The sequence below is a fragment of the Oryx dammah genome, unplaced genomic scaffold (assembly GCF_014754425.2).
Source record: "Oryx dammah isolate SB20612 unplaced genomic scaffold, SCBI_Odam_1.1 HiC_scaffold_27, whole genome shotgun sequence".
Lineage (NCBI taxonomy): Eukaryota > Metazoa > Chordata > Mammalia > Artiodactyla > Bovidae > Oryx > Oryx dammah.
Window position 1 is genome coordinate 70,310,465 of NW_024070211.1, and position 72,089 is coordinate 70,382,553.

Genomic DNA, 72,089 nt, shown 5'->3' on the forward strand with positions numbered 1-72,089 from the left:
CATAAACTTCACTTTTATTTGTAGTCTAAAAATGCTTTCTCTGTTTTTAAAACCAGTTCAGGTACTAAATAAAAATACAGTTATGCCACTGACAAATTTAAATTTCTGTATTAGTGAGAGCTGAAATACGGTACATAAATTTAGCATTTTAGAGCTACATGGCCAAAATGTGTAAGAGCTCAAATATGCCATTTCACCTATGTTGGGACAGTTTAAAATTCCAAAGCTTGTTCTGAATATGAAGTGTCCTTTACTTTTTTTTTAAAGACCATTGCCTCTTAACATCTAATTCAGTCTCAAATAGACATCTTGAGTTTTAGGCTCTTAATATTCATTCAGCCCTTTGGCCTGGTAACTATGGGCATCATGCATGACTTGGTGGACAATAAGTCATTTAATACCTTCCTCTTGTAAACAGCATCTAGCACAAGAACGCTGGTAGGAGCTCTCCCAAGAGAATGAGTCCTCTGAGAGGCTAAGCAATGTTGCCAAATAAATTTTGGAAAAAAAAAACATATGCTTTTCAATATAAACAAATATCATTCCCAACAAGTCTTCTGCCACTACTAAAGTGGTCTCATACAGTCAATGCGTTTCCTCATCTATGAAGTGAGTTTAAGTAGACCAAACTTTGAAAATTCCCCAGTGATGCCAATGTCAATCTGGGTGTGATAGCAACCTTAAGTGCATCAACTTTTAAGTCAGTGTTTGAAGGAGACACCTTCTCATCTTATGCCCCACTCTTCAAACTTGTCTACAATCACATGCTCACTCTTTGCCCAACTACTAATCATTTCACAGGCTGTTTCTTCTATAACTAAAACATCTTCCCCATCTACTCTCCAACTACCAAAATCTTATTCTTCTTTCAGGATCTCAGGAAAGACCAGTAGTATTTCAATGCTAAGTGCCCTGTGAAGTACTTCCATCAACTCATGAATGTATGTGATATCTCAGCTAAGCATCATGGCACCAAAAACAAGTCTCAGATTTTTTTTACTGCCCAGCCTCTGAACAATGGATTATTAAGAATTTGTTTGGGAATGATACCATGTATGGCCAATAAGAGAAAGATTGTGTGGTTCTAATTCAGTATTAACTTTCTAATAAACCTCCAATAAACTAACAGCCTACCATACCACTGACTTATTAATTGAAAACGGAAGCAATTTTGAAGTCATCACCTCTAAATAAATTGGTTTAAAATGAAATTTGAACAAATCATAACTGATCAATAAAAACCAGAGCTAGAAATCAGTGGTTTTTTTACTGTTGATACTGACTGTTACAAAACATTTCAGGACATTTCAATTAGCCTTGTACAATGCGATGATTTTCAGAGACATTGTCATTTACATCAGAGATTTCAAAATGATCAAAGACCTAGTTAAGGAACTACTGAAGATCTACTTCAGAAAATTTGATCACTTAAATAATTCCCCACTGTTTTATGTAAAGTGTCACTGCTTTACTTTTAAGGCAAAAACTACTGGCATTAAAAAACATTAATAATTCAGTCTTAAGTTTTCTGATACAGATATTTTTTTATGAAAAAAGCTATATACTCAAATAACTCAAAGTTTTAATTTCAAAGTGAAAAATGGCTTTTATTCAGTCATCTATCAGACACTGCCTAACCACCACAATGTGCCAGGAAATACTGTAATGCCCTAGAAAGAGCATATGGATAAGACAAACCCTACTGTAAGATTTCACTTTTGTCAACTATTGTTGGGTAACATTTATCAGTATTTTAAGAATCTCAGGCACACAGAAAATACTAATTTTAAACCATAAAGTGTTGGAAGTGTCACTCAGTCGTGTCCTACTCTGTGACCCCATGGACTGTAGCCCACCAGGCTCCTCTGTCCATGAATTCTCCAGGTTAGGATATTGGAGTGGGTAGCCAGCCATTCCCTTCTCCAGGGGATCTTCCCACTCCAGGGATCAAATTTGGTCTCCTGCATTGAAGGCAGATTCTTTACCTTGTGAGTCATCAGGGAAGCTAATTTAAAACCATAGCCACACTTATATTGGGCTTCACAGGTGGGATTGTTGGTAAAGAACCTGCCTGCCAATGCAAGAGACTAAGAGACGGGTTTGATCCCTGGGTCAGGAAGATCCTCTGGAGAAGAAAAGGGCAACCCGCTCTAGTATTCTTGCCTGGAGAGTCCCACAGACAGAGAAGCCTGGTGGGTTACAATCCATAGTATCACAAAGAGTCAGACAGGACTGAAGTGACTTAGCACACTTACATTGTGTGTGTATTTTCCACTTCACCTGAGTTTTCTCCCTAAAATCCACTTTCTTTACCACCATCTTTACGAAAAGAAATTCTAAGTTAACATGACATTTCGCAAAACTCTGGGCAAAATATTCCTCACTCCTCTGAGAGCATCTTTACTAATACATTAGCCTCTGAGCTCAGGGCATATGTTCTATTCACCTTCATGCAGTGCCTGAATCACAGTATGTAGTCAAGAAATGCCTGTGAGATTAGAGGCCCCAGATTTGATGCACTATATAGAGTATAAATGAGTTGTAGTGTCTGAATAAAACTAAAACTATTTTGACTCAGCATCTTAGCTTTAAATGTAATATATAAAAATCACCAAAAGTGAAGAAACACTGGAAAACAGTACAAGAATAATAATTTGCAAAATCAAAACTAAGGAACAATACTTTTCTTCTTCCTAATTTTTCATTTCCTTATTTTCTTCTTTCAGGTTTTTTTCCAATTGCCACTTTTTCTAAATCATTCATTTCTATTTTTTTTTCTTTTTCTTTTTTTACTGTGCCTGTGACACTGGAACAATGTTAAAGTAATTCTAAATTCAAATAGGTGTTATTTCCTTTCAGCTCCAAGTTAAAAATGTATCAGTTAAACTGCATTATGGCATAGAGAATACCAAAGACAACCATAGATTTTAACTTGTTTTTGTCAAGGTTCTACCAAGACCAAGCAGGTTATAAAGAAAACTCTGGAATGCTGGGGGAAAATGTGGAAGAGAGATGAACATTTATATAATACTGAGGTGTTATTAACAATGAGTAGCAGAAATCCTTTTCCACTAACATCTAAAAACTTTTCATACTTACAAGCAGATCTAATTATTGTTGCTTAAGGTTAGCTTAGATGTGATATGGAACTAATTATAAAAATAAAGTCTTTATTTTCTGAATTTGCTGTGAAAGTTCCTTATAAACTCTCAATAACAACTCTGCCCCAGGCCACCTATCTAGACTAAGTGCTATTACACAGAAACATATTCTAAAACACAGGATTCCAATATGAACGAGAGAATGCTTCACTCCTAGAGTCGGCATATATTTTGGTTTGTATGTTAGCTAATATATTTAGTCCCCATTAACCGAAGCTGAGATTCTTGGTGCTAACAGTTAAAGAAGAGACTGCCAAGGGCTTTCCAAGGTACTCGAGCTTACTGATGATGAATTACAAAATATCAGGGAGTATGGGGTCACCAGAGTCAGGGATGGGATGGTAAGAAAATCAGAAATTCACTGGACTTCACTAGTGACAGAAAGTCCAGTATTTATAACAGCACTCTTTACAATGACACAAATAAGCTGTTACATTACAAATAATTTCCTCAACATTGTTACAAGTACTCTAGTACCACCTTTAGGGTTATCTGAAAGTTTTTATTCATATAGATATATTCTCTAGGACTTCTCTAGAAATTAAGTAAAGAATAGAGAACATAACAGCCTATTATCCACACAATTCATTTTATTTCTGAAGGTATTTCTAGAAACTGCAAGAACAATTTATTTCCATTTGTTAAAGTAGCTTTGAAAACAAACCAAAAAATGTATATTAAGGGACCTGAATAGATTAACTGCCTTATCTCTTACCAAAAAGGAAGATTGATCAGAACAGGATGATTACTTGCAATATACACCATTTAGAGATTTTAAGGGTAAGCTATACTTACCAAAGAGTAAACATCATGTTAGAGAGAGCCATCATCTATTTTATTTCTGTCCGTTAGTATTTCCAATTGATTAAAAGTCCTGCCTATCAAAAAAGAGACCTTTAAAAACATCTTTACTACCACAAACAGATTAATCAAAAAGACTAGGTTATAGTGTCACAACTCATAAAAACTGCATCGTTAATCCAGATAACACTGTGCTGTGCTATGCTTAGTCGCTCAGGTGTGTCCAACTCTTTGCAACCCCATGGACCATAGCCTGCCAGGTTCCTCTGTCCATGGGGATTCTCCAGGCAAGAATACTGGAGTGGGTTGTATGCCTTCTTCCAGGAGATCTTTCCAACCCAGGGATCGAACCCAGATCTCCCATATTGCAGGGGGATTCTTTACCATCTGAGCCACCAGAGAAGCCCAAGAATACTGGAGTGGGTAGCCTATCCCTTCTCCAGGGGATCTTCCTGACCCAGGAATCAAATCAGGGTCTCCGGCATTGTAGGCGATTCTTTACCAGCTGAGATACCAGGGAAGCTCCCAGGTAACACTACTATCTTATATATAAATTGAATTAAGGTCCAGCAAGTTCAAAACAATATGTCCATGATTATATAAATAGTTTTTTCATGTTTTAACAATAACAACAATAAAAGTTGAAGGAGTTGTATTATCAATCTGTAGAACTAGAATAAAAATTTCAACCATTGGCTTCGGGCTTCAGTCTGGTGTTTTTCCCATGTAACATGCTTATGCAGTTTATTTTATCGGTGTTACAGGTTTTAATCACCTTGGCCAACCTCTACAAATATACAACCAAGGGTGCAATAAATTAATGATATACAATGACAGGAGAGATGTAAAGGACGTAAGAGTACTGTTTCTATCATATTATACACCAGGAAACATACAGGAAAGGCTAGATTCTTGTTTCCCCAAGTAAGTTTAAGCTTAAAACAAAATTTCCGACCCTCAAGTTTATTTATTTACTATTCAATCATCTCAGATGGAAAAGACAGTTATGACAATACTAATAATAATACTGTTTTGGGCCAGGAGGATAAAATCTTTAATGCTTATTAATTTAGTTCTGTATCAAAAGATCTTTGAAAAAGCAAAGTGCAGAACAGTATATATAGTAAGCTCTTATTTCTGTAAAACAAGGGAACTATATTCATTCCTATATGCACAGAAAATTACAAGGACATAAAAGACATTCTAAGAGCGTAATGATGAGAAAAAATGAGACAGGCTAGGATAGGAAAGAAATCTTTCACTATGTACTCTTTGGTACTACTTGAACAGTTTTTTTTAACAATGTTCATGAAATATTTTTTCAAATAAAACAAGATCTTTGATCCTGACAGGATTACCACTTTACAACATACAGTATGTTCCTGACTGCCACACTCAAAGAATTAAGATTCACATAAATGATTAACATAATTTTAAACATCCATATTCACTCTAAATAAAAACTAAAGTTTACTCCTCAAATCTACATTAAAGATAAAACCACTTTAATTGTTCTTTAATTTTTGGACAGAAGTATATATTAATAATCCTGTGTGTTATTTTCATGGATAATGAAGTTCAAGTGTTCACTGGTATTGCTGTTTAAGTTCTAAAAGCCTATAAAACATCTCTCATTTTAGTCTTCTATAAATAACTGGCAAAATTTCAAGTTCACAAGAAACTTTCTACCATATATATAGAGAGATTTCAATGAATTCTACTATTTCAACAGAAATAAAAAGCATATAAATACATAAACACAAAGTAGAATGACACTGCTTCTAAAAAAAAAAAAACATTAGAAAAGGTAATTCAGTTTTAATTTATTTTCATCACTTGTTCTTCATGATCCAGATATTTTAAAATGTAATGAAAATTAACTTTCCATATGTCAGGGACTGGCACTAAAAAAATTTTTGGACTGCAAATGAATTATACAAATGAAAGTATCAAATGGAGATCCAGTTATCAAAATGAAAGCACTCAACATATTAAAAGTTCACAATTATTTGTTTAGAGCACATAAAAAAGTCAGCTCACTAACCAACTGCTGAGATTTTAAAGAACTATTGCAGAGGTTTGAAGAAAATAGATTTATTAGTTAACTTATAAAGATTAAAGAGCTTGAAACAAGTATTAAAAAGAAATTTGTGCCTTTATTAGAATGGTGTTAGGCTTTAAATATACCAATTTGGGTAATCAAATTATTCATTTTTTAATAAGAAATGACACTACAGAACTGCAATACTGGTCCAACAGTCTTGTCTTTACTTTTCCTTTAAAGCGAGAAAACAGAATGCGATTAATCAGAAAGCACTAGCAGGCATCAGTTAATCCAAGACACTAGCTTCTTAGTTCCAAAAGCACTTGCAAAGAAAACCATTGGGGGGCACAGGAGGGTGGAAGCACTTCATAATAACTGGAATCCCATGAGTGTGTGTGTACGCCAAGTCTCACAGGCTATTTTTTTTATTTATCCTTTACTTGGTCACTTTTTTTTTTACCCTCAAATACTAGTTTTTCTTTGACTTTTTTTCCTCAAAGTATAAAAAGTATGAAATATAAACAAGCTCTTGCATTGCACACACTTCAAAGTGTACAATTCAAGCATTATAGAGCTATCTACATACTGATAAATCCCATCAAATCTTGGATAATTCAATAATATACAAAATACCAGGGCACAGAAAGAACTAAAACCCACTTCTTTTTGATACACGTAAGATTCAAATATTCAATCTAAAGAAAAACACTTAATCATTTTGGCTCTCCTCTACATTCGCATGTTGATATACTTATTAAAATATTCCTGTATAATTAATGTTTGGTCTTATTATTTCAAGTCAGGTTTAAAACCAGCCATCCAGACAAAACAGGTAATCAGAAAGACTATTTCTTCCCCACCTCCCTAACCCCAATAACTATGAAGCCAATTTTACGACATGACTCCAAACACTGGATTGTGACGACAAATGCTAGGTCCAATTTCTTCATAATCCTTTTTGGTGTGGCATACTTGGTAGAACTCAGGCTGAAAATAAAAACAGATTTTTGGAAAGGTCAAAAATGTAACACTTTTCGACATGCTTTAAGATAAATATGTTAAATCTAAAACGTTTATCAGTCCATTCATGGTAGCTGAACAAAGCTTTGAAATTCTAGCAACTGTGACTCAAAATCAGCTACAAGTCTATAACCAAAACTGAAAATGAGCATTTGACAAAAGTCTCTCCAATCCCCCTCCTCAACATCTGTTTCTCCTGAAATTTTTCAATTTTGAAAAAACTGAATGGAATGGAAGGTTGCATCTCAAATGCCCAACCATTCTGTTGTGGCTTTCCCACACTGTACACTGAATCAAGAAAAGCAGCAGCATTCATATAAGTTACAGATGATATATTCCAGGTCATGCTCCAAAAACTTCTAGATGAACTTGCTTTCCTCACTGAAGGTCTGGTATAGACAGACTGTTCCACAGTCTATCACCTCATTTCTTCAAGGGGAAAGTTACACACTCAACTAGGTGACAGAGACAGCACAAATGAAGACAATTCAAATTAAGGAAGAAAATAACTTTTAACTCTTACTTTTAAATGCTTTTACTGAAATCCAAGGTTGTATAGTTTTTAATAATTCAAATAAAGTTCTTACATTTTATTTTATACTGTGTACTACAGGATAAAGCTAAAAAAGTGAAGTCGCTCAGTCGTGTACAACTCTTTGCGACATCATAGACTGTAGCCCACCAGGCTTCTCAGTCCATGGATCTTCCAGGCAAGAATACTGGAGAGGGTTGCCATTTCCTTCTCCACGTACTACAGGATAGAACACCACTATTTACTAGGCGAAGGATGTTAACATTTAAAGTATCTTTTAAAGGGACTTTAAGATGTTTTGGTTTGGGAGAGGTAACTTATTAATTCCCTTTACTCAGTTTAGAACATCATACTTCTTATGTGGTAACTCTTAATATTTTAAAATATTTGTACAGAAAAAACAATGACCTTCTGATACCTGTATTACTACAGACTTAAGCCTGTGTTCTGCAACAAAAGAAGCTACCACAATGAGAAATCTGTGCACTGCAATGAAGAACAGCCCCCAGTTGCTAAAACTAGAAAAAGCCCATGTGCAGCAATGAAGATTCAGCACAGCCAAAAAAACTACATTAAATAAATTTTAAAAAGAAGTGCTCACTCAAAAAATGTCTAGCAAGAACAACAACAACAACAAAAAAAAAACCCCAAAAAACCAGGAAGTCCAAATGAATTCCACTTTTCAAAAATGCTATATTTATGTGTGTCCAATTTTAAAACTTTCCTGTACAACATTACATAAAAACTTAAGAAATTTCTCTTGTTGCTCTAAATTGTTTAAGTTGATAAATTATTTTATCTTTAAAACAAAAAAGTCAAATTTTAAAGTAAGCTTCATCTCACTTACTGTGGAAGCCAGCATAGATCCTCCAAACCAAACTGCATATCGTTGCATGTGATGTGTAATGACTTGTACATCAATAGGTTTTGGCTATAAAAGATATAGTAAAATCAGTTCAATGGTAAACTCATATAACAATTCCTGTATTATTTAACCTTAGTTGTACATACTCAAAAATAAACAAACAAAAAAAGATGTGGAGGTGGGGGTGTACATAGGGCAAAACAATGTAACAGAAACAAAATTAAGCTAATTTTATTATTTTTTAAAAAAAATATAACCACAGTAAAGGGAAAAGAACTAATCCAGGTAACACATGAACACAGTATTAGGACTACGCCCTCAGGGTTAAGCTAAAAACTAAGCAAACACTGAACTCTCATTAGTCAGTCTATTTCTCACAGTGGCATGGATCAATAATTCTGAAACTACTATGTATGTATTCCAGGACTGAACAAACAACAAACATAAGGCTGGTTTCTTACCATCAGAGAAGAGCATTACAAATATGGGAAGGTATATAAGGCCAGAATGAACCTTACAGTACTCTGGAACTTCTATTATCAGTATGAATCTGTAGTTTTTAGGTTATACAGAGAACTAGATTTATATGCATACACACACACACACACACACACACACACACACCATCTGACTGCCACACACACACACACACAGACACACACAGACACACATACAGACACAGAAACACACACACACACCCCCACACACACACCTGACTGCCAACAAGGCCTAGATGCACTGACCCCTCAGTAACAACTGAATATATATCTAGTGTCCAAATCTTGGTTTCTTTTAACTGAAGTAGTTGGTTTACAATATTGTGTTAGTTTTTGGGTGTACAGCAAAGTAATTCATATCTGTATAGATATATACATAGATTTCAGATTATTTTCCATTAGAGGTTACTATAAGATACTGAATATAGTTCCCTGTGCTACACAGTAAAATCCTTGTTACCTGTCTATTTTATGTGTAAGACAAGAAAAGCATTCTCCACTAAAAGGAACAAGGGTGCCTTGAAATAAAATGGCTGATTTCAAGACTGGAGAAGAGAAAGTACAAGATGAACTTCCAATATCTTGCTATTTCAGAAAGTTAGGATGTACCTGCAGAATACTGGGGCCACAACAAACGGAATAAAAGCCACCTCTGAAGGATTCTTACTAGTCAAATATGATAAAGTTTGAGCATCAAACTTAATAATAGTACTAATGATATGTTATATCATAATATTAATGATAGTACCTAGAGAACAACCAAGAAATCAGGAATTCAGGGATATTAATGAATGAATAAGGGGGAAAAACATACTCTTTCTTACAGTAAAATGAGACTATGAAACAAAGAAGAAATAATGGAATTTGCAAAATACCATTTGGCAACTACCACAGCAATAACAAAATATGATGCTATAAGCAGTGGCTGAGACTTTGATGAAAAACAAGACAGTTACACATAATCTGAAAGTATCATCCTATAAGATTCTTATTAAATATAAAGGAAAAAACAATAACTTTATAATAGACACCTGACACACTTAACCAGGTGATCAAAGTTAACATATAAAACAAATCATGCATCTGGCAATACAATGCAGTAAAAAGAATACAACATCCACTTCTGTACTATTACTGCAAAAAATGCATTATCTAAACCTAATCATAAGAAAATATCAGACAAACCCAAACTGAGAAACAGCTGGCAAAATAAATTTCCTGTAGTCTTCAAAAATATTGAAGTTTAAAAGACAAAAAAAAAAAAAAAGAGTACTTTTTCCAGATAAGAGGGAAATGAAACCAAATTCAAACATATGATCTTGGACTGAACCCTAGACTAGGAAAAAAAAAATATATATATATATATATATATATATATATATATTGGTTTTGACAATTGTAATGGCCTATTTTTAGGAAATATACACTAACATTTAGGGGTAACAGGCTATATTTGCAACTCACTCGCAAAGAGTTCAGGAAGATACATGTCTATTTGTATACATGCATATACTATAAAAATAGAAAAATAAAGCAAATACGTTAAAATTTGGAAATCTAGGAGAAGAATATATAACAATTCCACTAGAATTTGCCAACAGTTTCACAGTATGAAATTATTTTGGTATAAAAAATTTTTTTAAATTTATGTATCACAAAAAGATACGGCTTTTTGTTACTAAATAAACGCTATTTGACTGTCATTTAAAATTGGATTGACAGAAAAAAAAGCAAGATTTAAATACTGATATATAAAGATGTTATAAAGATCCATAAAAATAACTACTGAGTAAAATAAAAGAGAAGGAGGTGGAGTACTCCAGTATGTATGAGTTTTCCTATATTATTAGATATGTTAGCATAGTACTGACATCACTGAGAGAAAAAAAAAATCAGTTATTTAGAAATGTGTAAGAAGCATAAAAATATTTAAATATTTTTATTTAGCTGCAATGAGCCATGACAAACTAAACCACCACTTTTTACTGTACTCCAAGGAATAGTTGAGCTATTTCAAATCCTGAAAGATGATGCTGTGAAAGTGCCACACTCAAGGTCAGCAAATTTGGAAAACTCAGCAGTGGCCACAGGACTGGAAAAAGTCAGTTTTCATTCCAATCCCAAAGAAAGGCAATGCCAAAGGATGCTCAAACTACCACACAATTATACTCATCTCACACGCTAGTCGGAGAAGGTAATGGCACGCCACTCCAGTACTCTTGTGTGGAAAATCCCATGGACGGAGGAGCCTGAGCCTGGTGGGCTACAGTCCATGGGGGTCACGAAGAGTCGGACACGACTGAGCAACTTCACTTTCACTTTTCACTTTCATGCACTGGAGAAGGAAACGGCAACCCACTCCAGTGTTCTTGCCTGGAGAATCCCAGGGACGGGGGAGCCTGGTGGGCTGCCGTCTATGGGGTCACACAGAGTCGGACACGACTGAAGTGACTTAGCAGCAGTAGCAGCAGCACACGCTAGTAAAGTAATGCTCAAAATTCTCCAAGCCAGGCTTCAGCAATAAGTGAACCGTGAAATTCCTGATGTTCAAGCTGGTTTTAAAAAAGGCAGAGGAACAAGAGATCAAATTGCCAACATCCGTTGGATCATGGAAAAAGCAAGAGAGTTCCAGAAAAACATCTATTTCTGCTTTATTGACTATGCCAAAGCCTTTGACTGTGTGGATCACAATCAACTGTGGAAAATTCTGAAAGAGATGGGAATACCAGACCACCTGACCTGCCTCTTGAGAAACCTATATGCAGGTCAGGAAGCAACAGTTAGAACTGGACATGGAACAACAGACTGGTTCCAAATAGGAAAAGGAGTACATCAAGGCTGTATATTGTCACCCTGCTTATTTAACTTCCATGCAGAGTACATCATGAGAAATGCTGGGCTGGAAGAAGCACAAGCTGGAATCAAGACTGCCGGGAGAAATATCAATAACCTCAGATATGCAGAGGACACCACCCTTATGGCAGAACGTGAAGAGGAACTAAAAAGCCTCTTGATGAAAGTGAAAGAGGAGAGTGAAAAAGTTGGCTTAAAGCTCAACATTCAGAAAACGAAGATCATGGCATCCGGTCCCATCACTTCATGGGAAATAGATGGGGAAACAGTGGAAACAGTGGCAGACTTTACTCTTTTGGGCTCCAAAATCACGGCAGATGGTGACTACAGCCATGAGATTAAAAGATGCTTACTCCTTGGAAGAAAAGTTATGACCAACCTAGAAAGCATATTCAAAAGCAGAGACATTACTTTGCCGACTAAGGTTTGTCTAGTCAAGGCTATGGTTTTTCCAGTCGTCATGTATGGATGTGAGAGTTGGACTGTGAAGAAGGCTGAGCACTGAAGAATTGATGCTTTTGAACTGTGGTGTTGGAGAAGACTCTTGAGAGTCCCTTGGACTGCAAGGAGATCCAAACAGTCCATTCTGAAGGAGATCAGCCCTGGGATTTGTTTGGAAGGAATGATGCTAAAGCTGAAACTCCAGTACTTTGGCCACCTCATGCAAAGAGCTGACTCACTGGAAAAAGACTCTGATGCTGGGAGGGACTGGGGGCAGGAGGAGAAGGGGACAACAGAGGATGAGATGGCTGGATGGCATCACCAACTCGATGAATGTGAGTTTGAGTGAACTCAGGAAGTTGGTAATGGACAGGGAGGCCTGGCGTGCTGCAATTCATGACGTCCCAAAGTCAGACACAACTCAGAGACTGAACTGAACTGAAGGAATAGTTTAAAGATAATCAAAATTTAGGGGCTGACAGCAGTCAGCTATCATGCAATTCTTCAAACAGCAGTAAACCACAGAGTGTTGTATCTACTACTTTCAAGTAATTTTGGGTGACTGATAGTCTCGGATGAAGCCCTCATTCTTGGTAATTTTCCAAGTTGCATAAATGTGTTTTACTTAGTAACCTATCCTCTGAATCAATGTTTTGCTTCAATATCCCACATATAATGAAAATATAACAAAATTTACTGAAAATTTGTCTTATAAATATAGAAGGCAGTCATCTGAGAATTTGAAGTTAATTTTGATTTTTTTAACAGCAAGCCCAAAATTACAGGACAGAAACTGAAAGGTTATTTTGCTGTACCATCAATCTAATTTCACACTATGAGGCTGCTATTGGAGAGGATAAAGTCAGTGTGTGAAAACAGGTGAAATCACACAACAGTCTCTCTCTTTCAACTCTGCTTTGTTGTCCTGCTATAAAAGGTATTTAATATTTTGTAGACTCATAAAGATTATTATTCCTGGAATATGCAACAAGTATATGTATATTATATATGTAAATTATTTGTGAGATGAACATTAAAAAACTCTCATAGCTATGAAAGTGAAAGTGCTAGTCACTCAGTCATGGCTGACTCTGCGACCCCATGACAGCCCATCAGGCTCCTCTGTCCATGGAATTCTCCAGGCCACAATACTGCAGTTGGTTGTCATATTTTTCAGAAATATAGGTAATATCCTAGAGGAATAGAATGACCAAGAATATCATGGATATTAATCTATAAAATTAACCACTTTCCATTAGGTACGTCAGGCTCCTCTTACCTTCCAAAGAAAGCTGGCAGACATTCTACATTTCTATTACAATAATCAAGGCACCCTCAACCTTTCCACCAATAATTGAGATAACCTACCTTCAATCTACCACCACTCAATTCCTCACTTAATTTCAGCCTGGCATCTACAGTTCTTTTCAAATCTCTTTGCAAACGACGTCCAAAGTCCCTGAACATGGTTGAACCTCCAGAGAGGACAATATTCTGTATTAGTAGAGAAAAATAAATAAATAGAACTTTTACATAAAGAGAAATTTAGACGTGTTTTTAAATCTACATTCACCAACAGAGAGAAAATAAAGACATTTTTTTAAAGTGTGACTTAGAATAACAATTTTGCTATAAACACTGACCTTGTAGAGAGGACGTCTGACATCAATAGGACAATTCTGAATTACTTCATCTACAACTTCTGAGATAGGCTGGGTAAAGTCTGGGTTAGCAAACTGAAAAGTAAGTTGGACACATGATAGAGATTAGACCACTACTAATTTAAATATCACAATTAAAAATTAAGAAACTTTTCAGTTAAAAAATAAAAGGACTTCTAGAAATAATAAATTCTGGTCTCTGATTCAAATTAAAGACACTGAAATCAGAAATTTTAAAAGAAATAAAATTAAAATAATGATTACATATACCATTTCATAAACATCAGATTAGCAAAAATGTAAAGCCAAACATATACTATGACCCAGCAAAAATCTATATAAATAGGAACACTTTATAGTGCTGATGAGAACATACATTGATGTAAAGATTACTCACTATAGCACTTTAGCATTCAAAAGAAAAGTTCCTGAGATTAACTCTCTCTGATACTATTAACCGATATTTTCTGCAGCATAATTCAAAACAAGTCTATCTTAAAAAAAGAAACAAAACTTACCTCTGGATGAAAAAAGATTTCAGGTCCCAAGAATCTCTCATATCCAACATCAATGGAAAACTCTTTCTTTGAGATAGCATTGATTCCAGTATACTGTTTAATCCACTTTGATCCATCTGTATCATACTTGTTAAATTCTTTTACTAAGTCTGGGCAGACATAACTATAGCGCTCCTAGAAAACGAAGAGTAATTTTTCCCTCTTGTTTTAGGAAAAGCAAAACAGAATGGTATTTATTTTCAGTAAACTAAAATCAAATGAAAAAATATCTTCAGAAAATAAAATTCAGAGACTAAGATGAAGAATATTTTATGTTAGGATGCTATCATATGTATAGTACAAATAAACAGCTCATCTCCTGGGCTTCACATACAAATAGAATAAGACTTAACAAAGAGTCGATTTCTAATATTTCAGTGCTACTTCATGAAAGCACTCATTAATGTCATACAAAATTTTATACTGTTTCAATAATTAAAGGACTTTATATTTTATAAAAGAGAAAACATAAAATACACAAAGAACTGCAGAATAAATACCTGACATAACCACACAAATTATAATACAGTAAGAGGTACAAATTATTAGGTATAAAATAAACTTTAAGGATATATTGTACAACATGGGGAATATAGCCAATATTTTAAATGAAGTATGATCTTCAAAAGCTATGGCTCACTATGCTGTACACCTGTAACATATATATTAGAGCAACTATACTTCAGTAAATAGAATTTCTGAGGTGACTTTTGGCAACCATTAACAAACTCCTTTACTATCTAGGAAGTGGTAAGTTCATTTTCATTCCTAATCTCTGATAAGCAAGGAAAACACTATAATCATGCAAAGACTGTCAAATCAATGGAATTATTTTTACCTGGGAAGTTTTGCTTTTATGAAAAGCATATACAAAAACATATATGAAATTTTAAAACATATACGAATTTTTTAAAATACGTTGACAAATGATAAATTTTAAAAAGCAATGCTAAATATTTGCATAAGCCCTAGTGTAGCCTACAAATTATTAAAATACCTTAAACAACCTTCACACTTTTCTTCTATCTGCCATATCATTTGAACCAACCACTGCATCTATCCTATAGCCCAATGAATCAATGACACCAAAAATTTTGTTGTAACAGATAACTGTTAGAATCAGAAATAAAGAAATCAGTGAAAATTGAGATGTGAGGACTCTGAAGTGAACTAATTACAGGCATACCCCATTTTACTGTGCTTTGCCAATAGTGTATATTTTACAAACTGAAGATATCTGGCATCTGCATTATCAGATGACAGTTAGCATGTTTTAGCAACAAACATTTTTTAATTAAAGTATGGGATTCCAAATTAAAGTATGTACATTTTATAGACATAATGCTATTGCCACTTAATAGACTGTAGTGTAACTATAACTTTTAAATGCACTGAGAAACCAAAAAATTTGTGTGACTTGATTTTTGTGATACTCCCTTTCCCACAGTGGGTCAGAACAGAACCCACAGTACCTCCAAGGCATGATACATTTATTTTACTAAAGACAGTAACTATGTTGAAGTCAGTTTGTATAAATGCCCTTATATGTTAGTCCTCTCAAATGTGAAATGTGGTGAGAGCAAGCAACAAGTTGCTAAGTCCCCAAAACTTCCTATAAGAAATACAGAGAAAAAATATAAATAAGAATAGTGGTTTGTAACTGGGTAACAAAAGCTTTTTTTAAACTACTGTTCTTAAGAATTTTTCCTGTTAATATTATAAACATGACTTTAATTTCTAACTGAATTATATTCTCAGCATTATTTTTTACCTTCACTGCCTTAGCAGTTTCCAAGGATTGCTCTGGAGGAATTCCTACTTCTCGGTCTCGCAACAATTGCTGAATAAAATATGTTATATCTCGTCCTGCGATTGGAATGTGCTTAATACAGCTGCCAATCACATACCCTTCAGCCTAGATGGGGGGAAAGTGTCAAATTTACTTTCAATGTTTTCAAGAATGACCTAAATAATCATTAAAGACCAATTTCTTAGATTACTACACTTGTATCCTTAAGTATCGCTTCATTCCAGGAAAATTCTTCTAATCTTTATTCCTCAACTATATTCTTTACAGCTAACTTACCACAGAATTTACAATACTGTATAGACACCGTGAATAAGAATGGCAAGTTAGATTTATTATCCCACTGCTAAGAGTTTATAACAAAGACTGAAATGACTCAACATAAAGAAATAGTGAATTTTAGAAGCATTAAAGGTTTTATATAACAGACTTCAAATAGGATATCATTTTAAATTTACTATAATTTCAGAAAAAAATTTAAATTGCTATTGTAGGAAATTTAATCATTAACACACATTTTCTATCATTTATAATGAAGTAGGTACCAACTTAAGTCTGAGATAGTCCATGCACCATAATACTTCCAAATAATTTGATTTTACAGAATGAATTCATAAATTTACTACAACTCACAAGTACAAAAATAATGTAACAAAATGAAATTTTATTAACATTGTTATTATGAAAAGGTAGAGTATTATTATTAGATTATAAGTTGGAGATGTTTACTATAAACTATACAGCAAAACTCACCAAAATCAAATGACAGTAACAAAGAAATACACAGCATAGCTAAGTCAGTAAAAAAGATAAAATGAAATTATAAAAAACACTCTATTAATTCAAAAGAATGCAGGAAAAAATAATAGGAATACCCAATTCTTAATATGCTTCATAAAACTGTTCCAAGTTGGTAGCTTCTTCTTGCAAATTACCTACTCCAATATTAATTATAAGGATAAACACATTATTGCTTAACTCTGTAGATATTAAGAAAAGGCTGCAGTCAGGAAGAACAAGTTCAAATCCTAGCACCACGACCTACTTGGTGATGTTAAGGAACTCATTTGCATTTTATAAGTAAGTAAACTGAGGTCCTTAAAGGATAATATAACCTACAATGTAGATCTTGAGGTTAAAATGAGAATTTTAAATGAACAATTTAAGAATCTTTATGTATCTCTAAGCAGCATACATGTATCCATTATTTAATCCTCAAAACAGTTCTATCAAACAGGTTGCTATTATTGTTCCCATTCTGGAATAAAAAAAAAGGGAAAAGAATATGTAGCACTAAGAAAAATATGCCAACTAAATTATAAAAAGCTATCAAAATAGACACACCCTAATATCCAAGATATTAAAATATCCTCTAATGCAATAAAATAAAATGTAGAATAGCCATATAAAAAGATATTATTTGGCAATAATAATAAGTGAAGTACTAGACATGCTACAATATGGATAAACCTTGAAAACACTGGGCTATGTGAGAGGACAATCACAAGAGTGCATGCAGGACTCTGATTATATGAAATATCCAGAACAAGCAAAACTATAGAGTCAGAAAAGGTAGACTGGGCTAAAGGTAAGGGGGGAGAATGAATGCTAAAAGATATAAGGTTTCTTTTTAGAGTGATAAAAATGTTTTAAAATTGACTCTGGTAATGATGCAGTTTATGAATATACAAAAAAACACTGCATGGTACACTATAAATGAATGAATTGTGTGGCCTGTGAATTACATCTCAAAAAAGTTTCTTTTTTTAAAAAAAAAGGGCAAGTACTACTAAAACTATTAGGATATTAGGAGGGTGATTTATGACATCTAACCTAAGACAGAGGATGAGATGGCTGGACGGCATCACCAACTCGATGGACATGAGTTTGAGTGAACTCCAGGAGTTGGTGATGGACAGGGAGGTCTGGCATGCTGCGGTTCATGGGGTCGCAAAGAGTCGGACACAACTGAGCGACTGAACTGAACTGAACCTAATAATCACTCTGAGGATGTAACTGTCAACAGAGGTTGCCCATTGCATTAAAATGAGGAATAAGAATAATGAAGAAATAAAAGTTCAAAACAATTTCATTCTTTACATGATATTCAATATAACATGAAAAATTTTTTAAAGAGAAACATTTCTATATATACACCAACCCAATCAGTATGAATTCAAGTAATAATTCTGAATCTATCGGGCACAATGAAAAAATTTAATTTGTCAATAAAAATTAGAAGTAGAAAGGCTTTGGCAGAAAAATGCTTTCTCTCACAAATAATCCAATCTGATGCATTTTTTTTAATGTGCTTGATTAAATCCATGCAAAGCACAAACACAACTTGAGCTTTTTAATTAAAAAAATGTAATTCCCCAAAAGTCACTGATGGTCATGTGCTTTCAACTAACTGCCATTTTAGTAGAAAGCTAACACAAGTATGAAATCTGTTAATTAAGAAGAATAAGAAAAACTATTCATTGGCTGTGGAGTAGGAAATGGCAGCCTACTCCAGTATTCTTGCCTGGAGAATCCCATGGACAGAGGAGTCTGGCAGGCTACAGTCCATGGGATCCCAAAGAGTCGAATATGACTGAGTGACTTAGCACATTCACTGGCTGACATAAATCCAAACTGGAAAACTGAATTCCATGTTTAAGACAAGAAAAGCACATTTCCATTCCAGATACTGTGATTCATCATTTCCTAACTACAAATTGGAAACTTCTAATAATTTTCTAATTATTTTTAACTACAGTACAAACCTATAGCAAAAAAGAAAAAAAAAAGGAATTTGTTTATATAATTCTAATAATGTGAGCAAAACGCAACTATAGCTGAGCAATCATCAAATTATAGTAAATAAATATAATATTTCAAGTTTTTAAAGGTGGCATTAATCCATATAATTAAACTTTGCTAGATGTTAACTGCTATCTTGTTCAGTAATTTTAAAATATCCTTACCACAGGGATGACATGAGTGACACCGTCTCCACTGTCTATTACCGTACCGGTCAACGTTCGTTCTCCTACTTGTCTGGAGGTCCAAGATGCAGCTAAGGCAAGAACGGCCTTGAACAAAAAGAAATATGGCAGGCAAGAAAATAAAGAGTTAATAGAAAAAAATTTTTTTTATTGTAGAACTTCATTCAATTGTAAATGTAATATCTTTGGAAAGGAAATACACAGAAATAACTTACATTATACAGTAAAATTGTTTATATCCTATATATTATTAAGACAACTTAAAGCCTTACATTAGTTTTTAGGGGCATATTTATAAATTTTCCATATTTTAATGAGGGCCATTTTCCTCCTATAGCCAAAAAAAAGTGGAAGACTAACATGAGATACTACAGTACTAACATATAGGAGACTAACATAATAGAGTATAGGACTTAAACTCTATGTATATGGCCTAGCCTATAGCAAACACAAAAGTAAAAGTAAGGTAGAGAAGCACGCAACCACCAATCATTAGTTATTCAATACATACATGGCTATACACAAGTATCACTCTTATATTATTAGCTCCAAATTTTCTAAATGCAACATGCATTCAGGAATATGTAACAAGCGATATAACCAGAGAATAGACTGCTGAACACTTCCAAATACTGTGATTTAATTAGGAAAACAAAGTTGATGAAATGTTTTTCTATAAAAAATCTTGGCATAAGCAATAAAGTATGTTTTTCCATTTACAAAGAAATTAATGTAACTAGTTCAATTAAAAAAACTAAATTTCATATAAATCCAAGCCTCAAACAAGATAATTAATGAAAAACAGTACTAAGCTGGTTTTATTTTATCTACTTGCAAAATAATAGCTGAAAGGAATCTAGAAAGGTAACTAGACCATCCTCTTACTTTTAACACTGGATCACACCATAGTCATTATGGGCTAACAGAACTACACAATAATTTATATACCTATTAAGCATTTGTGATACGCCAGGGATCACATCTGCTACAGGGTTAAGAAACAAGTAAGAAGTAAGCTCTGTTCCTAAGAGGGGAGAGAAACTATTCCACTTTCCATACAGATTTATTTCCATACAAATTAAATTCAACAAATTAAATTCAACATAGGGATTTGTGATATACAGTATACAGAGGGGCACAATGGCGACAATGGTCAAACGTATGTAGTGGTAACTAATTCAAAACAGACTACAAAAAAGGACACAATGAATGTTATAAGGGTAAATAAATGTGTATACAAAGTTTTTGACATGAACTCTGAATAAATATTAGTTCCCTTATTTCTGTTTTCTAAAAGGCCTTATTAATTTATCCAAAAACCAACAACTTACTTCCTTTTAACACTTCTCTTTTACTCACTAAATAGTTCCACTGTTCTAATGAAATAAATTATCAATTCAATAGAAAACTATGATATGTTTTGAAATTAAGAAAAATACACAAATATTTTAAGGTTAAATTAAACCAGGTTAAAATTTAAGAGCCATGTTAATTTTGACATCTAAACTTGCTTACCTGTACAGCAATGTACAAGCCAGGAACATTGAAGGACTCAAACATTATTTCAGCAGTATATTCCCTGTTTTCTGGAGTATTCAGTGGAGGTTCAGTCTATGAAATTGAATAACATTTAAATAGGCAATATCAGATTACTGTGGTAACCTTATAGACAATTTGTAAGTGAGAAATAATATATTTCAAACACTATATTTACATAAAAGTCATTAAACTCACAGGTACAAAGACACACAGGCTAATGAAAAACTGTGGAGAATTCAAATAGATCTATACATACATATAACAAGAGTGTAAAATGGAGATGTTTACACAGTTCTCTTCAGTTTAAATTATGTGACTGAATACACCACATCACTTAGAAACCTATGGGGTAAGTCTGGGTCAGAACATATCCCAATGAGGTAAGAAAGGACCTAAGGAACAGCACCCACAATCTTGAACTTCATGGTTCACCTTTGCCTCAGGAATACCTAAATCATTTTATATCACCAAGCTTGAAACCACATAAGACATTATTCTCATGAGTCTGATTTGACTTTTCAATTCTTTTTGTTATCTCAAATACTTAAACTTGAAATGCAAAACTTTAAATTTAAGAAATACAGAATTATCTTTTTGACCTGGGGTTAAGGAAAAAGTCCTTAAATTTAATGAGCACAACTTGCAATTCACTGCAAATAAAATCATGTTCTAGATTTTAAAAGACACCATAAAAATTTTTTTCAATTAACTGGGATCAGATCTTTAACTTCTAAACTACTTGATGTATTTAAACTTATTTCAGAAGGCTTTGGACTATGTTCAAGAATTTGGAGAAAATTTAGTAATAGTTATGTGTAAAATTAAGCAAACTAAAAAACCCAAGGCAGTTAAATTATAAACTCCAAGAAAAACATAATTCTATACAAAATAAAATTTAATCAGAAGATCTCACAAGGAAAATATAAAAATAGCTAATAAGCACATGAGAAAGTACTCAATGTTATCAGTCGTCAGAAAAATGCAAATTAAAACCAAAATGAGAAAGCTCACACCCACCAGAATGGCTAAGACTGACACATAGCAAATGATAGATAGAACACAGAGTAACCGGATCAATAACACATTGTTGGTGGGTGTGAAAAAAGGTACAATCCTTTGGGAAAAGTTCTGAAACTTAAAATCAAGCATACAGCTACCCTATGGCACAACAATTCCTTATCTAGGTGTTTACACAAGAGAAATAAAAACATGTTCACAAAAGACTTGTATAAGAACATTCACAATACCCAAAATATTCATAACTATCAAAAACTTGGAACAGCCCAGGTGATTTTCAACAGGGAAATGGGCAGTGAGGCATATTTATACAATAGAGTATGACCCAGCAAAAAAAAGCAGCAAATGCAAAAACATGTATGAATATCAAGACTATGGTGAATGAAATCTTACCAAAGAGCACATTTTATACAATTCTACTTATATGAAACTCAAAAATAAGGAAAATGTATATGTGTGGGAAAAAAATTGGAACAAGGGTTGCCTCCAAGAGATGGGGGTAGGGATTAACTGGAAGAGGGCAAGAGATAACTTTGCAGCTTAACAGTAATGTTCTGTATCTTGATAAGGGTTTGGGTTACACAGATATATGCATCTGTCAAAACTAGAGAAGGGCAACGATTAATACATCATGCATCCTGCAGGCCAAATCTAGTCTACCACTTCTTTTTGTAAATAAAAGTTGACTGGAACACAGCCACAGCCACTCATTTAAGTACTGCATATGGTTGCTTTCCTACTACAACAGCAGAGCTAAGCAGCTGCAACAGAGACCACATGGTTCACAAAGCCAAAAATCTTTCCTATCTACCTTTAGACAAAGTTTGCCAATGCCTGGTCAAACCAATAAAATGGTAGGGTTGAGATGTGTGATTTTGCAGAATCTAAGTTTTATAGAAAAGAAAAAAATGTAAACATAATAAACTCTAGTTGATGATAATGTATGCTAAAGTAGTTAGGGGTGAATTGACTCAATCTGCAACTCTTTGCAGTGATCTAAAAAGTAAGATGGAGTAACAGAAAGATAACCAAATAAACAGATGTTCTAAGACAATTACAGCAAAACTGAATGCTGAGTCTAGATTATAGGTGCTCACTGCAACGTTCTTTAAATTTTGTATTTATGTATATGTATATTCACATATGTGTGTATATATATATTCACAATCACCATAATAAAATATAAAATATTAATTTTACCCAAAATTATGATATAACTATATCACAGAAAGAGGAAGAAGATAAGGATATTGTGTTAAGGAGGGGGGACAAAAGGAAAAGAACAAAATACTCATCTTTCCTAGTAGGAAGTTATAGTATCTAATATTTAAAATAACAAAAGAAATACATGAGAAAACTATCAGGGAAAACTCTTTAAAATTTTAAAGTGTGTGCCTCTGGGGAATCAAGTGCTTAAGAGTAGGGAGAGGTTAGGAAGGAAAGTGCTGTTTTTTAAAGTTAAATCTATAGCGATTAAATTTTTAAAGTTATAAACATGCGTTGCTTTGATTAAAAAAAGTTTAAAAATTAAATTACATATTTTATTAGCAAGAATCACAAATGAAATAAAAATCACACCCACTATTTTTTTAATTAGAAAAAAAAAAGTTTCATGTTTCCAACTTTTTCCCCTCAAATTTACAGTTAAAGATACTAAATATGATCCAGGTTTATCACAATGTTTTTAGATACATGACAAATAAATTATAGCCTATTGAGTACAGATGTAATGAAAACATTCTCATTAAGCTTCTTCAAAAATTTCCTCACTGAAATTATAAGTTGTGCTTACCAAAAGAAAATAATGATCTTCAGGTTCTGCCCTTAAATATTTAAAGATCACTTGCTCCATAAACCTTTCCATCAAGTCCCAATCTTCAACTATACCATGGCGGATTGGCCACTATTAAAACAGAAAAATAAAACAGGAATCAAATCTTTATTAATATCAAAAATAAAACAGATCATTAGTAAATAGTAGATGAGGGAAGCATTTCTTAGGTGTAATGACAATGCATACTTAACTAGAGATAAAGGAAATGATTTCTACATATTTTCAGATGTTTCTATTAAAAAAAAATGCAAATATGTCAAAATGTTAAAAACTATTCAATCCAGATGAAAGACTGCACCAGTCTTTCTGGATTTTTGAAAATTTTATAATAGAAACATACCCCATTAAAATTCAGCTTGTGAAAATTATTGGTTATGACAATTTGCTTAATCTTTAATTTATTAGCTCTCACAAATATTTGTTTCATATCTAATATATAAAAAACGGTAAGTAAATAGCAAGAATAGTTGTAAATCAAGCAAGCAAAATTTTGTAGGACAAGTCATACATATCTATATAGACTCAGTTTCAAAACTGAACCTGGCAGAACTACAGCAAATTAAAAAGACATTGCAAATATTTTAAATTTTCCAGGGAAATTTGGTGATACTCAGAATCAGTTTTGACACTACATATCTACTAGTTTAATAAAACAGTACAGTTTCAACATCAGTCAGTAACATCACTTCTTTGAAAAACTGGATTACCAGCAGTTGCTATGATAAAAATTAAATCCCTCCCCCCAAAAATCCATAAAATAAGAAATGTAAAAAGTAAATTAAGAATGAGGATGGTGATACAAAATCTAATTCAAGGTGTGAGAAACTGTGACCTACCTGACAGGCACATGCATTCTAATAGTAACTAATTAACAATTTAACAAAAATATTTTCCTTTCAAAGAAGTGTCATTTTTTTTCAAGTAGGTACGTTGCTACTTAACAAACAGACTGTTAGAAATTTCTTTCTAAGTGACAAAAAAATGTTCAAAACTTTTACTGAGACACTGAAGGCACTAAGAAAGTTTGTGAACCTCTGCAATAAAAGTTTCACAACACATAAAACTAAAGCAAAAATTAGTATTCTGAATATATGAAGAATTCCTTAAACAAGCAAAGTAAAAGCTGAGGCAATAATCCAAAATTTTACAAAAGCAACACTTTTAAAAATATACTTCCAAGCACATAGAATAAATACACACTCAGTACCTAAGGATGAATACATTAATGAAGAAAATATCCTACTGTCATTTAGTCATCATTAAACCTCTTATCTATACATTTCTAATGACCACATTTCACCAAAGCCTTCTAATAGATACTTTTTAAAGCATTACACTTAAAAAATAACTTTTACTCCTCACTGACTCATTGGAAAAGACCCTGATGCTGCGAAAGATTGAAGGTGGGAGGAGAAGGGGATGACAGACGATGAGATAGATGGATGGTATCACTGACTCAATGGACATGAGTTTTGAGTGAACTCTGGGAGTTGGTAATGGACAGGGAGGCCTGGCATGCTGCAGTCCATAGGGTTGCAGAGTCAGACACGACTGAGTGACTGAACTGCTTTAGGAAAAGCAGTTCCTCACTTTGCTTTAGGAAAGGAAAAAATGTACTTATTACATCATTCATTTTATAACATTACTGGGAGTTTACATATTTTAATGTTCTAAATACTATTTACTGATTTATTCATCATCTATTATTGTGTACCTACTGTGAATCACTGGCACAAATGCTAAGGCCATGAACATCTTGCCGTAAGAACCTATCTAATGAAAGAAATATAACAGATACAAACATTACACTATTAGCTTTTAAAGAAATAAAATACCTAGGACAAGATGAACAACTTGCCTTCAGAGGGAAAATATGAAGGCTCTTATTTCTCTATGACTGAGGAGGTCATATCTTCTTAAAGGAACAACCTTGTTAATTTTGTTTTCAGAGTGGGAGATAGAAGGAAATGTAAGTAGAGAATAGCAAAAAATATGTACAGACACTACATAATATACAAACACAACAGTTATCAATGAAAAACACCTGTGTCTTTAGGGAAAGGGGTGTAGATAGGTAGATGGCTTCTAGAGGAAGAGGACCAGGTTCTCAAAAACTATTATTTGCCTTGTATTGGTGTTTTATTCTATAAGAAATAGAACATCAGTAGAAATTTTCTATCAGGGTAAACAATAGCTTTGATTTTTAAGAAGATAATTACAGTAGCATTGGGAAAGCTGAACTGAATCTTACAAGAACAAAAGAGAATAAGAGCCCCAGTTGTACTGTAAATGATGTTAGGCCAGACTGAAGATTTCTGTCACTAAGAGAAAAAACTCAAAATATCAATAGGCTTCTAAGTATGAAATCAGGATGAAAAGAATCTATTATTAATCAAGATAACCAAAGATGTATTTTGTCTTATCTTGGAATAGCAAGGGTGGAGTATATATAAAAAATTTTGTTTTGAATGTATTAAACTCAAAAGCCAGAGAATAGGTAGGTGACAGTAGGCAGCTGGAAATGAGTCAAGGAATTGGGTAGAGATCTAAGCTGTGCCAGCAGATGAAGGTGTGGATGAGATCATCTACAAAAGGTCTTAAATAAGAGAGAATCAAGGACAGTACCTGGGAAATACTGATATTTGAATAGTAGGCAAAGGAAGAAGAGCAGGTGACAGTACAGGGAAAAAAATGAACAGTAACAACAAGAATAGCCTCTGTTAGGAAGAGAGCCAGCAGAGTAATCTTGTGAAAGAAAGACAAATCAAGAAGGATAAAGACGGCCAGATATAATTGGATTTAACAAAGAGCTTATCAAAATAAGTTTGTTTTTAAAAGGACAAAGAAGAAAATAAAATAACAACTAAAATGTGGAGGAAAGAAGGCAGGACTGTAAGAAGTTTTGTCATTTGAATGTGCTTGTTGCATCTGGAAGACCTGAAAGTGTATTAAGAGAACAGAATCAATGCAGAGGAACTCTGGCCTCTCAGATCACTGACTTCACCACCTCTGAAGGTGTCTTTTCCATTTTGGCCACAGTCTAGATCTTAGTATCATCATCATCTCTAAATTTCTGAAATGCAAGTACACCTCCTCTCTGATCACAACTTCTTATCCTTCTAGCATACTCCAGCACCTCACTACATCTCTCTAGACTTGCAGTCCACATACCTCCTCTCTGATCACAACTTCTTATCCTTCTAGCATACTCCAGCACCTCACTACATCTCTCTAGACTTGCAGTCCACAGGCTAACATACTTTTTCCTCTAGCTAAAACCCATCCCTCCTCACAACACACAGTTTAGACTTTGGGCTCCCTTATTCTGCTCATATTTCCTTTTGTCATTCTATCTACCAAAACCCAATTTGGCATGATCCTACCCTAAACTTAACCTATATCCAGAATGCTGATCATACATATCACATAGAACTGGCTGACTAAGAATTCATAACTACTATTCCCAAATGGACATAAATATACCTTGCAAGCTGTTGTTTCCCCACTCTGTTCATTTTTACTCTCCACAGTGATGATTTTAAATATTCTCCCCATCACTCAGACTTCACTTTTCCCTTCTATTTCCTGAGCAGTAAAGAAAATGTCATCATGTGTTTCAGAAGGAAAGCAGGAGCTAACAGTCAGGAAGCCAAACTGACTTTCCTCACCAAATCTGTAAAACTGATTCCGCACTTACTTCTTTTTTCTTTTTCAATTGTTTATAATTTAAGAGATCCTCCATGTATGAAGTAGATCATCTGTGCTCTGGATTCCATCCCTCTAGCTTTGTCATCGACCTGTATTATAGTCTGTCTTTCCTGTTGCTTTGAACTCTTTTTCTAATAATTCTCTCACATTAGCATTTAAGCATTTAAACATCTCCTCTATCTTATGCCCACACTTATCTGTTTATTTCTCCTTCCCAATCAAAGCCAAACCTCACAGGAATAATCCTTTCATTTTTCCTGGCCTACTTTGCTGGCCATTCACAATCCAACCTTTACTTTAATCCAGGCTCATTAGTCTTCTAAAACTATTCTTATTAAGGTTACAAATAACATCCTTGCAGCTAAAGACAGCAAGTAACGTATGGGCTCTAGGTCACTTGATAGCAGCATGCCACAATGTTTATCAGTGACCTACAGTTCTTTCCTGTTTACCCAGTCTAACTATGCCTTTTCAGAATCCTTTGTAGGCTTTCCTCCTCCATCCAAATCTCAGTGGTGCATTGATCAAGCTCTGTCGTAGGCCTATCCCTAGAGAATCTTATCCCTTCCAAAGGTCACTAATATCTTCCAAATATTTATCTCCAGTTCTGTCTTGTTTATAAGCTCCAAGAGCCAAATATCTGTATAAATGCAAACCACTTATAATTTCTTCTTCAAGGGCTTTCTTTCCACCACATTACAATAGTCTTGAAGTCAGGAAATCCATTTTTCTTATTTAATCTCAGCACTTTAAATAAAGTTGTTTATACATGGTAGTTTTTTTGTTAATGAATAAATTATGGTAAGTGAAGAAAAGACGTATAAAGGAAGAAATGTGCAGATCAGGCAAAGTGAGTTTAAATAGTGTCTACCTTTTAGTGCAGGTGGGGATAGTGACTCTGAGAGCAAACACAAGGAAGGTATCTGGGTTACTAGATTTGTTCTCTATCCTGAACTTTTATGATTACAGTCACAAATTTTTTTTTAACTGTATAACTAAGCCTTATCTATTTTATAGTATGTAAATTATATCTCAATAAAAAAGGAGCAGGAGGATGAAGGGTAGGGAACAAACAAGAAAAAGATAAAAAACAGTGCACTTTCAGATGACACAGGCTTCAACAGGAGAAAAATAGTGTGGGTCTGAATAAAGATGGGAAGTATTTCTAGGTGTGATAATGTGGAGGCAAGAGAAAGTCAATCACATTGATGACTCTGAGACTGAAAAAGTAAATACCAGTTACTTGAAGGAGCTAAAATATTCCTCTTTGGGGCGGGGGTGGGGGGTGGTGGAAAGTAATACAGTTAAAGCAAGGCTGGAAGAAGTCACAAGGGAAGAAGAAATTTCTACTGTGAAGAGGCTGAGAATATTAGTCCTGTAATTGAGAGGCAAAATTACTAAACAAACTAATTTTTTGAAATAAAATGTTATTTATATTTATACAAATCATAAAAATATACCTTTGTTGCATATGTAGGTTTTTCTATTGCTTCATCACCAATGAAGAAGTCTAGGTCATCAACACCTTTCATCACCCTCCTTTGAGCTTGATCTCCCACTTTTGCTGACTCCTTAATAGCAATACCTTTAAAATAGAAGTTATTTATGCATGTAAAAAATTTTATTTTTTTCAAGTGAGATGAATTTTTCACTTGTATTTTTTCATAATAAAGTATTATTACATAGAACATGATCTAATATATTTAAACTGCTAAATTAAAGCAAAAAGGTCATTAATTAAAAAATGACAAAATTCCTTTAATACAATGAAATCTCAACTTCCACCCAGAAACAAGGCCTCAAATATAAAAAGCCCCCAAAAGAGAAGTACTGTTGTGGGAATGTTTCAGTTATGTTTTTAAAAACTAGGTAAACTCTATTTTGATCTGAGTAAAACTGTAATTCCACCAAGTCAACATAGGCTTGATGGACAATCAGAAAGAAAAAATTGAAAACCAGTAATAAAAGTAGGAAAATTGCATGGGGAAATATTTTTTTTTAACTTTTTTCATATACTGTTTGCACTACTATGAACTAGCTTAGTTTTAACACTGGCATAAGGACCTGTTAAACTTTAATCCACATATACAAAGGGAAACTTCAAATCGTTCAGGTAAAACACAGAGCAATCTCCTTATATAATTTCAAAAAACAGCATACAGTTCTAGACCTAAAACTTATAAATTTCTTAACTAAGTTGTAAATGTCTGAATCCTTCAAATTAAACAGTTCTTCATTCAAAACATCTGCATGGGGACCTTCCTGGTGGTCCTGTGGTTAAGACTCAGCTCTTCTACTGCATGGGTGCAACCCCTGGTCAGATCCTGCATGAGGAGTGGCCAAAAATTAAAAAGAAACAAAAAACAGAAACATGTAGGCACTTAAGCTGATGGGCCATTCAAACAGTTACACTTTCAGTTAATAACAATTTATATCCTTAATAAGGTGTGTAAAAATACAGAAGGAAATTCTAAATTCAATCTACTTCTAAATGCTGCTTATCTAGCATAAAGCACATAGACATCCAGACGGGTCACTACAAATTTCCTAAAAACAAAGATTATGAAAATAACTTTGAACCATATCCACAGGTTTTCCAGATCAAATATCCATGTTCATCAGTGGAAATGATTATATCTGCTCATTATAAAACTACACCTGCAGCATTACAACTAGTTGGGTGAAAAAAACTCCATAATCAAAAATCTTTTCTTTCATACACAAATGGATTTTTAACATGCTGCAACGTCTCATAAGAAAAACAATGAAAACTAAAATTGCAAATTTTGGCAGAAAGATGAAATAGAGGAAGAATACAATGGTGATGAGAAACAAAAGTTTAAAATATCGAAATTATATGGGCTTCCAACTAAGACTTAATACAGCACTTAAGAATATAAGCAAAAGCAAATTTTGTAAGAATCAGAGTTAACACATCAGGAATCTCCTGAAATAAATGTTTTAATCATAATACAATGCCTCATAAAAAATTACAAATTAAGAGATTGCAAAATCAGCATTTTAAAAGTTGAGTTGTGTGCCCCCAAAAAGATATGTTTAGGTCCTAATTCTTACTACCTCAGAATGTGACCTTATTTGGAAACAGGGTCTTTCAAGTTAAAATGAGGTTATTAGGATGGGCTACAATCCAATGACTGGTGATCTTATAAAAATACAGAATTGGGGCATATCCATGCACAGAAGAAAAACAATGTGAAGACACATAGGGTTAGCTACGTGACTGGAGTGATGCACATAGAAGCCAAAGAATGCCAAGGATTGTCAGGAAACACCAGAAGTTTTAAAAGCCAAGATTTCTCCCCTAGAGCTGTCAGCAAGATCATGGCCCTGTTGACACCTTAATTTTGGACTTCTTGCTTGCAGTACTACAAGTTTCTGTTGTTTTAAGCCATCTGGCTTTTGGTACTTTGCCTTGGCAGCCTCGGGAAACTAATATAAGCATACACATGGAATAAAACTAAACTCAAACATAACTAACGTCAAGTATTAGTTTGCAAAAGTACTCTATTTTAGTCAGCAACAGAGCCAATATTTGTCATCAAAATCTTAAACAATCAATATGTAAAGTTGGGACAAAAGTGAAAAAAAGCAAATCTGTCCCTCCATATAGATAACAAATATACTTAAATAGAGCGTAAAAACAACAGTACTACAAATTAACACCACTATATTCCTATGAATAAGTTATTTCATCAGTGTCAGCTAAAAGCCATTCCATGTACTGAAGCATTAGATTTAGGTAATAGCCTAAATTCACAGATAATCAATCCCTAGAAAAATATATCAAAAGTTTATCAGAAGTGCAAAACTCAAACAGGTCTGTTTCTAGAGAATGAAATAAATATATAATAGCTCCCCCTTTAGAGATAATTTTGACACATCTTCACACATTTAACTTTGTTCTTGCCATATATAAACAACAAAACTACTCGTTCATGTCCAAAGAGTGCCCAATTGAGTCCAGAGATCTATAGTTCAGGCAAGTCTAGTAATTTCTACCTTGTTCTCAATATCACAGACTCTGAATCCTAAGCTGCTTTCACTATTCTCTGTATGTTTATCTTTCCATTTCCTTCTCATTTTCATAAATCAGTAAGAATACACAAAAATATTCAGTCACACAAATACTAGTGATACTTCCAAAATTAAACCTCCTAGAAGTTAGCACCACCAAGGAATGGCTCAAAAAGTTTGTCGTCTGATATGCTGAAGTCTTAACCTGGCAGTAGGTCAGGTAGTTGAGAAATGTTACTATACAATGTGCAAAAGGTGACCGTCTAACACTCAGATGTCCAAAATGTGTCCACCAGGGACCAGGTACATAGCCCAGGCTAACAAATAAGAGCACAAATAAACCAAGTCTGAGAGTATTTTTAAAAAACATCTGAAAGATAGATTATTGAAACTGGACAGTCAGTTAAAGTGAAGTTAACAAACATAAGCCAGAACAAAAATAACCCAAGTAAGGTTATAAAGTATTCGAGAACAGCTGAAGTCTGCATCTCTAAAGATGAGATGCCATCCTTCTTTTGAAGATGGGCTTTTGTTAGGGATGTCAACAACCACAAGCCCTGCAAAAATCATGAGCACAAACCAAAGGATGATCTTTGTATGCGTGTGACGGGAAATGCATTACTTAATAGTAACACACACACATTACTAATAGCAATATCCTCAAAGCAGATTCCCAGCTCATTCATCTTTGTCTTTAAAAAAGTATTTGGTAGATTTAGTAAATGAAGAGCTAAAAAGAGATCTGAAATAAACGGTCAGAGATATGGAAATGAGGCCACACTTAGAACTTGGCAAATCATGTTTCTAAAGGACTAAATCTTACAGAATGTTGAAATGATTATTATTTTTTTTTTTACTTTTATTAAGAAATAGATATTCAGTCAGCTTACTTATGATTTAACAGAAATACTTACAGGAAGGGATGATAAACTGTGGTTCTGTATTTCCAGCATATCCTAATTTTGTATACCTGAAAAACAAAAAAGAATTTTATAAGTATTTCACGAATATCTTGCAATTTATGAATTTAATTCTTAGAATTCTATTTGTTATAAAGTAAGATTCCATTCTGGGTGAATACTATACAAAATCCCATAGCTTAAATTATGTCAAACCACTTCAGTATTCTTGCCTTGAGAACCCCATGAACAGTATGAAGCTTTCTGCCTTTTCAAAATGATAGGATACTGAAAGAGGAACTCCCCAGGTCAGTAGGTGCCCAATATGCTACTGGAGATCAGTGGAGAAATAACTCCAGAAAGAATGAAGAGATGGAGCCAAAGCAAAAACAATATGCACCTGTGGATGTGACTAGTGATAGAAGCAAGGTCTGATGCTATAAAGAGCAATATTGCATAGGACCCTGGAATGTCAGGTCCATGAATCAAGGCAAATGGAAGTGGTCAAACAAGAGACGGCAAGATGAACATCGACATTCTAGGAAACAGTGAACTAAAATGGACTGGAATGGGTGAATTTAACTCAAATGGCCATTATATCTACTACTGCGGGCAGAAATCCCTCAGAAGAAATGGAGTAGCCATCATGGTCAACAAAAGAGTCCGAAATGCAGTACTTGGAAGCAGTCTCAAAAACGACAGAATGATCTCTATTCGTCTCCAAGGCAAACCATTCAATACCACAGTTATCCAAGTCTATGCCCCAACCAGTAACACTGAAGAAGCTGAAGTTGAATGGTTTTATGAAGACCTATAAGACCTTTTAGAACTAACACCCACAAAAGATGTCCTTTTCATTATAGGAGACTGGAATGCAAAAGTAGGAAGTCAAGAAACACCTGGAGTAACAGGCAAATTTGGCCTTGGAATGCGGATTGAAGCAGGGCAAAGACTAATAGAGTTTTGCCAAGAAAATGCACTGGTCTTAGCAAACACCCTCTTCCAACAACACAAGAGAAGACTCTACACATGGACATCACCAGATGGTCAACACCGAAAAAAGATTGATTATACTTTATGCAGCCAAAGATGAAGAAGCTCTATACAGTTAACAAAAACAAGACCAGGAGCTGACTGTGGCTCAGATCATGAACTCCTTATTACGAAATTCAGACTTAAATTGAACAAAGTAGGGAAAACCGCTAGACCATTCAGGTATGACCTAAATCAAATCCCTTATGATTATACAGTGGAAGTGAGAAATAGAAAGGGCTTAGATCTGATAGATAGAGTGCCTGATGAACTATGGAATGAGGTTCGTGACACTGTACAGGAGACAGGGATCAAGACCATCCCCATGGAAAAGAAATGCAAAAAAGTAAAATGGCTGTCTGGGGAGGCCTTACAAATAGCTGTGAAAAGAAGAGAAGCAAAAAGCAAAGGAGAAAAGGAAAGATATAAGCATCTGAAAGCAGAGTTCCAAAGAATAGCAAGAAGAGATAAGAAAGCCTTCTTCAGCGATCAATGCAAAGAAATCGAGGAAAACAACAGAATGGGAAAGAGTAGAGATCTCGTCAAGAAAATTAGAGATACCAAGGGAACATTTCATGCAAAGATGGGCTCGATAAAGGACAGAAATGGTATGAACCTAACAGAAGCAGAAGATATTAAGAAGAGGTGGCAAGAATACACAGAAGAACTGTACAAAAAAGATCTTCAAGACCCAGATAATCACGATGGTGTGATCATTCATCTAGAGCCAGACATCCTGGAATGTGAAGTCAAGTGGGCCTTAGAAAGCATCACTACGAACAAAGCTAGTGGAGGTGATGGAATTCCAGTTGAGCTATTTCAAATCCTTAAAGATGATGCTGTGAAAGTGCTGCACTCAATATGCCAGCAAGTTTGGAAAACTCAGCAGTGACCACAGGACTGGAAAAGGTCCGTTTTCATTCCAATCCCAAAGAAAGGCAATGCCAAAGAATGCTCAAACTACCGCACAATTGCACTCATCACACACGCTAGTAAAGTAATGCTCAAAATTCTCCAAGCCAGGCTTCAGCAATACGTGAACCATGAACTTCCAGATGTTCAAGCCGGTTTCAGAAAAGGCAGAGGAATCAGAGATCAAATTGCCAACATCCGCTGGATCATAGAAAAAGCAAGAGAGTTCCAGAAAAACACCTATTTCTGCTTTAAAAAACTGACTAAACTGACTATGCCAAAGCCTTTGACTGTGTGGATCACAATCAACTGTGGAAAATTCTGAAAGAGATGGGAATACCAGACCACCTGACCTGCCTCTTGAGAAACCTATATGCAGGTCAGGAAGCAACAGTTAGAACTGGACATGGAACAACAGACTGGTTCCAAATAGGAAAAAGAGTACGTCAAGGTTGTATACTGTCACCCTGCTCATTTAACTTTTATGCAGAGTACATCATGAGAAACGCTGGACTGGAAGAAACACAAGCTGGAATCAAGATTGCTGGGAGAAATATCAATAACCTCAGATATGCAGATGATACCACCCTTATGGCAGAAAGTGAAGAGGAACTAAAAAGCCTCTTGATGAAAGTGAAAGAGGAGAGCGAAAAAGTTGGCTTAAAGCTCAACATTCAGAAGACGAAGATCATGGCATCCGGTCCCATCACTTCATGGGAAATAGATAGGGAAACAGTGGAAACAGTATCAGACTTTATTTTGGGGGCTCCAAATCACCACAGATGGTGACTGCAGCCATGAAATTAAAGATGGTTACTCCTTGGAAGAAAAGTTATGAGCAACCTAGATAGTATATTCAAAAGCAGAGACATTACTTTGCTGACTAAGGTCTGTCTAGTCAAGGCTATGGTTTTCCCAGTGGTCATGCACGGATGTGAGAGTTGGACTGTGAAGAAGGCTGAGAGCTGAAGAATTGATGCTTTTGAACTGTGGTGTTGGAGAAGACTCTGGAGAGTCCCTTGGACTGCAAGGAGATCCAATGAGTCCATTCTGAAGGAGATCAGTCCTGGGTGTTCTTTGGAAGGAATGATGCTAAAGCTGAAACTCCAGTACTTTGGCCACCTCATGCAAAGAGTTGACTCACTGGAAAAGACTCTGATGCTGGGAGGGATTAGGGGCAGGAGGAGAAGGGGACGACAGAGGATGAGATGGCTGGATGGCATCATGGACTCGATGGACATGAGTCTGAGTCAACTCCGGGAGTTGGTGATGGACAGGCAGGCCTGGCGTGCTGCAATTCATGGGTTCGCAAAGAGTCAGACACGACTGAGTGACTGAACAGAATTGAACTGAACTTTCAAAATTATAAGTACCCATAGCTTTTATTTGTTATCTGTATTTCAACTATTTCACAAAACTGCTATCTCTTATATTACCAAGTGGGTGATTAAGCCTGTGATAAAATAATATATAGTTCCATATGAGATCAATGCTTTTAACAGTGAAACTCTAGATATGGAAGAAGCAACAAGAGGGAATATTTTCTTGGAGCGAGAGGCTAGTAATACAGGTGGTGCAAAGAGTTTTGGATACTGTTTTATGACCTAGTCCAGTAACAGCACACCGAGTGGCCTATAAGCAATATCTCTGCCAGACTTGGGAATGAGCATTCTCAGCACAACAGGACGAAATGGCAGCCTCAAATCACGGTCAAATTTATGACATGAAGGGACCCTGCCAACTGGAAACTGGCAATTGCCATCTACCTCTACAAAGATTAAATCATGGCCACTGCAGCTGCTGACCTTCAACATCACTGAAAGATTAGGGTGGAGATCAGGAATCAGACACTCTGTGCTCTGGAAAAACTGGCAGAACAGGCCTTCAGAGAGTTGGGTATCTTCAGGAAAAGATTTTGAGTCCCAACTCCTGCATCCTCTCATACACAGAGAAACACTAACATTGTTAAAGATGATATCTGCTTTGGCTAATAAGAAAAATATTAAAAGTCAAAATAGAGCAACTATGGTTCAGACATCCAAGGAAATAAAGAGGTGACACAATGGGTGTAATTTCAGACTAGTCTTTGCGTTGCTAACAAGTTGAGTTTTCTGAGACGTGTCAGGCTTGGATGCCACTGGACATTATCAAACAGTATCTGCTGGCAGCTAGTAACTACAATCTTACTTTTTATAAAGCTAGGCAACTGGCTACCTGGCTATAAATCATTAAAACTAAGCAGGAGTCTATGGGGCTTTAGGGTCTTTCTTTGTCCCATTTCTTCCCAGGTGGCTCAGTGGTAAAGAATTTGCTTCCCAAGGAAGGAATGAGTCAGGAAGATCCCCTGGAGGAGGAAATGGCAACCCCCTCCAGTATTCTTGCCTGGAAAATCCCATGGACAGAGGAGCCTGAAGGGCTAGAATCTATGGGGTCACAAAGAGTCGGACACGATTGAGTAACTAAGTACACATAGCTTTTCATGAGAAACTGCACTTCTAGAAATTGATCCTATAGAAATATTCATAACGTACAAAATAACATATAATAAGGTGTTTCATTATAATCTTGCATATAATAGCAAAAGTGAAAATAAACAGCCATCAAATGAGAAGCCAATTAAATATGCTGTTTAAACCATAGAATATTAGGTAGCTATTAAAAAAGTGACTGAAAAAGCTCTTTATGTACAGATATGGAACAATCTCCAAAATGCTTTTGTTAACTGAACAAAATCGAGGTAACGAACAATGTGACATTTGTAAAAAAAGTAAAGGGTTCAGGTAAAACATATTTCGCTGTATAAGCAGAGAATATCTCTGGAAGAGATTATGAAATTCATAATTTTGGTTGTCTCTAGAGAACAGAGCTAAGTAACAGGCAAGGGTAAAAAGTTTTTTTTTATCACATATTATTTCATACCATTTGAATTCATTACTATTCAAAAAAAAGTATAAATTTTATAGTGTTTGTCATAATAGATTCAACCTACAGTCTTACAATGGCTTTCTGGTGTCTCAGCAGTTAAGCCAATGCAGGAGACATGGGTTTGATCCCTGGGTCGGGAAGATCCCTTGTAGAAGAAAATGGCAACCAATCCAGTATTCTTGGGAAATCCCATGGACAGAGGAGCCTGGCCAGCTACAGTCCATGGGGTCACAAAAAGACTTGGACGAGATTTAGCGACTAATCAACAACATCTTACATTAACAAAATAATAACAAAGATGTCTAGAAAAGCGGAGCTTCCACAAGCAGCATGTTGGGGGCTACTTAGGAGACAGCTGGATACTTTCTGGCTATAAGCAGGCTTTAAAAAGAAAGTATTTACATTACAATATTCTGAGAAACACACTCCACAGACAGTTTGACTCCATATTCAAACACACTGCTAAACAGTAGGCAGGTAAATTACTGTGATATTCTTGGATTTTAATAGTTTCAGCAGAAATATTTTTTAATATGATGGGAAGATCTCTCTTTGGGGTACTAAGTTCAAGATCTGAAAGTGCTAAACAGACTAAAACGTTAAAAATAAGGGGAAAACATAAACTGTTCAAAATGTGATACTGCTCCACTGACCAAATCTCTACAAAGATTCCATACTGTATATGTTATAAAAATAAATAAAACTTCTTTGCAGGACATACAAAAGACCCCCTTTAATATGTGGCTCCTGACAACCTCTTCCAGCAGCCCTGACACCACACCACACTACCAAACCATAAAAATACTAACAATTTCCAAAAAGACCAACTCATGCCATGTCAAAGAGCCACTATCAACACTGTTCCAGGTTATATACCATTGCTTTTATATGAAAACTTTCACAACCTCCCACACAGTTGATTACCTCTGCCCTTGTGAGTACAAGTATCATTTACTAATAATTCCTAAGTCTTAATTCCTTCATTTGTAAAATAAAGATCACTAACTCATGACTGTTCAGGGTATTTAATAGGAGAACAAGGTAAACCATTAAGCACAGCACCTGTCATAAAGGACACACTTAATACATGTCAACTCTAATTACTCTTTTCGTGCATTCTCTCCAAAATTTCTATTCCCCAATAATCAGATAAAGGCCATCTAGATATCTGAACTTTTTAAATATTTATCAGTTCAGTTGCTCAGTCGTGTCTGACTCTTTGCGACCCCATGAACTGCAGCACGTCAGGCCTCCCTGTCCATTACCAACTCCCAGAGTCTACCCAAACCCATGTCATGTCCACCGAGTCAGTGATACCATCCAACCATCTCATCCTCTGTCGTCCCCTTTTCCTCCTGCCCGCAATCCCTCCCAGCATCAGTGTCTTTTCAAATGAATCAGCTCTTTGCATCAGCTGGCCTAAGTATTGAAGTTTCAGCTTCAACATCAGTCCTTCCAATGAACACCTAGCACTGATTTCCTTTAGGATGGACTGGTTGGATCTCCTTGCAGTCCAAGGGACTCTCAAGTCTTCTTCCACACCACAGTTCAAAAGCATCAATTCTTCAGCTTATCACTATGATACAAATTATCCCTGTATTCATAAATGAAAGTTAGTCTGTATAAGATTTTTCAGATCAGTGCTTATATCTATTTTTTCAATGCTTTCACTGCCTTTTTTTTTTAAAGGTAAGAAATGGATTTATTTAGAGAGAAACATACTCCAGACAGAGTGTGAACCATCTCATAAGGCAAGACTGGCCTTGGGAAAAACATACGCCACAGACAAGTGTGGGTTGTCGCAGACGGCTAATGCCCACATTTTTTATACTTCCAATCAGTCTCTTCTTAATGTAAAACCTTCAATTGTGGTAGAATAGAACTCCTGTAATAGATGGAGGTCAGCATGATTGAACCACTTGCTCACACCCTCTGGTTTGGGTACAAAAAAGTAAGAATTATTCAAATGCACAAAACCACCATCAACTAATATGAATAATCTGTTCCCACTGAACTCACTAAAACTAACAGTAACCTTCTTGAAGTAAGAGGGTATGTGTGTGTGCTCAGTCGCTCAGTCATTTAGTGACCCCACAGATGGTAGCCTGGCAGGCTCCTCTGTCCATGGAATTTTGCAGGCAAGAATACTGGAGTGGGTTGCCATTTCCTACTCCAAGGGATACTCCCGACCCATGGAATCGAACCACCTCTCTTACACTTCCTGCATTGGCAGGCAGATTCTTTACCAGTGCACCACCTAGGAAGCAGTACTGGATAAAGTAGAGGCTACCATGACACTGAAAGGAAGAGGGCCAACAGTGTATCTTGTCCCACCCCATCCACAGTGGAAAAAAAGAACTACTTTAACCTTATCAAAACAAAGACTTGGTTAAAACAAGTCAGTCTAAAGCTGCCTGAGGCTATAAAACCCTAAAAGACACTACTGTCTTATCAACACAGTGGAAAAATAAATACTAATTATTCTTTCATCCAGTCTCTTCCATTTTATTCCCAAAGCTGTTCAAGCAATTACACACAATAATACCCTAACAGAACAGAATGACTTCCTTCCAGTTCTATGACCCTGACAAAGGAGGATATCTCCCTAAAAAGTCACTGCCTAACAAAAATCTTGACCCACAAGATTAAGAACTTGTTTCTGCGTCTATAAAATGATCCACTGTAAATAGTTTGTAAAGTACCTTGTAGATAAAAAATTATGACTCTGACTCCTTCGGCTAAGTATTAAGATTCTCCAAAATAACCCTCAATTCAACTTTAAAAGTGTCTCCCACCACTTCCATGAACCCAGCTCAAAGCCCACTGTACCGATTACTCCTTTTCCCCTCCATGACTTGCACATTCCCCCTCATGTATTACCTGTGCTCTCACTGCACCCTCTCAAAAACCTCAGATTGCAGTTTAGGAGTCTTCCATGAAGCCTTTCCTTAAGAGTCATCCTTCCTTTCAATAAACTCTCAATCACTTGATGAACATATATATACAAGCCTATGTTACTTTTATGTGTGTAAATACCATTTTCCAAGAATAACAGTAAGAAACTTGAAGCAGAAACCACATTACCGTAAGAAACTTCCATTTAACAAGTTCACCAGGTAAATCAATACTCCATTCCTGGTCAAAGTAAAATTCCCTAGGTTGAGCATATTCAGCAATAATCTACTCTCAAACACCGAAAGAAGGATATAATAATACAAAAGTCAAGACATAATCAAAACAAGTGTGTTCTTCCCCCAAACATGAATGTAACTACAGATAATATATCGACTATATGGATACACCGTAACATTTAATCATTTCTATTAAATTTAAAACAATCTAGCAAAATAATTTTTTAACTGGGGGAATGGGAGGAACAGCAGCCAAATACATTTACTAATGTTCTACTTGGAGTAGGAAATGGCAACCCACTCCAGTATTCTTGTCTGAAAAATTCCAAGGACAGAGGAGCCTGGAGGTCTACAGTCGTAGGGGAGCCTGGGGGGCTACAGTCCTGGGGGAGCCTGGGGGCTACAGTCCTGGGGAACCTGGGGGGGGCTACAGTCCATGGGGTGGCAAATGGTAGGACATGACCGAGCAACTGAACACACATACACAACGTTCTACTGCCCTGGATTTAACTAATACCCCCAAAGAACCAAATCATCTAGCCTAGATATACCAGATATAGACCACTATATGATAATATTTGAGATTATCATAGAGGACAGTATTTTCACCCATGTTTAAGAAATGTAAGGGGAAATGTCCTAGTTTATGTAATTTTACAACTTGTTTAGCTTCTAAAAAGCTTTCCAACCCTTTACATATCAATGCACACAAGATACAGTAATATTTGTAGAGCACAACATATAAATAAACTGGAGGGGATTTGAGAATATAGCTATAAGAGGTTTGCTTTAAAACTTCACTTAAATTTTCTTTATAGAAATATAAGAAAAAATTTAGGAAAGACTTTAAGTACTAAATTTGTTTAGAACTTTCAAATATAAACTAGCTTTTCATTAGCCTAATATTTAAATATTATCAGGTTTTTCACTTGAAATGACTGATTTAAGGTATTTTTACAATGAGCTGTCAAAATTCTCCAGCCACCACAGAGAAGAAACACTGTATAAGTAGATGCCAAAAAGTTTATCTCATCTTTTTTTCTAACTCAAAGAAACTCCCTTCTCACAATTAATTCAATTTTTATAGTAAAGGAAACATATCAAATCAAACTTTTTCATATTAAGAATTTCTCTGGACCCAATACAAAATAAAAAGTTAAAAGTTTTAAAAAAAAATTTCTCTAGGCATACACACATTCCTCTTAGTTATAATACTGTTCCTTAGACTTAAAAACAAATACTGACCAAATATCACAGCACACCATTTCTAACCTTATGTTTACAAGGTAAATTTTTGTTTTGAATTCATAGATTCTGTCAGTACACTTTATTTTTCCACAGCCCTTGCAATTTTCTACTAAGTTTCTGGGGTGTTCAAAAAGTCACTTATATAATTAAGCATGTTAGGAAAATAACAGTTAACTAAATTATACTAAATTTCAAACATTCACACACATACACACATCAAAATCTTTCTAAACTTCCCTTGTAACAGGGAAGAACAAATCTGACTCCATATTAGAGATGTTCCTTTTATATACTTTATTAATCTTTGTGCTTTGTTTCCTATGCTTAGTCATGCTAGCTCCGCACTTTGGTAAAAATAAAAAAATGTTGCCTATAATCTGAAATATACAGGATAACAGATTCTCAAGGCTTCTTTGACCTTTTAGAGTATAATACCTCCTTATTCATACAGAGATAAAAAGTTGCAGAAATCCTTGTCTTATTAAAGGCTTACAGAAATAACGTGATGTATGTGAACAGCGGCCAACATACCACTCCATCATTTTGCCTTTAAAAGTGCTTTGCTGAAACCTTTCAAGGAGTTAAGGGTTTGTGAGGCACAAGGTACCAGTCTCCTTGCATGGCCCTGCAATAAAACTTTCTCTGCTCCAAACTCAATGTTTTGGTTCATTTGGCCTCACTGCTCGGTAACACCTTCAGAAAAAAAAATCTTCCTTCAGACAGACATGAGATTAAATAGCTTGGATTTTTCTTAAATTTGCCATCTGGATAACATTATTTGGTACAGGACTCAGACATGGGTCAAACTTGCACAATAGCAAGCTATTTACTCAAATCCACCTACAGATCCATGTGATTGCTATCAAAATTCCAACAATTTTGAGGGGAGAAATGGAAAATCTATTCTAAAATTCACATGGAATCTCAAGGGACTATGAATAGCTAAAACAATCCTGAAAAAGAACAAAGTTGGAGGTCTCACATTTCCTGATTTCAAACTTACACTAACCAAAGCCGTGTGGCCTGACAGACATATAGACCAACTGGAATAGAACAAAGCCTGGAAATAAACCCTGCCATATACAGTTGAATAATTTTTGACAAGGGTGCCAAAACTATTCAGTGAAAGGACAGTCTTTACAAGAAACGGTGCTACGAAAACTGGATATCCATTAATGAACATGAACTTTAATCTTATACCACATAAAACTCAAAACAAATCAAAGACCTACATGTAAACACTAAAACTAGAAGGTGTTGACAACAAGCGAAAGAAAGGAGGAGGAAATAAAGGAAGGAAAGGTAAAAGACACTAACTACTTAAGAAAAAGAAATAAAAATGGCTACAAACAAAAAGATGCTCAACTCCACAGGACTTAAAAAAAGAAAAGCAAATTAAAAGTACACTGAGATAAATTTCATACATTTCTAGTTGAAATGACAGAAAATCAAAATCATTTGTAAACAGCCACTTTAGAAAACAGTTAAACATTCATTTACTATATGATCCAGAGATTCTACCTCTAGGTATACACCCAAGGAAAAAAAAAACCTATGTCTGCACAAAGATATGTGCACATTTGTTCACAAGAGCATTATTCGTGATGGCCCAAAACTGGAAGCAAAGCATATATTCATCAACAAGAGAACAGATTTAAAAAAGGTTGGTTAATTCATACATACACACCAAAATTATATTAATATGAATAATCAGGAAAATGTAACCCATTTTCCAAGGAAAAGACATTCAACAGAAGATGAAATAATTCAATGTTAGAATTATCAGATAAAGCCACGAAAGCAGCTATAACTATCACAGTGAAGTAGTAATGACTGATAATAAATAACAAAGAAACTCTAAAACTGTAAAAAGAGCAAATGGAAATAACAGAACTGAAAAATGCAATGCCAGGTACAAAAAGTTCTCTGAATGAGCAAAGCAAAATAGAGGCAACAGAGGAAATAATCAGTGAACTTGAAGGCAAATCAGTAAAAATTATCCAATCTGAAAAGAGAGAGGAAAAACATTAAAAAGATAGACACAAAGAGAAAAGAACAGACCCCAGAGACTTAGGGAACAAAAAATGAAAGGTGACACAATGAAGTTCCTGAAGAGTGGGAAGGAGGAGGATGGGAGGGAAGTGGGTAGGGTAGCAGAGAGGGAGGGGAGAGAAACAGAAAAAAACACAAAGAAACCTTAGGGATGTCATAATTAAACTACTAAAAATCAAAGATAAAGAAAAATCTTAAAAGCAGCCAAAGAAAAATGCCCCAATAACAGGACAAAAAATTCAAACTGCTGCTAAGTCACTTCAGTCGTGTCCGACTCTGTGCGACCCCATAGACGGCAGCCCACCAGGCTTCCCCCGTCCCTGGGATTCTCCAGGCAAGAACACTGGAGTAGGTTGCCATTTCCTTCTCCAATGCGTGTAAGTCAAAGTGAAGTCACTCAGTCGTGTCCGACTCTTCGCAACCCCATGGACTGCAGCCTACCAGGATCCTCCGTCCATGGGATTTTCCAGGCAAGAGTACTGGAGTGGGGAGCCATCACCTTCTCCTATTATTAGAAACAATGCAAATCAAAAACAGTGAAGAAATATTCCTCAAGTCTGAAAGAGGTACAAAAACAGTCAACCCAGAAATCTTTGAGAGTGAAAATATCCTTCAACAATGAAAGTGAAATAAAGACATTTTTCTAATAAAAGAAAACCCACTGCCATCAAACCTGAGCTAAAGAAAGTTCTTTAGGCTGAGGGGAAATGACACCAGAGGGGAAACTGTGGTATTAATGAAAAACTTTAGAAATGGTAAACTGGTAAATGAGACTTTTTTCTGCTTAATTTCTGACATACTTTTGAGTATTTAAAGCAAAAATTAAATTGTCTTGTGGGGTTAAATATGTAGATGTAACACCTATGATAACTATACCATAGAAGGACAGTAAGGTAGAGGGAATGGCAAGAGAGTTAGTATTGATAAATCTACAGAGATGCAAGGGTTCTACTCTGCATAAAGTTTTAAATTATTCACTCTAAGTAAAAAATAAAATGGCATACCCAAATCCAACTATACTAATTGTTACATTAAATGTAATAGACTAATAGACATTTCTCCAAAGAAGACATACGGATGGCTAACAAACACATGAAAAGATGCTCAACATCACTCATTATTAGAGAAATGCAAATCAAAACCACAATGAGGTACCATTTCATACCAGTCAGAATGTCTGCGATCCAAAAATCTGCAAGCAATAAATGCTGGAGAGGGTGTGGAGAGAAGGGAACCCTCCTACACTGTTGGTGGGAATGCAAACTAGTACAGCCACTATGGAGAACAGTGTGGAGATTCCTTAAAAAGTTGCAAATAGAAATGCCTTATGACCCAGCAATCCCACTGTTGGGCATACACACAGAGGAAACCAGAATTGAAAGAGACACATGTACCCCAATGTTCACTGCAGCACTGTTTATAATAGCCAGGACATGGAAACAACCTAGATGTCCATCAGTAGATGAATGGTAAGAAAGCTGTGGTACATATACACAATGGAGTATTACTCAGCCATTAAAAAGAACACATTTGAATCAGTTCTGATGAGATGGATGAAACTGGAGCCGATTATACAGAGTGAAGTGAGCCAGAAAGAAAAACACCAATACAGTATACTAACACATATATATGGAATTTAGGAAGATGGCAATGATGACCCTGTATGCAGGACAGCAAAAAAGACACAGATGTGTATAGCGGACTTTTGGACTCAGAGGGAGAGGGAGAGGGTGTGATGATTTGGGAGAATGGCATTGAAACATGTATAATATCATGTAAGAATCGAAATGCCAGTCTATGTCTGATGCAGGATATGACACGCTTGGGGCTGACGCGCGGGAATGACCCAGAGAGATGTTGTGGGGAGGGGGGTGGGAGGGGGGTTCATGTTTGGGAACGCATGTACACCTGTGGTGAATTCATGTCAATCTATGCCAAAACCAATACAGAACTGTAAAGTAAAAATTAAAAATAAATAAATAAATTTAAAAAAATATAAAATAAAATAAATGTAATAGACTATATTCTCCAATTAAAGGGGATAGACAATCAGAATAGATGAAAGAAAAAGGAAGAGAAGAAAGGAAGAAGGAGAGAGAGAGGGAGCCCCAAGTATATATTGTCTGCGTGGTACACACTTTAAAAAGATGGATGAAGGGCAAATAGTAGGCATAAGTCTGAAGTGGCTATATTAACATCAAATGAAACTTTTAAGAAAAAGAGTAATACCAAAGATAAAGAGAAGTTTTATGATAATATAGCGATAAATTCATCAAGAAGACCTAACAGTCTTAAATGTATGTGCCTATTAACAGTTAAATGTCAAGCATGGATTAGCAGAGGCTTCCCTTGTGGCTCAGCTGGCAAAGAATACACCTGCAATGGGGGAGACCTAAGACTGATCCCTGAATTGGATGATCCCCTGGAGAAGGGAAAGACTACCCACTCCAGTATTCTGGCCTGGAGAATTCCATGGACTGTGTAGTCCATGGGGTCACAAAGAGTTGGACACAACTGAGCGACTTGCACACACATACATGGATTAACAGTACAAAAAACCAAGGCTCTGCTTTTTAGAACACCTCAATGAATTTCACTGGTTTGAAGACTACTCCTCAACAAGCTATGTATGATCTGATGCCTATTTACCTTCTCAGACTCATCTAGATACCCACAGTTCACTTTCTTAATCCTCATCTCCTGCAATACACTCTGTTATGTCTGAAGCAGAAAGAATAACTATTATAAAGTCTTGAAAACTGTATTTGGGAACAGAAACATAAATCCTAGCACTTATAAATGCTCTATCCTCTTTTCATTGTTGTTTTTGTTTTATCCTAATCATTTCTTTCTTCAAAGGTCCTTTTCAAATCTTCCATTTTCATCAGTCCTTTTGGAAACATTTGATTTTCACAGCATGATTCCTAGGCAAATTAGGAAGAGTCCTAAAGTCTTCCAACTTGCTATTTCTTAATAAATGGTGTGTGTGTGTGTGTATGCGCCTGTGCATGTACATGAGTATGTATTTTAGTATTAATTACATTCCACTGTTACTTTAAAATGTCTCAAAAATACTTTCAAACCTAGTTCTAAACAGGGAAAAATACATGTTGTGAATACCCTGATATTTTCATGTCAAGTATTTTTCTCAACTATAAACAAAAATTTACACATACATGTAGAGTAGAAATAAAATTACACATCAAGAATAATTCTATCATATAGTGCTAGAATTTACATACACAGTTTCTTCTGAAAGTCTACAGAAGAAATAGTAAAGTCTGATTACTTACATCCTGCTGTTTGCAGGATGTCAGAATTTTGTTTTTCAAATTAACACTTGTCTTAAATAGTTCTAACCATACACATATATTATTTTTAAAAGAATTTCTGAATAAGTAACACTAGCACATGATAAAAATTTTAATAAATAAAACAGGAAGTACTAAAGTTAGTATCTCTACCACACAAAAAGCTTCCCTACAAGGCTGATCTACTAACCAGTCTGTTGTGACCCCAAGAGTCAATCATTTATGTATTCCAGAGATAATTCACACACAGACAGGCATATAAATTAAATTACTTTAATTTAAAACATGTCACTGGGTTACCTGGGTAGTGAAATCATGACTCTTCTTTAAGCTTTCCTATACTTAGAAAAAGAAAGTATCATTTCAAATGGTTTTTAAAGAGACCATAAAATGAAAATGACAAAGCTATACTAAGTTTATGAAATTGATAAGGGCAATATAATACTCAGAAAAATTAAACCGAATTTTTTCCTTTGTGGCCCAGGGAAGCAAGTTAAATATACAGAAAAATCTCCCTGGACTGCGGTAGCAATGAGAAAAAATCTACAATGCTGGTTTTGAGCAGCAAGGTTAGAAATTGCTTTTGAGAAAGGAATACAAAGAGAGAGTTCAAAAGCACTTCTGAAATTATATCAAAGTGACTAGAAGAACAGTAGTGGTAATGTAATCAAGTCAGGAGTGAGGGAAGACCTGGACTGATAGAAATAAACAGCAAAAAAAAAAAAAAAAAAGAATTTTATACAAAAAATGGTTAATTTATTGTAGTCCTAAATGCTTCTGGGCAGGGGAAAAGTGGGCTTGAGGAGAGTCATTTATAATGTTCTCTTATTCTTAAAAAACAAAGAGATGAAACAAATATAAAATTTTACCAGGTAATGATTCTGATAAATAGGGGTATATGTTATATTATTCACTATATCTTTCTAAAAGGAATAAATTTATTTATCAAAGAATATTTTTAACAGTAAAATCAGTGATGCTTGTAATATAAAAGCAGTAGCACCCCACATGTTGGGTATTACTTTTAATTCTGCAAATTCATGTTTCCTTATTAAAAACATAGGTTGACAAAAAATACTTTTTTTTACTTAATACAATGGTTCATTTTTCTTTTTGTTTTGAAAAACATATCACAGGGAAAACTACTTAAAGATCTCAATTAGTTGCTGACATTAAACCATTAAATGAGAATATTAAAGAGAATCTTTGAAAAAAATCTCATTTCAAAAATGAAATGGATAGAAAGCTAGGACAAAAATCATTCCAGAAAAGAATAAACTGAATTTATTATACTAAGTATGGTGTACTTGACTATACAGACTACATAAGGGAAAAACAGCAGTAGAGTTTTAACTTTAAATGTTTCAACAATTTTAAACCATACAACAAAACAAATAAAAGACCCTAGACCCTAGAACTTTAGAGTGCAAAGAACCTTAATAACTTAGTACAATCCATTTTCCAAAGTTTCTTAGTAGTGAGAACCATTAATTTAAAGTTGAAAGAATTTTACCTCACTACGAATGATCAGCTTCCACCTTTAATATGTTATAAAAACAAAGTAAAGCGTACACATAGAAATTTTTACAAAATAAACATGATTTTCAAATTTTAAATGAAAAAAGAGGTATACAAATGAATCCCAATGTCAAATTTCATAATACCTCAATTCTCAGCTTAGCTATGGTTTTCTTTATACTTATAGTGTTAAGGAACTTTCAGAACAAGAAGGTAATATCTAGTTAATAGGGAATGTTAGCTATAAAGACAACTACCAATTGTTTAAAGAGCATTTCCAATCTCCTCCAATGCTCTTCTCACTACATGAAAGTCACTATTTAACCTGACACAAAAACACCTACAAGACCGTTGATTGGAAGAATCTGGACTCCTAAATATCAACAGAAATATTCTTTCAATTCTTCTAGAGCTAAAACTTAATACTTTTACACTAGCAGGGAGGTAAGAACACGGACCATAGAATCAAAAAGTCATGAGTGAAATGTCCACCATTTACTATCTTATGATTATAAACTTCACTCCTAAGACTGTATTCCTAATACACATTGCAAATGTGTATTAAGTCTAATTCAAAATGTATATTAAGTCTAAATGTGTATTGAGTCTAATACAAAAATCATTTTTATAGTCCTAGATTCTAAGGCTAGTTTTACTCTGCGGTTCAGTTCAGCTGCTCAGTCGTATCCGACTCTTTGCGACCCCATGAACTGCAGCACGCCAGGCCTCCCTGTCCATCACCAACTGAGTTCACTCAGACTCACGTCCATCGAGTCAGTAATGCCATCCAGCCATCTCATCCTCTGTTGTCCCCTTCTCCTCCTGCCCCTAATCCCTCCCAGCATCAGAGTCTTTTCCAGTGAGTCAACTCTTCACATGAGGTGACCAAAGTACTGGAGTTTCAGCTTCAGCATCATTCCTTCCAAACAAATCCCAGGGCTGATCTCCTTCAGAATGGACTCGTTGGATCTCCTTGCAGTCCAAGGGACTCTCCAGAGTCTTCTCCAACACTACAGTTCAAAAGCATCAATTTTTCGGTGCTCAGCCTTCTTCACAGTCCAACTCTCACATCCATACATGACCACTGGAAAAACCAAAGCCTTGACTAGACGGACCTCAGTCGGGAAAGTAATGTCTCTGCTTTTGAATATGCTATCTAGGTTGGTCATAACTTTTCTTCCAAGGAGTAAGCATCTTTTTACTCTTAGGTTCAACCATTTCATGTCTATGTTTTATGCCATCATTAATGAGGAAGGAATTTTTAAATGCATCAATTATTTATCTTCAAATTACAGCTTAACAAATATGCTCATCTTCATTTTAAAGTTATATGTAATTAGACATCATTTCCTTAATTGAGCTGTCCTGTATTAACGAACAATTTTCAGTTTTATTATGTTAAATACAATATATGTCCTTATAATATTCGTGAGGCTAAATGAATAATTCTATGCTATGTAATTTACACGTGTTTCCGGTTAGTAAAACCAATGAACTGGTCACAAAGACCTCCCTATATATTTCATATTTGTTCAAAATCAGCAGTTCTGGGACATTCCTGGCAGTCCAATTGGTTAAGAATTCAGCTTTCAATGCAGGGTACTTGGGGTTAGATCCCTGATCAGGGAATTAAGACCCCAGATGCAGAGGGCAACTCTGCCTGTACACTGCAACTAGAGGAACCCTCTTGGGGCCGTAACTAGGGAAAGCCTGTGCCCTGCAAGGAACCCCAGCACAGTTCTGCCTCGCTCACCAAAAAATACCGTTCTAAAGTAGAAATTTAGGACTTCCCTGGTTGTACAGTGGATAGGGGTCCACCTGCCAATGCAGGGGACACCACTTAGATCCCTGGTCCAGAAGGATTCCACATGCCGCAGGCAACTTAAGCCCATGCACAACTACTGAGCCCACGTTCTAGAGTACGCCAGCCCCAACTGTTGAAGCCCATGTGCCTAGAGCCTATGCTCTGCAACAAGAGAAGCCACCGCAATGAGAAGCCTGCCACGGCGATGGAGTAGCCCCCACTTGCCGTAACTAGGAAAGTTTGCAAGTAGCAACAATGACCCAGCGAAATCATATATAAACACATAGTATCCTTTAAATTTTTTTAATAAATAAATAAAAGTAGAAATTTACTTTTCTAAATATGTAACTTAAACTTTGAACACTATTCAGAAAACTGGGTGAACAATTTAACTATCCCTGGTGAATATATCCCAAGTTAGGGTAGTACAGCAGTGGGCCCTGGAGTCAGACTGCCACAGGGCTCAATTCTAGACTACTACTTAACTGAGCAAGTTACTTAAGCTCACCATACCTCACATTCCTCATCTTTAAAAAGATAATTATAAATAGTACTCATTTAGCAAGGTTTCTGAAACTGTTATAAAAAGTTATCTCAGAAATAAAACCCTTACAAGAGCCTTGAAAGACATTTCTCAACTCTGGACTTCTGTTTAATTTGTAAATAAAGAGTGGATTGAATTATTTTTCAAAGTCTTTTTCAGCTCCAAAATTCTGTGTGAGTAATTAGGCACTTTTCTTAATTCACTAAAGTGTAAGTGAAGCGTTACATATACACATTAAATACCATTTTTATAGCCTCAAAGTAACCTAATTTTTTAAAGGTTTATAGCAGAAGAAAAAGTGCACTGTATTTATTATATTCAACTCTAAAATTTTAAGTAGGCAAACATTTGTGTTTTATCATAGACCAATATTAAAAACATAGTTTATATTTTTAGACAGCTTCCAAACCAACTCTAAACTGTAAGGTATTTTGCATCCTGGTTCCCCTTTTGAAGACGTACCCTCCTTCTAGCAACTTTTCATTCACACTAATTACTACAAGCGAAAAAGTGTTAAAGACATCCTTCTCAAAAGAATCACACTTTCACAAAGGGCAAGAAGCCTTCAAGGAGAATGTTTAAAGATAAAACTCTCAGCATTGGAACAAATGAAGAACATATTCTTTGAGGTATGGCTTATAAGTAGGAAGAGAAGGAGTAAGAGTGAAAAAGAATATGTAATCAGATATATTCAAGGCTGTTACCTTCCTGGTTGCAAGGAGTATGTAAGAATGACTTGTGTTTAAATGAACAGTTTGGGAAGCTTTTGAAAGAAAATTATTAAAATTCCATAAAATTTTGTCCTTTGAAAAAAATTGAGATACTATGTCTTTCTTCACTGATATTAATCAGTTATGCAGGCACATTTTATATATTTTATGATATAAAGGCACACATAAAGATATAAAGCACTTTCTTGGCAGTGCTAGTGGCGAAGAGTCTGTCTGCCAATGCAGTAGCCACAACAGATGCGGGTTCAATCCCTATGTCGGGAAGAGCCCCTGGAGTAGGAAATGGCAACCTGCTCCAGTATTCTTGCCTGGAAAATTCTGTGGACAGAGGAGCCTGGCGAGCTACAAGCCCATGTTGCTGCAGTCAGACACAACTGAGTGACCAAGCACAAAGACATAAAACAAGCAACACAAAAAATAGTATTAATGGGCACCATACTTAAGAACCAAATTTAAAACATTAATCCAATAACATCACCTTATCTTGCACCATTCCTTAATAACTCATAAATTATTAAGTTCTTGGTAAGCTAGAAAGCATGTTAATGTAATGCTATTATTACTTAACTGCTTTGCTCTTACCTGTATGTTAGTGTCTCTTATAGACCACAGAATCATAAAAGAGGCTACAAGTTCCTAAAGAACTGCAAGTGAGCATTCCAATGCTTTTATTACAAGGGAATTTTATTTCAGAAAATATATTGCCTAAAGAAACATTTTAACCATCCCTCAGACTAGAGCATTCTGGACTAGGAGAAACACTGTGGAGTAAAATTTAACCCACCTTGAGCTAAACTCTTCTAAGCACTTTGCCTCTTAAGAAATGGGATGAGATCACTCACCATGTCTAGCCACAGAACTTCTTCTTCTTCTTTTTGTGATGTTCAAGAAGCCAGACCACATATCCAAGATTTTTTTTAAAAAAAAAGAAGATAAATATTCAAGCTTTCTGTTCTCTCTTTAAATTGTCATCTTATTAGCTTCAATTTAAAAATTATAATGGTGACTGCCAAATCCCCATCTTCATTCCTAAAGTTCCTATATCTCTAACTTCTCTTGGAACATTTCCAATTATGGCTCACAAATGCAAATTTCAACCTTACTCAGCTTCTTAAAACCAACTCCTTCATGTCCCACTCCAAACTCACAATCTGGAATATTTATTGATTCCTATTTACAATACACCAGAAACAAATGCCAAGCCCTAACTATATCTCCATCTCTCAAATCAACAAAAATATTGTGACTGAGCAAAAAACTATGGTAGACAAAGCCTGCTGGAAGTAAGAAGCATAAGACAATGTGTTCCTTTTCTTAAGAACTTTTCAATTCAATAAAAAGAGAGAGCTAACTGATAATTAAAAGACGCTTACTCCTTGGAAGAAAAGTTATGACCAACCTAGATAGCATATTCAAAAGCAGAGACATTACTCTGTCAACAAAGGTCCGTCTAGTCAAGGCTATGGTTTTTCCAGTGGTCATGTATGGATGTGAGAGTTGGACTATGAAGAAAGCTGGGCGCTTAAGAATTGATGCTTTTGAATTGTGGTGTTGGAGAAGACTCTTGAGAGTCCCTTGGACTGCAAGGAGATCCAACGAGTCCATTCTGAAGGAGATCAGCTCTGGGATTTCTTTGGAAGGAATGATGCTGAAGCTGAAACTCCAGTACTTTGGCCACCTCATTCGAAGAGCTGACTCATTGGAAAAGACTCTGATGCTGGGAGGGATTGGGGGCAGGAGGAGAAGGGGACAACAGAGGATGAGATGGCTTGATGGCATCACTGACTCGATGGACATGAGTCTGAGTGAACTCTGGGAGTTGGTGATGGACAGGGAGGCCTGGTGTGCTGTGATTCATGGGGTCATAAAGAGTCAGACACAACTGAGCGACTGAACTGAACTGATAACTGTAATGATTACAATGTATTGAACTCTTACTATATGCCAAGCACTGGGTTGACCCATCCTCATGCATTATCTCAAAAAACAAAACCCCGGTAAGATACTATGATCTCCAAGTGACAAAAACAGTATCTGTAGAATCTGAAATGTACAAGGTCACACAGCTAGAAAAGGGTAAAGCTTGAACTCAAAAATAGCTCTGACTACAAAGCCCTTGCTAACCATAAATAAAACATACAAAACAATGTAACTGCCAAAAGAAAGGTACAAAAGCAGCAACTTTTCCCAAATTGATCTCTTCTCCATTCCCACTGCCAACACCCTATTTCAGAATTCCTGCAAAGTACTGAGAGGAGTGCTTAAAAATCACACAGGGAGCCCATTTAAATAAATGTGCCTAGGCCCAACCCATAAGATTCTGAACCACTGGGCAAAAGGTGTTTCTGATGCACTTTTTAAAAATCATATCCCTAATTATTGTTCATTCACTCATTCATTCATTCATTCATTCAACAAGGATTCAAGTTCCTACTATGTAGCAAGTCCAGTAAGTTCACCCCAAATATCTCTACACCTGATCCAACTAAATTCCATTTCAAAAATACTCTAAAAACCCTATTTTCAACATTCACTCATCTGTGTACTAGATCATGTCGTCCTATCAAGTAAAATGATTTTGATCAAAGCTTTCCTGCCATATAATGAACACCTGATACACAAGAAGAGCTCAGTCAATGTCCGCACCTTTTCGTGTTACATAATCTAGATCTGCACTGTTATTACAGACTTCAATCCATAAGGTAGGGGAAGTGGTGCAACATATGCCAAGAGGGCTAAACACAGACAGCTCCCCCCTCCCCACGACATATGCTTTTCCTTCCCCTGCCTCAATCCAAATCCTTAAAGGAAGAATTTATATCCTATCTTCACTGCAAGTTTTTTGACTAATCCTGACCACAATAATTCTTTCCTTACTAACCTACAGGACAGGAATTACTACTGCCAGAAAAGGAAATATCTTAACATTTGATTAAGTACAGTCTTATACATCCTCTAAATTCCTTTTTTAAAAAATATTTATTTATTTATGGCTGTCAGGTCTTAACTGTGGCACAAGGGCTCGGTAGTTGCCTTGAGGCATGTGGGATCTTTGTTTCCCAACTAGGGTTAGAAACCCAAAAGCTCTGCACTAGAAGGCAGATTCTTAACCACTGGACCACCAACGAAGCTCCTCTAATTTCTTTTTAATGATTTTTCACTCTTGTCTCATTAAGATTCTTGAGAGCTGATTGTACTACACATTTTCATTATAATTCCAAGAGTTTCTGACCTGGTTAAGTATTTAAGCGTTAGTTGCTCAGTCATGTCAGATCTTTGTGACGCTATGGACTGTAGACCGCCATGCTCCTGGTCCATAGGATCCTCCCAGGAAGAATACTGAACCTGGGTCTCCTGCACTGCAAGCAGATTCTTTACCACTGAGCCACCAGGAAAGCCTCCTGCTAAGTATATAGTTAGCCTTGATATGACAACACCACTTTTTCCACCTGTGCAAGTAATCCTTAAGTTACACTGCTTTCTGCCTTTTTAACAACATATATTTCTCTTTTAAAAAATATCTAAATGATTCAAAATTGTCAAAAGCTCATTCTCTATGTAAGGAGACTTACATAGTACACTGTCTCTACCACAGGTATTTGCTACAATACCTTGAGTCAAGTAGTTTAACTTCTCTAAACCTACATTTTCCAGTCTAAAAACGGAGGTAATACTTCTCAAGCCAATGTGAAAAGTAAAGGAGATAACACAGAACAGTTAGCACAGCGCTGGACACATAATTCTTGGTAAATGTTAGCTGTTAGTATTTCCTGATAAACAAAACCTGGGGCGTAAATTTTTTCTGGAGATTAAATTTAATCATTTCTAAAAGTGACATAAAAAATTAAGTCAGGGAATTCACATATCCAGAAAAAGAAAAATCTAAAGCAAGTCAGATTTGCACAGAAAGATTTCTCTAATTAGTAAGGCTGCTGCTGCTGCTGCTAAGTCACTTCAGTCGTGTCCGACTCTGTGCAACCCCACAGATGGCTGCCCACCAGGCTCCCCTGTCCCTGCGATTCTCCAGGCAAGAACACTGGAGTGGGTTGCCATTTCCTTCTTCAATGCATGAAAGTGAAAAGTCAAAGTGAAGTCGCTCAATCGTGTCCGACTCTTAGCAACCCCATGGACTACAGCCTTCCAGGCTCCTCCATCCATGGGATTTTCTAGGCAAGAGTACTGGAGTGGGGTGCCACTGCCTTCTCCGAATTAGTAAGGCTAGGATTTTTTAAATAAGATTACTTTAAGCAAGAATAGAGTTAACTTTACTAATACAAATAATCAATGTACAAAGTTCCTAAGAAGAGTCCCCACAGGATTAACAGAGAGAACATGGAGCTTAAATACCAAAATAATAATAATAAACTTAAATACAAATAGCAACTCTCACACTTAACTACATGATATCAAAAAAGTAAATTCTCTGTTCTATTTTCTCACTCGTAAGATGAGGTAAAAACAGCTATCACAAGATTAAATAAGTAAAAAGCCTGACCAACAGATCCTCCACTAGTGGATCTTTCCCTTCTGTGCTTAAAAGTAAAATTTCCAAACTCTTTTACAATAAGGCTGAAAAGTTCATTAGATACAACATATACCCAATCCAAAGTCAATATTCCAACACAAAATTGGCAGGCAGAAGAAGACTGGAAGGAAAGGAAAGAAGAGATTTTAGACAAGACCAAGTAAGAGCCTGACTTTTCAACAGGAGCATGTCTGTTATGTTTACTGCAAACAGCATGCAAAACAAGACCCCTGAAGTAGTAAGACTTTTAATGAATGTTTTGGTAACAACTAGATACTGTGACTGCTTCTGCTCTTCAAGACAACTGGAAAAATAGCGTTATTATTACATACTACATACAGAATTTATGTAAGAAACATGGACTTCCCAATTATATTTTCTTCCACCCACTCAGCTCTTCCTCACTGCTCTCAAACATGAGCACTAACTAGAATGTGACTACAAGATGAACCACCAACTCCAACAAAATACTTGTGCTTACATTTCAAGATGGCCAAGAAGTTTAACTCAACTAGGAAAACTTCTTGATTCTAAATCTGAATATATCCAAGAGCTCTTGGATATATGTACAGTAAGACTATAACAACTCTGCTAATGGAAATAATTTACCAATACAGTATTTATTAGGAAAAAAAAAGGAAAGACATTAAAGGGGAAAGAAATTTCACAATGCACAGCTCTGCAAACAAGCTATAACAAAATAAAAAGCATGTAAGCAGTTCCTTTATATGGCTTGAATGCTGAAGAATTCTAGGGGAAAATATGCAAAAGATAACTTAGGATAGTCTTAACTCTACAAGTATTACAGTATTTTTTAAATGCTTAAAAAAAAGTTTTCCTCACCACTGGTAGCCCATTTGAGTCCGCACCTTAGTTCTTAAGCAACCCACTCTACCAATAATAATCTGTTCCCAAATTTTATTTTACATTACTATTCCAATACAGATTCCACCCAAAAGTATGTAGACATGGTACCAATATGGAAGAAGTATTTTTTTCTAAATTCTTTTTAGAAGGAGTTACTTACTTTTATGATCTGTGCTTAGGCAATTCTTTATCTTATGCTGAAATAAAGGATCACTGGAGGATCTCTAAATTTGGGGATTAAACATCATTGTTTCCTAACTTTTACAACTTTTGTTACCTAAGCCCACCAAATTTCATAGATGGCCATTCTTTTCATCACCTTTTGCTTATCTTATATAATGAAATGGAATGAGTATCTGAACTCACTATAATTTTTCACTTATGTAAATGGGTAATTGTGGTTGATGAATGCATTCTCTAAAGTACAAAAGAACACACACATTGTAGGTGCATAATTTGCATCTGGAAAACTACAGTACTCTGGAACATAAAACTCTCTATTAAGGGTTTATTTACAGATGTTTATCAAAGGTCCAATTTCAATGAGCTATCTTCTATATGCTATTAAAGTTGAAGGTGTAACTTTCCAGGATCTGTATTAATACGCAACAAGAAAGACCAAAATGCCTTCAGAAAACCACAATAAGTGTATATCTGGAACTTCCCTGGTGGTTAACACTCTGAGTTTCCAATGCAGGGAGCAAGAGTTCGATCCCTGCTCAGGGAACTAACATCTCACATTCCGCATGGGCAATCAAATTAAAAATAAACAAATAAATAAATGGATCTCTACAGGTGGAATTTCAGACAGTGACAGATGGTAAAACAAAGTAAGAAGAATTCTTAGATCAGTTTCATTTAAATCATGACTGTCCAGCTAACACAACCTCTCCCTATGACATAAAACTAATGTAGTAATATAATCAGTAACTGATCATTAAAGCAAAAATATCCTAAGTATAAGGGGCTTCCCAGGTGGCTCACTGGTAAAGAATCTGTCTGCCAATGCAGGAGACACAGGTTCGATCCCTGGGTGGGGAAAATCCCCTGGAGTAGAAAACAGCAACTCACTCCAGTATTCTTGCCTGGAAAATTCCATGGACAAAGGATCCTGGCAGGCTACAGTCCACCGGGCCGCAAGGAGTCGGACACAGCTCAACAACTAAGACTGGGCAGCATCCTAAGTACAGACTGAACCCCTCTCCCCCACACCTCATGATCACTCAGTCTGTGTTTTAAATTCAAGGCTGCCCTATCAGAAAGGCACTTAAGGATAGTTAACCTCAAAGAAATACCCAGCATACTAATTCAAACATAACCAAGACTTCAAAAGGGAAAAAATTAAATGAGAAAAAGTTAACACCTTACTTAAGATATTACCATTAGGGCAACAATTATCTACACTAATTTTATCGACAAGACAATAATTACTAAAGCATAGAATGTTAACTACGTAGCAATATTTTTCACTGTAACAAAACATGCTTGAAAATTCTCAGTCAAGCTGCCAAATCTAATTTTAAAACTGACCCTAAACATAAAACTACTCCCCAACTGGACTAAGGAGGAAGGCGGGAAAAAAAATACTGATTCAAGGAAATAAAACTGGATTAAGAAAAATAATCAGCCGTCCATCAAAAAGCTACTTAGAAGTTTCATGGCTAAACGACACTGGTTTATTATTAATAAATCGGTTATTTCCTTCTGCACGGCTGGGATTTTACAAACTGCCACACTTTCATAAAGGTATGATCATGAGGATTATAGAGAAGTTTCACACAGAACAAATTGAGTGAGGAGTATACCATCCTTTAAGTAACAATAGTTTGCTAAAGAGTAAAAAGGGAAGGGAAAGGCTGACAATCTACTTCTCATAACCCCCTCCAAAACTGGGGGAATTGGAGAAGTAATCATGTATCAGCACAGCATTCACAAGCACAAGAAAACACTTCCAATAGTGAAACATAAAGCAGTCACTCTGCATTAAAACACAGGCAATATTTTCTACGTTAGTATAAAGTGTGCTATAAACGCCTATTAATACAAAAGGAACAACCACTTCCACACCGTTATATACTTTAGTAAACTACACTGCAGATCCATAATAACTCCTTGAAAAGCAAGTACCTCCCTTTACAACTCTATTACCTTCCTTCTCTCCTTAAGACATGGTCACAGAATGAACCTATACAACTTAATTTTCCTGGGTGCTTCCCTTCCTTCCTCCCAGTGCAACGCAAATATACTTTTCAAGTTCACAGAAATTCATACCTAGCACCATTACCTCAGCCTATTTGAAAACTGCTTGATTTTGAAAGTTCTAATAAGATGTGTTCAGGTTGGAAACGAAAAACTACCTTATAAGGGTATAAAAGACTGAAAGCAGGAAGCGGCTTTGACAAAACTAAGGAAGTTGCAGCGCGCTTGCTCACTGGGGGACTTTTTTGAGGCAAGAGAAGTTAACACATGACATCTTTCTCTCAAATTAAAATGTGACTTGGTTGGCCGGTAGGAACGTAGTGGGAGATGGAAAAGACCGGGAGTCGAAGAGGAAGAGGAGGTGGGTGGTCCAATGAAAGCCCCGATCTAGGTTCCCATTTTCAGGGTCCGATTCTTCCCTTTCCCCACCCACACCCCGGGTAGAATGTCACAGCAATCTTGCAAAACCTACAAGGAGCGCTTCTCTTTTCTCGCTCCTTTGCCCGGCCAGTCCCCGGGCTCCATTCCCCTCGGTCTCCAAACCTACGGGCAGGAAGGGGCACCGGGCAAAGGAGGGTCGGCTGCGCGGGACTCGACGACCACCCCCACGCGACCGCAGGCCCCGGGGAGGCGACCGTCCCCGCAGCCCCTCGGGCGGCGCTGCCCACCGCGGTGGGGGAAGGGCCGGGAGGGGTGGCGCGGAGGAAGCCGCCCCCCGGGGGTTTCTGGGCCCCGCGCCGCCGCCCGGCTCCCAGAGGGTGAAGCGCGGGGGATGAGGGAGGCCCTGACTGCGGGCCCCACCCCTCGCCACCCGGCGCGGCCCGGGCTGACACAGCCGGCGGCAGCACCTTGCCGTTCCATTCATCTCCCGGCCTCCTCCCGGCCCCGCCATTTTCCTGCCTCCGCCTCAGTTTCCCCACCCCCGCCCATCAGCCCCCTTACCCCGTGCCACAGTCCACCACACAGGCCGGCAGCCGTCCCGCCATCTTCCTCCTCGCCTGCTGCTGCTGCTGCCGCCGTCTGCTCCGTGCCGGTTGGGGCCAGGGATGGGCGGCGGGAGGTAGAAGCTATCTGACCATCCACGGCCGGGCCACCCTCTCCGTCTGGGGGGGGAGCCGGGAAGCCGAAGCAGTAGCAAGAGAGAAGCAGGCTCGGTCAGCGGCTACCACTTCCGCAACCCGGGCAGGCAGGCAGTCCCCGCCCTGCCCCGCCGCGGCCTCCTCCCCCTCTCTCTCCCCTCCTCCTCACTCCTGCCCCCACCCTACAACTTCTTCCCCTCACACCGCCTTTCCCCGGGAAGCCAAGATGGCCGCCAGTGCCGACGCCCCGGCCAGGACAGGCCTAGGCCTCGAGCGCTCCCCCTTCCGGCTCCGAGCGGGCGGGGCGAGAGAGCATGCGCACTGAGGAGCGCCGCCGGCTGCCGCTCCCATTCCGAAGGTGAGGTAGTCCACTTCGGGTGTTCTCCAGGTAGGGCCGGGTAGGTCCGCCCGAGCCTCCAATTCTCCTGAAGCTGGAAGGGGTTTTTCGTTGCAATTACTTCTGTGCTAGGTTGAGGAAGCGTTGGAATCGCATTCCACAGCCACAACTATCCTCCGGTGCTCGGAGGAAAACGGCCTAATTGAAAACCTTATCAGCGGCACCCATCCGTTTTTATATCTTGAGCGGCTCCTTTTCTGGTTGGAAAAGTGCTATATCAGACGGAGGGTGAGCCGTTGGAGGAGAGAGGAACAAAGGCTTGCGCCGTGGCACCTCTGCCTTGGTACTTTTTTTTGTTTTTTGTTTTCTTCAGTTACACTTGTGCATTGTTACAACGTGGCACATTACAAGTGTTACTACAAGGGTTAGATTGTAGGCCACCCGGAGGGCAGGCCTGTGCCCACAAGGAAGGCACACCTCACAGGAATGTACAGGTAAATACCTTACACAAATAAGCCTTTGGTGGCTTTGAATGAGGAGAAAAAAGTACTCTCCGGGGCAGTTTTAGATTGTACTATTCTACTTGCAGGATGAAACCACGGATTAAGGACCAAAATTTTTAATTAAAAAAAAATTAAAAACTAGAAAGCCTAGAACAATGACATTTAAATTTCTCAAAGTGTGCATCAGAATTCCGTGGAAGGCTTGTTAAAGCACAGAATGCTGGACTACATCCCCTGAGTTCTCTGATTAGGTGGTCTGGAGTGGGGCCTGGTAATTTGCATTTCTACCCAGTTCCTAGGTGTTGGTCTGGGACCTCCCCCCACCTGGGGAACCTATAATATTAATAGCTTTTTTCTCTTCTGGTTTATCTTCTGATAAACCATGTGGATTCACTTACAGGTGACTGAAATAATATTTTTCCTAAGAAAGGATGTCTAATTACTCCAGAAGACAACATAGAGTGGTGTTAGACCAGCTTGGGCAATGGAATTTAAGCTTTTCATTCATTTGGCAAATAAGAATTGCTCACCCATTCTATTAGGGCAGGGACTATGCTGACCATTAATATTCAGTAGGCACAAAATGAACAAGTTCTCTGCGCTGCAGAGTTTACAGTTTAGTGGCAAAACATACAAACTGTATTAAGAGCAATAGAAATTATAATGCAGAGGGTGCTGAGAAATGGGGAGGAGGGGTGAGTGAATAGGAGGGAAACCAAAGGTAGGAGAGACTTCTCTGACAAAAGTGAAAGTCGCTCAGTTATGTCCGACTCTGTGACCCCATGGACTATACAGTTCATGGAATTTTCTAGACCAGGATACTGGAGGGAGTAGCCTTTCCCTTCTCCAGGGTATCTTCCCAACCCAGGGAGTGAACCCAGGTCTCCTGCATTGCAGGCAGATTTTTTTACCAGCTGAGCCAGAAGGGAAGCCCAAGAATACTGAAGTGAGTAGCTTATCCCTTCTCCAGTGGATCTTCCTGACCCAGGAATGAAACTGGGGTCTCCTGCATTGCAGGCGAGTTCTTTACCAACTGAGCTATCAGGGAAGCATTTAAAAACTGAGGGCTGGAAGATGATAGGAGATAGGGAGGAGAGTGAGGAAGAAGGGGAGCCCTCCAGGAAGTGAGAAGAGTCAAGGCCCTGAGGTGAGAATGAGCCTTTTTCCTTCCACAAATTTAAAGAAGGTCTAAGTGTTCAAAGCGAAGTGAGCCAGGGAAGAAGACAGAATGGGAGGTAAAGCCTGAGATGAGGAATCGAATCATGCGAGGATTTGTAGACTTCTTAAAGCATCTTAAAGTTTAGCCTAAAAGAAACTTGGAATCCATCAGAGACTTAGGAAATGTTCTTCCTGCTTTGTAAGGAATGGATTCTACAAAGTTAAGAGTGAAATGAATGCTTATATAGCGTATATGATGTTGGCATTAAGAGATAGAAAATGTGAGGAGTAGCATCCAGATGGGATTGGATGTGTACAAAGGAGACTTACTAAGCAGCAGCATCATCATTACCATCCACTGGTGCCCAGCACATCCACAGCTACTCATATGAAATAAACAAACAAACAAATAATTCTCAGGGGCAGCTTTCCTCAGAGATTTGTCTTCCAAGAAGTCAAACAGAAGTGGTTCTTTGTTCAGGTGCCTTCTGTTTTTTCACTGTGCATAGAAGGTGGTATATGAGGGTTCTTTGCTGCCTTTTCCACCATCGAGTATTTAAGGTTTTGGGGGAGAGCAGATGCCTGAAGATTGGCTCTGACAGAAGACGGAGATGTGGTTTGGTTGAGGTAGAGCAAATGATTGTTTCCAGTATGACAGGTAGTATATGTCTGGACTAAAGGGATCTTACCAAAGAGGTCTCAAGAACAGAGGTTTGGAACTTGAACTCAGGGAAGTTCTCCTGGTCAGGGAAGCCGACCCTCAAAATGGCTGTCCAAAATGCTGGCCTTGGGTAGGTTGTCATGGAAGTAATTATATCAATGTTCAGAAACTAGAATGCTCCCATGATCCAGGCGGGCAGCCTCATAAGTGAAGAGGGCTATGAGGAGGGTGTGGCAACATGGAGAGCCCACAGAAGATAGTAGAAAATTGTTGCTATGTAAGAATGTAGGCCTTGTGTTGCCAAAACCTCCCCCCCCACCTTTTTTTTTTTTTCAAGAAAAGTTGGAAATACCTGTATTTTTATCTGTTGGTAACTAATTTTTTGAAGACCATACCTGACCCACGGGCTACCCATTTTCAATGTTTGTTTCAAGAGACTGTTTAATGTATACCGGTGTATTACATTCAAATATGAGCTTCGTGTTCATGGTAGTTACTGTATCTCATTCCGTAGACATGAGGAAACCTGCTGCAGTCTCTTTCACAGAGTCAAGACCTGTCCCTTGTCTGTAAAGGGAGTGACTTGTTAGAAGTGTTTCAGTTTCCAGCACTTGTGAAAACTGTCATTTGTGGAGGTTCCTCATAACTCACCTACCCAAACGCGTTGCCTGCTTAAGACCCTTTCCACTTCCTGCTTGCTACATGCCACATTGGTCAGCGTCTGTACCGCTGTGGTGGCTCAGCCTTCTTTAGCTATGCAGAACCTTCTGAGGCATATCCGGCCAAAGCATTTCTGACCACCCTGTTTGCATATGCACCCCTCTTCCTGCTTCAGTTCAGTTCAGTAGCTCTTTGCTTACTCTTCTCCAAATACTGAGAAGCAGAGGATGTCAGAGCTAGAAGGCCTCTTGGGGATGATCCCTGATCAATATGAAAAGGAAAGCAGTGGTGGATGGGTGGGATTTGTTTGACTGCCCTAAATTCATTGCTGCCTATTAGTACCCTGGTTTTCCTATTAGTTCAGGTCAACCAGGTGCCTTGTTCTTGTCAGTTTCCAAACCCAGTTCCTAGCCTTTTAAGCATTTGTCCATCTTACAGTATCCTTCCAATAAATCCCCGTTTGCCTAAGTTAACAGCAGTCAGTTTCCATTACTTGCATAAATTTAAGAGCCCTAAGTGATACAGAAGCCCTGAGAGTTTAAATGATTTTCCCAATATCTTAGAGAAACTAAGGAACACAGTCCAGATCAAAATCCAGTTCTGAACCCTTTTCAGGACTCTTAAGTTATAATGCCACAAGCATTGTTTAATTTTGACTGCTATACTGGTTACAGGTTACCATGAGATTTCCTAGGTCATTCCTGTTCTTTAACATCAATTTAGCAAATGTCTCTAAATCTTAAAATGTCCAAGAAATTCACAGCACTCCATTTCCATTATTTTAAAGTGGGAAACAATGTTGTTGTTGTTTTTTTTTTAATTAACTTGGGTACTTGTTGCACAGGTGACTATTTGCCAGTTGTCAGACCAATCATATCTATAGAGAGCATTGATTAAGGCAGATAGATAAATGGTCAAGATGTCCATGCACCCCAGTGGTCATAAGGGATGATGGCTATGAACTGTGGCTTCTCCTTTCTCAAGTTGTGTGACCTTAAATAGCTTAGTGTGTAGAGAGAGCACTGACCTTGGAATCAAGAGACTTGAATGTCAGCTTCTTAAACTAATCTGTTTCTTTATCTTTAAAAAATGGTAGGAATATGTAACTCACAGAGTTGTTGTAAAGCATAAATTTTTAAAAAGCATGTTGCAAATTATAAAACAACTGTATGAAAAGATCAAAAGGAATATGCTTGAATTATAAACTAATAACTCTTTTACTTATTATACACACCTAAAGTTTTAAAGTTTGTCCCCCTTTTCACAGAAGTTATCTTGGGGCCCATCTGGTTACTCTTTTAATGCTACCATCATGCAAAATATTTTTAGAAGGTTTCCTTCAGACTTGCCTTCAGAGCCTGTTGCACATTCCTTTAAATATCTTCATTGGTGGCATATCTTGGCCCTTGAGTGTTTGCATGTCTCACACAAAGGCACAGGTCAGCAATGGCCTGACGTGAGGACAGGAGCTCTGGCTGCTGCAGACCTGGGTAATGCAGCATGTGGCATAAGCCCTACTGGAGGAGGTCATCATTAGCCCCACCATAGAGCCGCTGAGCAGACAACCCACAAACTGCAGAACAGTTATACCAAAGAAATTCTCACACTATTAAGAAAGTTCTAGGACCCAAAACAAATTTATAACCTGGGATCGGGCAAAGGGAAGGAGAAAACACAGGGAATTTGATTTTGGAGGGCAGTGGGATTTGAGTACAGAACTTCCTACAGGACTTGGGAAACAGACTCTTGGAGGGCACGAACAAAACCTAGTGTGCACCAGGAGAAAGGAGCGGTGTCCCCACAAGAGACTGAGCCAGACTTGCCTGTGAGTGTCCAGGAGTCTCAGTGGAGGCATGGGTCAACAGTTTGGCCTCAGGTCAAACAAAACAGAGAGAACATAGCCCCACCAATCAACAGAAAATTAGATTAAAATTTACTGAGCATGCCCCCACCCAGTAAACAACACCCAGTTTCCCCCACAATCAGTCTCTCCCATCGGGAAGCATATATAAGTCTCTTATCCTTATTTATCAGAGGGCAGACAGAATGAAAACCACAATCACAAAAAACTAACCAAACTGATCACATGGACCACAGCCTTGTCTAACATAATGAAACTATGAGCCACGCTCTGTAGGGCCACCCAAGACAGACAGGTCATCGTGGAGAGTTCTGACAAAACATGGTCTACTGGAGAAGGAAATGACAAAACACTTAAGTATTCTTGCTTTGAGAACCCCATGAACAGTATAAAAAGGCAAAATCATACAACACTGAAAGATGAACTCCCCAGGTCGATAGGTGCTCAATATGCTACTGGAGATCAGTGGAGAAATAACTCCAGAAAGAATGAAGAGATGGAGCCAAAGCAAAAACAACACCCAGTTGTAGATGTGACTGGTGATAGAAATAAGTCTGATGCTGTAAAGAGCAATATTGCATAGGAATCTGGAATGTTTGATCCACGAATCAAGGCAAATTGGATGTGGTCAAACAGGAGATGGCAAGAGTGAACATCAACATTTTAGGAATCAGCGAACTAAAATGGACTGGAATGGGCGAATTTAATTCCGATGACCATTATGTCTACTACTGTGGGCAAGAATCCCTTAGAAGAATGGACTAACCCTCATAGTCAACAAAAGAGTCCAAAATGCAGTACTTGGATGCAATCTCAAAAATGACAGACTGATCTCTGTTCATTTCCGAGGCAAACCATTCAATATCACAGCAATCCAAGTCTATGCCCCAACCAGTAATGCTGAAGAAGCTGAAGTTGAACAGTTCTATGAAGACCTACAAGACCTTCTAGAACTAACGCCAAAAAATGATGTCCTTTTCAACATAGGGGACTGGAATGCAAAAGTAGGAAGCCAAGAGATACCTGGAGTAACAGGCAAGTTTGGCCTTAGAGTACAAAATGAAGCATGGCAAAGGCTAACAGTTTTGCCAAGAAAATGCACTGGTCGTAGCAAACGCCCTCTTCCAACAACACAAAGGGCGACTCTACACATGGACATCACCAGATGGTCAACACTGAAATCAGATTGATTATATTCTTTGCAGCCAAAGATGGAGAAGCACTATACAGTCAACAAAAGCAAGACCAAGAGCTGAATGTGGCTCAGATCATGAACACCTTATTGCAAAATTCAGACATAGATTGAAGAAAGTGGGGAGAACCACTAGACCGTTCAGGTATGACCTAAATCAAATCCCTTATGATTATACAGTGGAAAAGAGAAATAGATTCAAGGGATTAGATTTGATAGAGTGCCTGAAGAACTATGGACAGAGGTTCATGACATTCTACAAGAGGTGGTGATCAAAACCATCATCAAGAAAAAGAAATGCAAAAAGGCAAAATGGTTGTCTTGAGGAGGACTTACGAATAGCTGAGAAAAGAAGAGAAGCAAAAGGCAAAGAAGAAGGAAAGATATACCCTTCTGAATTCAGAGTTCCCAAGAATAGTAAGGGGAAGTAAGAAAGCCTTCCTCAGTGATCAGTGCAAAGAAACAGAGGAAAACATTAGAATGGGAAAGACTAGAGATCTCTTCAAGAAAATTAGAGATACCAAGGGAACATTTCATGCAAAGATGGGCACAATAAAGGACAGAAACTGTATGAACCTAACAGAAGCAGAAAATATTAAGAAAAGGTGACAAAAATACACAGAAGAGCTATACAAAAAAGATCATGATCCAGATAGCCACAATGGTATGATCACTCACCTAGAGCCAGACATCCTGGAATGCGAAGTCAGATAGGCCTTAGGAAGCATCACTACAAACAAAGCTAGTGGAAGTGATGGAATTCCAGTTGAGCTATTTCAAGTCCTAAAAGATGATGCTGTGAAAGTGCTGGACTCAATATGTCAGCAAATTTGAAAAACGCAGCAGTGGCCACAGGACTGGAAAAGGTCAGTTTTCATTCCAGTTCCAAAGAAAGGCAATGCCAAAGAATGTTTAAACTACTGCACAATTGCACTCATCTCACACGCTAGTAAAGTAATGCTCAAAATCCTCCGAGCTATGCTTCAACAGTATGTGAACTGAGAACTTCCAGATATTCAAGCTGGATTTAGAAAAGGCAGAGGAACCAGAGATCAAAATGCCAACATCCGTTGAATCACAGAAAAAGCAAGAGAGTTCCAGAAAAACATTTACTTCTGCTTTATTGTCTACGCCAAAGCCTTTGACTGTGTGATACACAACAAACTGAAAATTTCTTCAAGAGATGGAAATATCAGACCACCTTACCAGCTTCCTGAGAACTCTGTATGCAGGTCAAGAAGCAACAGTTAGGATCGGACATGGAACAATGGACTAGTTCTGAGTTGGGAAATGAGTATGTCAAGGCTGTATATTGTCACCCTGCTTATTTAACTTACACACAGTATAACATGTGAAATGCCAGGCTGGATGAAGCACAAGCTGGAATCAAGATTTCCGGAAGAAATATCAATAACCTCAGATATACAGATGACACTGCTCTTATGGCAGAAACCAAAGAGGAACTAAAGAGCCTCTTGATGAAAGAGGAGAGTGAAAAAGCTGGCTTAAAACCCAACTTTCAAAAACCTAAGATCATGGCATCCGGTCCCATCACTTCATGGCAAGTAGATGGGGAAACAATGGAAATAGTGAGAGACTGTTTTCTTTGTCTCCAAAATCACTGCAGGTGGTGGCTGCAGCCATGAAATTAAAAGATGCTTGCTCCTTGGAAGAAAAGCTGTGACCAACCTAGACAGCATATTAAAAAGCAGAGATATGGCTTTGCTTACAAGGACCCATCTAGTCAAAGCTGTGGTTTTTCCAGTAGTCATGTTTGGATTTGTGGGCTGAGCCATAAAGAAAGCTGAATGCCAAAGATGATGCTTTTGACCTCTGGTGTTGGAGAAGACTCTTGAGAGTCCCTTGGACTGTAAGGAAATCAAACCAGTCAATCGTAAAGGAAATCCGTCCTGAATATTCATTGGAAGGGCTGATGTTGAAGCTAAAGCTCCAATTCTTTAGCCACCTGAAGCAAAAAACTGATTCATTGGAAAAGACCCTAAAGCTGGGCAAGATTGAGGGAAGGAGGAGAAGGGGACGACATAGTCTGAGATGGTTGGATGGCATCACCGACTCAATGGACATGAGTTTGAGCAGGCTCCAGGAGTTGTTGATGGACTTGGAAGCCTGGCGTGCTACAGTCCATGGGATCACAAAGAGTCGGACATGACTGAGTGACTGATCTGTACTAACTCGAGATGACTTAAAAACTGCTTCTGACCATGTTTCTAAAAAGCAGTTCTAGAAAGATTTGTTGAATAGTCACAGCCCTGAGATAAAAACATTATATATTCATAGGGACTTTCCTGATTATCCAGTGGTTAGGACTCAGCACTTACACAGCAGAGGGCATGGGTTCATTCCCTGGTCAGGGAATTAAGATCCTGTATCCCACATTGCATGGCCAAAATCCAAAACAACAACAAAAACAATGCAAAACAACATGAAACAAAAATTACACTCGTTCTATGTTTAATTTCAATTGAACAAATATTTTATTTAGTAATGTTATCTGTACAGTGTTTGAAATGGGGTGAGATTCTGTAGAATATCACCCTAGTTCCCACCACCACCTGCAAATAATGAATAGTTTATTTAAAATAGAACTCTCCATTTGAAAGCAAATGGACAGTTAGACTCCCCCGACACACATGCCATATTACATATAAAAACAAAGTCTATATGGACTATAAATCCTCACTGTAGGATAAAATCTTTCCTTCTCTTTGGCCTGCTAAACCCACCGTGTTCTGGTTCCTGCCTCCCTCTCAAATTTTTCTTCTCTCCTTGAGCCATTGGCCACATCAGCCTTCCAGCTCTTCACACATCCCAAGGCCATTCCCACCTGCATCTTCTCCCCTAGTCAGTAGTTATTCCTGAATCAGTTTATATCTTATCTCCTCTTAGAAGCTTTTCTTGGTCCCTCAATCTGAACTAGCCCGCCTCACCCTACTGCATCACCATGTTTTAATTCTATGGTGAAATGCCTCATGTTTTATATCAGTTCATTGCATTATTGTCCATCTTTACCAACTACGAAAACATCCCTACTGGAATTTGAAGAGGACCTGGCATATAGTAAGTGGTCAACAAATAGTTGACTGGATGAGTTGGATAATAAAGATAAAAGTATAAGTATATTAGAAAATCAGAAGAAAATTTAGGAAAATAATCTGAAAGTGGAAGAGATGTTTTCTTAAGTAAAAGTAGAAATCCATCACTATTCATGGAAAGATTTGATTACATAAATTTCCAGTGGCTAAAGATTTTTTTTAGAAATTATGGGATTAGAAAAATATTTATATCATGTATGACAAAGTCAAAATGGTAAGAACAAGGCAAATAATCCAACAGAAACATTGGCAAAGGGTTTTAACACAAATTCCCTGCAGAAGAAATTTAACTGGACAATTAACATAGACAAAGAGGCTTTTCATTGCTGACAGTAAGGGAACCACAAATCAGACAATGACAGATACCATTTTTCACCCATGATTCACAACATTTAAAAAGAAAAAAAAATCCAGTGCTGAGAATATATATCAAAAAATGGACATGTATTGAACAGTGTATGTCAGTTGCTCTAACATAGTGTCAGTTCTTAAAAATGAATTGCCATAGCCTCCTGCAAAGTGAACCACCAGTATCTGTTAAAACTTAAACTTCCAGTATGAGACAGGGAGCTCAACTCAGTGCTCTGTGACAACCTAGAGGAGTGGGATGGAGTAGGAGGTGGCAGGGATGTTCAAGCAGGAGGGGATATAAATATACTTATGGCTGACTCATATTTTTGTATGGCAGAAACCAATACAACATTGTAAAGCAGTTATCCTCCAATTAAAAATAAGCTGGGAAAAAAAAAAAAAAAAACCAACTTTGCTTAAGTTAGTCTTAGGAATCCCATTTGGTGAATCCTAAAAAAAAGCTCTGGTGATGGAGGAAGAGAAGGTTATGATCATGAAGTATTATTTAAAACTTTGAAGAGTTAGAAATATAGCCTTCATTTCAAGTACCTCTGTGAACAGGTTAAAGCTGAAACTTCTTTTAACTTAAAAGGGTACCCTGGCAGTCTCGGCCATATGTCTATAGTAACCTGCAGGGATATGGAGCAGAGGTTGATATTTTAGTTTTCTCCTTGAGAGCAGTACCCGGATCTTATTCTGGTGCTTATGTTCCCAGTCAAGGACATTGCTCCACCTCCTATGTAGCTAGGTGTGGCTGCGTGGTAAAGTTATGGCTCATGAGATCTAAGGGAAAGTATTTGAGCAGGACTTCTGGAAAACGCCTTTCAAGAAGGCTGTTTCAGGAGAAGCACCATTCTGTATTTTGCCCTCCAGTTTTCTACTGCCTGTAACACAGATCAAGATTGAGTGACTAGAGTTCTTAGCCAGTAGGGATGATAAACTGAGCTTGAGACTGGCAGCCATGTCCCAAGGAAGGTGGAAAGGAAAAATAGGAGGAGCTCAGGTCACTTATGACTGAAGTGCCATCTAGGCTGTGGCCCACACACTTCCAGACTTATTTTACATGTGAAAAAGAGAAACCAGTAGGATTTAAGCCACTATCATTTGGCATTTTCAGTTATATGCAACTGCATTTAATTCTAATTGATAATACCATGATATAATGTTAAATGCAAAAAGCAAGTTGGTAAGTAATACCAGGAGGATATAAATTCAAATGCTTATAGGTGATAGGCAAGTAATGTAAAAAGGTGGATTATTAGAGGGGTGAATAATAGGGACTGGAAAGGACCATGTTAAATTAGAAAGCCTGTGCAGCATCAATAACATCATTGCCACGGAGGAATGGGTGTGCAGGTTGTTCGTGTTAAATTTCCCTAATCTTTTGCCAACAAAATATTTTCCCTGACTGTGAGCCGCTAGTTTGTGACCATTGATTTATAGTGGGATCCAATATTTGGAAAACTATGGGGAAAAAAGGGAGGATTAAGGGAAGGAGAAAGGAAGGAAGGATGAGCCCTGTGTATGTATGTGTTTATATGTGGTATAAACAGAAACTATATAGAAAGTTGCACATGAAGTAATGGAGACCTAACAGATGAGATTGAAGGAAGATTAAATTTTACATTGTAACTTTTGGTATAACTTTATTTTCTGCCTAATTACAATGAATATACATTAATTTTTGTAATTTAAGAAAAATCTAATAAGGCAGGAGGAAAATTGCTGAGTTACCCACTTGGAAATCCAATGCAAATATCACAACATAGTCATAGAAAACTTTTAGGATGATTCAGCCTGAGCAAGTTCAACGTGTCTTAGGAGCATATCACTATGTATTAACATCTAAAACTAAAAATACAAATTTGAGAGAGAAAACACAAACACATCGTAGGTTGCAGTGATTTTTGTTAGGTGTGGATGAATAGGAAGTCATGTAAACACATGCACATGAGAAAAAAAATGTTTCAGGAAATGGAACCTTGATTATTTTTTAAGTGAAAGATAAAAAGAAGTGCATTCTGAGTTCTTTGAAGTTGCAATGTAACCCACTGTGTCATTACATTTAGTTTATTATGTTGGTTTTTATTAAAACTGCTTCTGGTTTTAGAGCAGCC

At 36.9% G+C, this 72,089-nt stretch overlaps 1 protein-coding gene across 1 annotated transcript; it reads right to left on the reverse strand.

Moving 5' to 3' along the window:
• Positions 1-5,205: 5,205 nt before the first annotated feature.
• On the reverse strand, positions 5,206-60,375 carry ACTR3 (actin related protein 3). The gene is made up of 12 exons (XM_040228405.1): positions 60,000-60,375; positions 32,274-32,329; positions 28,785-28,909; positions 23,575-23,685; positions 20,742-20,837; positions 19,206-19,313; positions 16,204-16,347; positions 14,394-14,567; positions 13,858-13,950; positions 13,583-13,708; positions 8,406-8,489; positions 5,206-6,993 (listed from the first exon to the last, which is right to left on the reverse strand). The coding sequence occupies exons 1-12, from the start codon at positions 60,041-60,043 to the stop codon at positions 6,898-6,900; spliced, it is 1,257 nt and encodes a 418-aa protein (XP_040084339.1). The 5' UTR covers positions 60,044-60,375; the 3' UTR covers positions 5,206-6,897.
• Positions 60,376-72,089: the final 11,714 nt, after the last annotated feature.

Excerpts from the sequence above, each read along its gene's own strand:
- ACTR3 (XM_040228405.1), bottom strand. The coding sequence starts at position 60,043 with ATGGCGGGACGGCTGCCGGCCTGTGTGGTGGACTGTGGCACGGG. Across the intron at positions 23,686-28,784 it reads AACCTACATATGCAACAAAG|TGGCCAATCCGCCATGGTAT; the intron begins GTATATTTTTAT and ends CTGTTTTAATAG. Across the intron at positions 20,838-23,574 it reads AAGATCATTATTTTCTTTTG|ACTGAACCTCCACTGAATAC; the intron begins GTAAGCACAACT and ends TCAATTTCATAG.